Source organism: Petaurus breviceps, unplaced genomic scaffold (genome assembly GCF_028583685.1).
Source record: "Petaurus breviceps papuanus isolate PSGF00001 unplaced genomic scaffold, PetGlider_PUasm1.0 688, whole genome shotgun sequence".
NCBI lineage: Eukaryota > Metazoa > Chordata > Mammalia > Diprotodontia > Petauridae > Petaurus > Petaurus breviceps.
In genome coordinates this window covers 22132559-22204647 of record NW_027186457.1, presented here as the reverse complement: position 1 = coordinate 22204647, position 72089 = coordinate 22132559, and the positions used below count along the sequence as shown (strand labels likewise).

Genomic DNA, 72089 nt, shown 5'->3' with positions numbered 1-72089 from the left:
TTGTGTTGAGAATTTCCATCTTTTCTTTGCTTCCTTGTAAGTTTTCTTTTGTTCTCTGCTGTGCACTTTTTTTTACTTTGTTCTTTTTTTTCCCTCCCTGCACCCTCCCCAAGAAGGCTACAATACAATTTAGATATGTTTCTCTATAGCTATAAATATATACATACATGCATACATATTCTATACACCAAACATATTCTACTCCTAGTCTTTGTTTTTGTTTGTGTATGTCTCTTGTCTCATATCCCTCTTGTCACCTCTACCCACTACCTTGCCCTCCTCTTGTTGCCTACCCCCCTCCAAGGGTCCCTCCCCTATCCTCCCATTCCCATAAATCTAAATACCCTCCTATAGCTTACTTTTACCTATGCCCTCACACTCCCCTCTAAAGATCCCTCCCTTGTCTTTTTTTTTTAAACTGACTTGAAAATTGTAGAGTTTATCGAATATCCATTTTTTTTTTGCTTCAGATTAATACTGAACTTTGCAGGGTATGATATTTTCAGCCGGAGGCCCAGTTCTTTTGTTCTTCAACATACTATGTTCCAAGACCTGTGATTCTTTAATGTCACAGCTGCTAGGTCTTGTGTGAGTCTAGTTTTGGCAGGACCATATTTAAATTGTTTTAATCTTGATGCTTTTAATATTTTTACCCTTGAGCTGGGGGTTTTGGAATTTGACTGTGATATTCCTATGAGTTTTCCTGATAGGATCTCTTTTAAGTGGTGAATGGTAGATTTTTTTCTATTTATATTTTCTCCCCTTGTTCTAATACTTCATGACAATTTTCTTTATTTCTTGTAGTATTGTATCAAGATTCTTTTTTTTGATCATAACTTTCAGTTAGTCTAATTATTTTTATATTTTTTCTTGATCTATTCTCCAAATCTGTTGTTTTTCTTATAAGATGTTTCACTTTCTCTTCTATTTTTCCATTATTCATATTTTGTTTAATTATTTCTCAATCTCTTATAATTTCACAGGCTTTACTTTTTGCCCAATTCTAATTTTCTTTTTTTTTTATTTTGGAGGGCAGTTGGGGTTAAGCAACTTGCCCAAGGTCACATGGCTAGTTTTTTTTTTTGTGTGTGTCTGAGGCTGGATCAGAACTCAGGTCCTCCTGACTCCAGGGCCAATTCTAATTTTCAAGGTGTCATTTTCTTCCTTAAGATTCTGGATTTCCTTTTCTAATTGGTTGCTTTTCCTAATCTTTTTGTTTCTCTTGGATTATTCTTTTTTTTTTTTTTTAGTTTTTTCTCCATCTCTGACATTTGATTTTTAAAGTCTTTTTAAAGATCTTCTATGAATTCTTTTTGGGCAAGTGACCCTTTGACATTGCTCTTTGGAGGTTTCTTTACTTCAATATCTGCCTCTGAAGATGAATCCTGGTCATCTCTATACCGATAATAGCTTTCTATGGTTGGATTCTTTCTCCTTTGCCTGTGCTTTTTTTGTGGTAATAGCTGAATTTTTATAATTATCTCTTGCCCTGGGGTATAGGAAATGGTGTCTCTTGCACCAGATCTTCAGTTCTCCCCTCTAACATGGAGCCAAAGCCAAACCTCCAACGGGGCAGGTGCTGGTTCTTTCTCACCCCCACCGCTCTCTGCAGCACAGCCGGGTCTAGCCTTCCTGGTCAGCAGAGGTTTCCTCCATCTTCCTGGGCTCAGCCACCCAACTCCCCTCACTATCCCCGGGGTAAAAGTCCTGAGGCTGGGGCCAAGGCAACCCCTCAAACCAACTAATACCAGCCCCTTGATCTTAAAATGGAACCTAGCCTGGAGGTGTTTAACTCTTCTCTGGACCAAATCTTGGCCAAAGATTTCTCTCCAAATCTCAAATTGTCCCAGGAAGACTCTTGTTGTGCCCCTGTTCTTACTTATCTCCACCCACACTTTGTTCACCCTAAAGTGCTATTTTAACTCTTTTACGGCTGAAAATCTTGAGAGTTTACAATTTTCTGACCTACTCTGCCATCTTCCCAGAATCCTCTTCCTTCCTATGCTTTTTAATATTTTTAAATGCTGAACTTTTGTCAAAAGTTCTTATGCATCTATTGACATGATCATTTGACTTTACTACTTTTATGAATAAAATGATCTTTATGTTTATAATGTGTAGGTTTATAATTTTTTTAATATTGAAAAAGCTTGTAGTTATGTCATAAATTGAATTTGGTCAGAGGGCATAACCATGAATTAGGGCACAAAACAAATCACAAATAAATGCATCCTGTAAGAACCATAATGAACTAAAAATTATATTCAATAAAGGGCCTTTGAAGTAAATATGAAAAATTAGTTGGAGTAAATATGTGCATATATATGTGTGAGAAATATGTATAATCCTTTCAATTCTCATTCAGTGTCCTGTAGAGGTCTGTCATATCTAACTTTTCTAAAATTCTATTCAGTTTCTTCATTTCTTTTTTCTGTAGATTTATGTAGGTCTGAAAAGGGGTAAGTTGAGGTATCCTATTTTTATAGTTTTGCTGCCTATTTCTACCTGAAACTCATTTAACTTCATTGCTTGTCTTTTCTGAAACTATGCTACCTTTTAGTGATCCCCATTTCCCTTTCTAAATGCTTACAACTCACCCATTTGATAAAGTGTTTTAGAATTTTGGCAGGAATCAACGTCAATTTCGTTGGCATAATAAGTATATATATATATGTGTGTGTGTGTGTGTACATATATTTCTAAAAATATTCATCCATTTCATTCAAATTATCAGTTTTGTTGACATATATTTGAGCAAATAAGTTTCTGATTATTCCTTTCATTTCTCCTCCATTTTTTATGAATTTAAGAAAATATTTTTATATTAGTAATTTGATTTTCCTGTCAGATTAGCTAATAGTTTGTCTATTTTATTTATTTCCTTTTAAAACTTCTAATTTTACTTATAAATTCATTTTCTTAATATCATTGATTTTCAAATTATCTGGGGTTTTTTGGGGGGGGTTCTTGACTTTTTTTTAATTACATGATCAGTTCATTGATTTGCTCTTTCTGTCTTTTGTTGAGGTAAATATTTAGAGATGTAAATGTTCTTCTAGGTAATGCTTTCACTGTATCCCAAATTTTCATTATGCTTTCTCTTTGTTATAGTAGTCTTCAATAAAGTTATAAATTGTTTCCATGATTTCTTCTTTGGCCTACCAGTTTTTTAGGATTCAATTATTTAGTGCCCCTTTAAGTCTGAACCCTACCTTTAAAGGTCCTTTATTGATTATACTTTTACATTTTCATTTATTTATTAATTTATAGCAAAAAATGCATTTGCTATTTGCTTTTCTGCCTGCAATTAATGAACTTTTAATGCCCATATTTTTTTGTTTTTGCAAGGTGCCATCAAAAACATGTGTATTCCTTTCCATTCCCAGGAGTCACCGGAGACTTATACTATCTAAATTTTCTAAAATTCTGCTCAAGTTCTTGACTATTTTCCTATTTGTAATTTTGTTAGTATTGTCCAGATCCCAAAGGGGCACAGTAAGATCCCAATCATTATAGTTTTTCTATTTCTCCCTGGAACTTTATCTTTAAGTACTCAGATGCTAAATCATTTGGTGTGTATATGTGTTTATGTATATGTATATATGTATGTACATGTGTATGCGTATATACACACATATAATTTGGCATCTGTATGTTTTGGCATATATACATATACACACATGGGTATATTTGTACACAATATGTTTAATGTGTCATACATGAAATGCAATTTTATTATCTGTGATACCTTTAAGCAGAATATATTTTCTCCACTTATCTTTCTTAACCATAGTAAAACTGATTACATTCTCTGATATTAGGATTGATACCCTTGCTTTTAAAAAATTTGTCTGAAGCATAATAAATTCTGCTCAGCCCTCTCACTTTAACTTTGTGTGAATCTTAAAAAGAACATCTTATTGGATTCCTCTTTCTAATCCATTTTGCTACTTCTCTTCCCCATCCTTTAAATAGTTTATGTATGAGCTCATTCCACTCATGTTCGTGGGTAGAATTGTTAATTGTGCATTTCCTTTCACTACAATCTGATACATTTTCCTCCTTTCTCCTATCCTCCTCTCTGCAAGGAAGACGTTGGAGAAATAGAAGGGAGCTGATAAATCCAAGCAGTGTCTAATTGGTCTGCTGCCACCTCTCCTCTCTTCAACAAACCTGACCTTGTTTTCTCCTTCTTACACTTTCTTTCTCTCACCAGCTGAAGCAGTGAGTCACCTTGAGAGAGAAAAAGCCAAAATCCTCCCCTTAGATAACAATGGAGACAGTCCTGAATTCCAAATTGAGCACTCAGAGTAACAGCATCCGTTAGATGGGTGCTTCTCAAACTTTTCAGAACCTTTTAACACTCTTAAAAATTGATTCCCCTCTGTGGTTCCTTGGTACCACACCTTGGTATGTTTTCATGCTGGCTACTTGAAGTATTTTTTTTTATTTGATCTGGAAGTTCTGGATTTTGGTTCTAACATTCCTGTGAGTTTTCAGTTTAATTTCTTTCAGGAGATGATTGGTTATTTCTTTCTGATGCCACTTGGCCCTTTCATTTTAATAGATATGAGCTTGGTTTTTGTTATTGTGCTGTTCTTTAGTGATTTCTCAAAATATGGTGTCTAGATCTTTGCTTATTGTTTTCAGAGAATCCAATGAATGATTCTCTTTCTTCAACCTGTTTTTGAGATTTGTTCAGAGTGGTGGGGTGGGGTACATTGAAAAGCATTTTCTCCCTTTTATAAATCTTTTTATTTTTATCCTAATAGTTCTACTTTCTGGAATTATTGAGTTTTCTTTGTGCTGACCTAATTTTAAGAGCATCTACTGTTTGGGTAACATTTTCCATCTTTTGTCCTAAGCTATTTATTATCACACCAGTTTTTTTCTTCTAAAACTTCTTTATCACATGAAATTGCATTAAAAAAAAAAAACTCTTCCTTTATTCCAGCTATTCTTGGAGTCCTTGAGGTCATGATCCCAAACTACATCTCCCTCCCCCTAGCCCAAGACTGATTGACTTGTGAAATTACTAATTTGTGTTTACTTCTTGGCTGTCTTTTGATTCATGTTTTTTAATGTGTCATCAGGGTTTTCTTTGGTTAAATCTTATCTCTAGCTTCAGTTTCTCATTTGGCGTATGGTCCTGGGCTTCTGCCTCTGGCTTCTACTTCCCCTGGGCTATCTATGTGGTTGCCCAGCTGTTCTATGGTCTTTCTAGTCAATGTTGCTGTTGGCTTCAAGTCCAAAGTGCTTTCTTTCCTGAAGGAAGCCTTTTTCTACACTTACAGCCTCTAGCTATCCTGAGATGTAGAGTTCTGGGATGGATGAAGAAGCTTATCAATCCCAAATTTCTTTTGGGATTGATCATCACTTGGCATACTTTATAGTAGCTGAGTTATTGCCTTCTTTATCAGAATTTGCAACCGCTCCCCACTCCTACTTTGTCCCACATTTGTAAAGTTGATAGTTTTTAACATAAGTATAGAAGTCTAGACTTACCTCTATCCAGTTCCACTATAATATTCTAGGCATGTTAAAATCTTGGATTATGGCTTTACGTGTGTTAGCTATTCCTTACCTTGTTTCAACTAAAAATTTGAGAATGCCTTCTAAAGTTCCATCTGCCATTGATAAACGTTCTGAACAGCCCTCAGCCAAAGAAACATCTAGGGGCTCTCCAATAGAATTACTTCTGAGTTTTCATTGCTTCATGTATCCTCCTCTTCAAGTTTTTCTCTGTCTTTTCCTTAAGTATGGCATGAAAGGCACTGTCTAGTTCTTCTCACTTACCAGTTTCATCCCCTCTTGTTATCTCTCCTCTAGGATCTATACCTTGCCAATGGTATAGATGGCTCCTGAGGAGAGAATGAAGCTGACTTTGCACAGCCCTGCCTTATTGAAATCCAATTCACTTGCATGTCATGGCATCATCTTCCTGATGTCATGGTTCTCTTCAAGAATGAATAAATCAACAAATAACATTGTCTCTTGTCTCCATCAACTTATTTTGTTCATTAGTTTTTAAAATTTCTTTTTCTGTGCCTTTTCTAAAAAGAATTTCTTTCCTTCATTCTCTTCATTATTTATCATCCCCTTTGGTCTATTCCAGACTTTTGTTCTTTGACTCATAGATCTTATACTTAATCTTTCATTATCCTCTGTATTCTTCATGGAATTAAATATATATACTGATTTTGGGTTTTCTCTTTAACTGCTATTGCCCTACACATTTTGCACTCTGTTCCCCCCTTTTTTTATTGTACCCTCCTTAGAAGACAGTGAGTTCCCCATAAAGAGGTCTCCCACATACATTATCCCAAATTCCTGCAGGAGATAGAGAGATTATTTATTGCTCCATGGTAGGAATCTTCCTATAGCCTTTATTACGTAGCAAGGACCCTAGCATACCCAGGGTGGCTGCCAACACAGGTTCTTAGATCTGCTTTTCTAAAGGAAAGCAACTCCAAATGGGTTAGCAATCTTGTTTTAATCAAACATATGTCATTTACCTAGCTCAGGGGAAAAAGGTCAGCACCCCAAACATCAGAAAATACCAACAAGTTACAAGCAGACAACAACTACAGAGTAACATCAGCAGACAGGCTTCTGACTGTCTGAACATTACATCCATACCTAGTCAGTTACCAGAGAGGGAAGCACCAACATCTGGGTTTTCAAAGCCTGGGGGCTCGATGGCTGCCCAGAGTTTCTACTGGTCAAATCACATAACTCTTCTCAAAGTGAGCCCCAAAGCAAAGCCTCACACCAGGGTATATATAGCCTTCTCCTCGATCAGAGAATGTCACAGCCCTCTTGACCCATTGCCCAATCACAAAGTAAAAAAAAAGCCTCCTGCCACAGGCTCCATGTGACCACATTCAGCCTATTAGGGGGCAGAGTATATTTTCAAATCAAGGAAGGTTCTCAGAGTCACTTAAGCCTATCAAAGGGCCTAAGGGCAGGGAAGATCTTAAATTCCCATTCCCAAAACAGCAATACATTAATTACCTTTAGCTTCCCCCTTAGCAATCCCCACCTCAATTTTTTTTTTTAATCTCTTCCTGGGTCAATACACTCTTGATATTTTGAGAGTTATGTCTTGAGGAGCTCAGATTCTCCTGATCCTGAGGCAGGATGAGTGATCTCTGTAAGCACTAAATCTCTGCAGATAATTCCCATTGCAAAATTCCCATCTTTTTTTGTAGACTCTCTTCTTCCATAGTAACTTTTATCAGTGGAACCTTCTCCTACCAATGAAAAAAAGATCTCCCCATTTATTTCCTCCATTGCTTCCTTCCCTTTCAATCTCTCTCTCTGCCTCATCCATTCTCCTGTAGGCTTTCTTCATGAGACATTATAGAAGTCTTTTTTTTCTTCCCCTTCATTCTTAGGCTTTGACCTAATTAGAGCAGATCACATGCACTCTCCACTTATTTCATCCTCCACTCCACCCTTTTACATACCCTATCGTTCTGTAATTTAGTCCCCACCCCCCCTCCCAAAAAACCCACATATACTTTTAGGTGACTTTTGAGGTTTGATATATAGCGTCAGGCCTGTTTCTCTACCATCACTTTATTTGACTTCTACATTCACTCTTGTGTCCTGACATATGTTTAATAAGAAAACTATTAATGTCTACTTATTATTTTGTTGTCTTTGTTTGTTGCATTTTAGACTTTTATATTTCTGTTCTCTGGTGTGTTTAGGAAACAACCTCATACAATCTGTTTTTCTTTCTAAGAATGCTTTGAACATCCATTTTTAATAGTGAATGTTCATCTTTTTTCATTTATGGTGAGGCTCAGATTTGCAGGGCAAGTCACTGAGGGCTAACGTTGCCCTTTGGTGTCTGTTATTCAATTCCCTCCTGTGGTTTCTGGTGTTATTCGAATTTCCTTTCCTTCATATTTGAAGGTCTTTTTCCCAATTGCTTACAAAATTTGTTGGCAGTGGAACTGTTAAATTTAACTTCTAAGTATCTTTGAATTTGCAAATACCTCTTCACAGAACTGATAGTTAATCCACACCTTTCCTGTTGGTTTATCTCATGCTCAAGGTTTGAGTATAAACCGTATTCTTCCCATCTGAGATCTCTATTAATTTTAGCCTCCCCCCCCCCACCTTTCCTTAGTTTCCCCTACTGTTCCTTCTCTTCATTATCTCCCTGGACATGGAATCTACAAGAGGCTCAGCTTCCTCCAAACACTGGGCAATTCATGATTCACCAGCCTTGGTCCCTGCCCCAAAAGACTTCTGGGGGACAGAACTGGTGCTAACTGGTTGCAGGACATTTTCCCTCAGGTTTAGTGGAGTGCCACACAGTCTCCCACATGTCTATCCCCACTGCCTTTATTCCTCAGTTCTCTGGCCAAGTGGAAATTTTTGAGCAAATTTTTGCCCTTTGGAGCTTGGATCTCGAGGCCCTGGGATGAGGTAGGTGGTTCGGGTACTGAGTCGAGTTCTGTTGCAAGGGCAGACACCTGTCCCTTTCCCTGTGTTCTTCAGGATAAGTACTGTTGTAACACAGAGCACTACCATTGTATCTTAGCCTAATTGCATTTCTGGCCTTTGGGTCTCTGCAGTGCTAGTAGTATGGGTGGGTTGGGGTGTAGAGTTGGGTTCTACTACAAGTGCATGGGTCCACTTATGCAGCCTTATTGTCAGGAGCATGATGGGTAGTGGGGGAGGAGGTATTGGGTGTGACCTGGGGATTAGATATTATTGGCCATATCTACTATTCACATTTCAACCTTTTTTGTATTCTTGGTGTCCTAGATGGTGTAGACAGTGGAAATTGTTCTATTTTTGGTGCATACTTTCTATTTTGGAGAGGTCCAAGTGATTGTGAGGACCAGAGGAAATGTCTTGTCATATATCTTGTTGGTCACCTGACTTCACATACACAGATTATCCCTTTAATGATCTGTTTCAAAATTTTGGCGGGAATAAAGGTCAAGTTAATTGGACAGGTCCTTTCCAGACTACACCATCTTGACTTTTTTTCTTTTTGAAACCTGGAACAATTCTTGGTCTTTCCTGTGCCAAGGCACCTCCCTTATTCTCTCAAGAGCTTCCAAAGACCCAACAAAGGCAGTTTAGTGATCACATTTGCCAGTTCTTTCATGGCAGACATTATCATCAGAGAATATAATTCAATACACATTTATCAAGCAATTATAATGTGCTAGGCACTATACTCTGGGTGTATGTGTGTGTGTGGTGGGGTCCAAATAAAAAGACAGTCCTAACCCTCAAGGAACTTAGAATCTAATGGGGAAAGCTGAAAAAGTAGAGGAAGAAGAGAGGCAACAAATCGGTATCCGTGGATAGAAGACAGACAAGAAGACAGGATGGGTAGCCATGGATACATTGCGATCTGGATTCCAAGAGGGAAGACTGCAACTGATGAGATCAGATCCATTTGAGTGTTCAAAATACCTATTATTGGCAGCTTTAGTGACTAGTAGATATGCCAGTTGAATACCCTAGAACTGAACTAAATTTAGAAATGAGATTCAAACACTAAAGGTGGTAAGAATTAGATGGAACATGAGCCATAGATTATTTCTTGAAAATCTTCAGGACTGCATTTTGTCTATGCCTGATTGGAAGCTCTGGTAATCGGCAACGTGGTATATAATTGAGTTGTTCCAAAGTAGTACGGCCATCCTCAGGAAGCAGTGAGTCCCCCATCAAGAGGTCTCCAAGTTCCCCCATATGATCACTGGATGAGCACACTGTAGGGAAGATTCTTCAGTTGGACTAGATCTCTGCTCTGAGATCTTTCATGAAAACTTACTCCACTTTCTGACTCCATTATTTACCAATGGTACCACCATCATCCTTGCTTTCCTCTGCTATCTGACCCTTCCCTCTCCTTCACTATATATGTGTGTGTACACATGTACAGGCATAAACATATATATGTGCACACACATGCATACATTTAAATGTGTTTCGCTGTTAAGTCTTAAGTCGACTTCCACAAAACTTCTTGGATGTTTCCTTCTCTTTTTTCCTACTGCCATGACCACAGTACAGGACCTCATTCTCACCTCCCTAGACTGTCTTAGTGACTGCCTAACAAGTCTTTCCATCTTTACTTTCTCTCCTCAAATTCTATACAACTATCTGCAGTGAGGAGGCAGTACTCCCTTCTAATACCCCCACATACCCAGTCCAGCAGCCCAATCTTACTCTTTACCTCCACCACTTCTTCCATCTGCCTCCTTTCTTTCCTCATCAACACAGGTCAGACCCTGACCCTCAGCTTGTATGACTGCAACATTGGTGTCTTTGCTTCGAGCTTTCCTCATTCCAAGCCATCCTTCACACAGCTGCCAAAGTGATTTTTTTTAAAGGCACAAGTCTCACTGCATCACTCCCCTAATCAATTCCAATTTGCCAATGACAAACTCCTAGTCATCATTTGAAGCTTTTCACAACCTGGTCCCAATCTTGGAACCGCTTACAAGCCAGTCATACTCGCTTTCTTATAGTTCCTCCTAACCACCATTATGGTACTTCTGCCTTCACAATGGTGTTTCAGGCCTGGAATGCCCTCCTTCCTTATCTATGCCTCTTTGAAGCTACTACTGACTTTAAGATTCAGTTCAAATACACCCATGTCCTTGAAGGCTTTACATGTAGCAAAAATCACCTGCAAAACAGTTCAACCCTCTTTGCCTAGCATTCAAGGACCAGTAGATCAGTATTATGTGTGTATTTGAGACACAAATACATCCCACTATGATCATAGACTTGTCTCTCAGTTAAAGTAGACTGCTCTCTCAATCATTACACAAGCCACCTGTAGCTTGGTAATCTTATTCTGTCCCATGAACTCAATTATCATATCTATTTTGATTCTTAAAACTACCCAGCCAGTGTAAGCTCTTCTGGTTGACCTTCAGTCATGCATCTTCAACCACTTATCACACATCTTAAGTTGGATGTCCTATAGACAATTTATATTTCCACCTAAATCCTAAACTACTCAAGGGCACTACTATCCATTCCCAAGCTCCCAAGCTAGGTAGGCTTCACCCCTATTTCTCACCCTCATAGCCAATCTGACCAAGGCCTATTTTACCCTTGACATACCTGCCACCTTCCTTCTCATGCTGCCACTACCCTGGTTCCCATCCCCATACTACTGAGCTAGCAAGTCAAGCAATGCTGCAACAGCCTGCTGGTGAGTCTGTCTCAAGTATCTTTCCCAGGCTGGTCCTTCCTCCACCCACCTGAAGTGCTCTTCCCTAGGCATAGGTATGAGCTTGTTTCTCCAATACTCCAGTGGCTCTGTCATCTCCTGGATCAAACAGAAAATATTTCTTGGCTTTCAAAGCCTGTAACTTAGCCCCCCTCCAACCTTTCTAGTCTTCTTAGCCAATTTCTACTAGATTCTTGCATCTTTACAAATAAGATAGTCCATCTTTCAGCTCTGGCTGTTCTTCATGCCTGGAATGTTCACCTCTGCCTACTGGCTCCCCTAACTTCCTTCAAATCCCAGCTAAAAAACTTTCTAAAGGAAATTCTTCCTAATCCCTTAATTGTGGTGCTTTCCCTTGGTCAGTCCATATTTATCACTGGATTAACTTTACAGTCATCTGCATACTGTTATGCCTGCTGTCATCTTTTGCCTTTCTCTGCGTCCCTAGCATGAAGCACCCACGTCTGATACGTAGACACTGAGTGTTTGACTAGTGACCATGGGCTTAAACTCTCCTAGATGTCCTTCTGGCCTCAAACCTTTTCCCTTTCTAATCCATTCTTCATATATCTGTAAAGTAGTCCGAACAGAGAACGCTATGAAAAAAGCTAGAGTATGTAAGTCATAACCGCAAATGGATCAGAAAGCCAAATATGTACATGTGAGCCTTGGGGCCGAGGGAAAGGCTCCAAACTGTGCTTACTAAGGGCAGAGAGAAGTGGGGACAAGGGGGTTGAGAGGGTTGGTTAAGGATGCAGTAGGACTGTTCAGCACACATTCCGCAGGACAAGCCTTAACATCCCTCAGGAAGGCAGGAATGACTATAAAAATGCTGCCCTACTCTTAGAAGCAGACCTCTAATTATGTGCTAGCGCCTGCCTCATCCTCTCTGGGAGGGTGGTATCTTGAGCCACCCTGCACTGTCTGGGGCCCCTCACTCCACCAACAATTCAGTTTCCTTTTTATAAGTGAGTTCTAGGGTGGCAATGTGGATGGCACTCTTGGGAATCAGGGGAATAGGTTTCTGACTCAAAAAACAAGCATTTAAGTACTTGCTGGGTGCCAGGCCAAATGTGAAATGTTGAGCATATGATAAAAGACTTATTTATCCACATCAACAAAGTTCCATACTCATTTGATTCCACAAAGTGGTTACTAGAAAGACACATTTTCTGGTAGTGTTCTCAAGCCACATATCAAAAGACAGGTAAAGTGATATTAGGGAGATATTGCTATATTTATACAATTTCTCAAGAACATGTTAAACTGATACATGATTTTTTAAATGCAATTAGCCAGTCTTATAAGTGCATAACAAAGACATGCACATCACAAGCTATCAATCTAATTTATAATAAAATTTCACCTCAACTTAAGTTATTTTATTGAAGTAAAATATACCATTTTTGACAGATGGCAAATAAAAGCCCTAAAATCCAATTTCCTACTCAAGTATTTTTTGGGTCACGTTTTGATTGGTCCAAATACACCTAGAAAGAATTCACTTAACAAAGTATCATTGATTTAAGAGCCTGCCAATTCCTTACATTTGAGCTTATTAAACTTCCATTTTGAAGACAAAAACAGGCATCAAGACTATTATTATGCCTCAAACTACTAAGATTGTACCTTAGAATGTGAAATTCAGTATATATTCAGCTCTGTACAAACCTAATGTTGAAGAAATGGCATTGAGATATTACCAACTACTGAGAATCCAGATGCATAGAAAAAAAAATGTGCCTATTATGTGGGTGATAAACACAATAGCTGATCTTTGTACAGTGCTTTAAACATTTAATATACAAGCAACATTTTTAAAGATACATTCTCATTGGATGCTCTGTTCCGTAAGTCCCTCGTGGATCGGTTGGACAATTCATCCCCTTCAATATAATATTGTTAGAATTTCCAGAGGGAGAAGTGAGCATAGGACCATATGCACACTCTGTACACTCAAGCAGAAATCATCTGACATCACAGAAGGCAAGGATTTTCCATTCTAGTCTAAATATTAGAGCAAACTCTTTCATGGTAGGGATTTTGATTTTGTTTCCCTAATACAGTGATATATAAATTAGATTTAGTAAATGTCTTCCTGAATGTTCAAAGTTGGGAGTGTTCAGAATTCCTGAAATTCTGTGTTATTTCATGCATAAAAATACTGTTGGATTATTCAATCTTTTAACTTTTTTTTAACAATACAAACTCAACTAAATGCTCTAATTTCCTAGAGACTACAGGGATTCTCCCATGTCTATGCTGCAACGGTGGAGTCACTGGCCAGCTCACACTACAGTCTGCTGGGGACTCTCCACTTGGCAGCAGTCAGGAAGTCAGGACTCAGTTTAGCCTTGCTTTTATTTCATTTCATTATTTTGTTCCAGAGAGATTCTCTGTGAAACCTCAACTGTCAGACTTTTCCTCATTCTGAAACAAGCAGACTGTTCTATTAGTTAATTCTCCTTGGCCATACTCTAAATACTTACTTGGATTGGATCAACCCAGGTGAGCAGCTTTTGCCTTTAAGATCCTGAATAATTTCTCATAAAAATTTACAGGGTGCTGCAACGTAGAGATGAATTCAGCCAGCACATACACACTACGTGAAACTCATTTTCCAAGAAGACAAGTTGACAACTGATGTGTGATCTACTGGCTGTCTTCTCTTTTCCTTCAAAGAACACATAGTATTAGAAGCTAAATAGTTCCAGGATGTGCTAGGGTTGTAGTACAAGTAATACTTCTATCTGGTGCAGTAAGTACCTTTTCACTAGGTTCTGCTGACAGCCTCCATTCACATCCTCACCTGGACCAGGTTTTTGCCAGACCATGCCAATTTCAAAGTTCCTTTAATCCTTCCAAAAGAATCCTCGCTTCTCTCGTTACTTATGAACCCTCTTAACAAATTCACAAACAGGGAATTAATACAAGAAAGAGACTGTGCTGGATAGACAATTATTTATCTAACTTTAAAGCACCTAATACTTAATAAAAAGCATGACTGTCTTCCATACAGAACAAAAACAATCTCCCTCCTCACCCCAAACAAAAACCAAGACTGTTTACCTCTGGTTTGCCACTTAAATCTTCCTAAGCCTAGGACAAAGCTAAGAATAACCTCTAGTTTTATACCAGTGCTGGGAAAAAGTGGTCATAAATGCAATAATTTCAAGGGAGGATTAGACTCCTGGTATGACCTCAGGCAGATCATAACCTCTCCATGCCTCAGTTTCCTCAAATGTAAAAGGAAGTGGTTGAGCTGGATGGTCTCCCAATGCCCACATTAATCCCGTCCCAGGACAATGGATAAAACTTTTTTCCTAGATTACTTAATTACACACAACATTGCTATAGTCATTGTTCTCATTCTTGTAGGTGGCTGGTCTTCCCACATTCAAGAAGGAGTCACATGAAGTCAAGGCAGACAAGGATTTTCCATTCAAGTGTGAGAAAAGTAAATATTAAATGGCAGATTAAAATTTTTTCATGGTCCTTGAAATAATCTTCAAGTCATTTTATACATAAAAGGTTTTAAACTGCTATTAAATCCATTTTTATTGCCTCATTAGGGAGGAGTTTGAATTTTATGAAATGTTAAGTCCAATTAAACTTTGAACACATGTAGTCAAATATTTCAACAAAACTGCAGTTTAATTTCAGAAAAAGTGTTAAAATATATATATATATTTATACATCAATTTCTGACATACACTTAATGTGTTAGTATACACAAAATGATGCTTTCTCTTGAAACTGTATTTTATGAAATGTACATTTTTAATTTAAATACTCAGTATACACTGTACTTAATCTGCATGTTGCATTTATTAAATACATTAAAATCTGCAATGTAACAAAACGTTTTCTGCATACGAAATTCAAAACACCATTTTAAATGAACAAAAGATGGCTCACTTCATTTTCTCCTAGTGCTAGCACACCAGCTCAGCTCCACCCACACCAGCTGTTCGTTCTTTTCATTTGACATTGTTCACAGACTAATACATATTACAATAAGAGTGCTGGATAAAAACATGAGGTACGAAAGTGGTTCAAAGATTACAGGTCATGCAGATCATGCTAGACAGCAAAAGAAAATTGTGAATGAGAAAACACTAAATAAAAATACATAAAGAATGTGCATTATAAAAAAAAAAAAACCTCCATTACACAGCTTTGCTTCTTTGGTTACAAAGTAGGTTGAACAATTTCACAGCTTTTTATTCCCACCCAAAAAAAAGTCATACGAAATGTTGAAAAGCAGAGGAATCATGGCAATTTCTCTATAGAAAGTAGAAACAGAAATGAGCAAAGTTTTCTTCATCAAAATAGCCCATCAATTATTTATTATATCACAATAACTGGTGACTACCTGTACAGATGCACTATGGTCTTCATACTTACACTATACAAAATTTACATTCAAGCTGGGTCTTTACTACTGAAAATAAATACCAAAGGTAAATTGCCATTAGTGTTAGAAATATGCCAGGATTCTTTTGTTCAATTATTGCCTAAACGTTTTACCTAGTAAATGCAATCCCGTCTATCAAGTCCTTTACTGATACTTACATTTATTTTTTTTAAAAAATTAAGAAAAAATTCTGTGACATTGTTCATGTACATTATGAAAATAGCAGCCCTGTAATAAATAAAACACAAAGAAATGAAAACTAATGTAGGCAAATGTTACTTCTATTGAAAGAATGGCGGCTCTTTAGATGAATGGTTACTTATAACAAGATAGGAAGGCTCAAGGTAATCCATGGACAATGGGAGAGTGAGCGCCACCAAAGCTCTTAGAGAGCCCGCCCGCTCATGCGCACCAGGTCACAGGAGACTCTCCTTGTGTCCTGATGACATCTCACAGTGAGGACTAGCTCCTGGAGAATGATTGTCTAATACTGAAAAGGCCAAACACACGCGTGGCTGCTCGCTCTCATCTCGAGTGGAGAGAACCCCAGTGGCACACAAGGACAGAGGCGAGGAAGCTTTACGCTGAGGACACATTCGGCTGCTGAGGAGGTGGCGTTGGCTGCGGAGGCTGTGCTATCACGGTCTGCTGCTGAGAAGTGCTACTAGGATTGGCCTGTTGGGTGGAGAGTTGGGATAATTGATCATTGTTTGAAAGAGATTTTAACAGTGCATTCTCTCGTTCAAGTAAAGAGTTTCTTTCGACTAATTCTTTTATTTGTTCCTTCAGAACTTCCACCTCTTCTCTTACTGCATACATCAAATGGCTTTTCACCAGATCCTGTAAACAGAATTAGCAAGGTCAGAGACAATCCATTCTTAGGAACTAAAGGATTAAGACATTTGACCAAATCAGTTCTTTGGGAACAACAACAAAAAAACCCTGACTCCTGAAAACTGGTTTTCAACCTATGTTTTATAGTGTGCCCTTAATATCTCTATGAGAATAAAGCTCCCAATAGAATGAGGGGCAACTCAAGTACTTTGTGGCACCTTTCAGAATAGGAGGAAGAAAAATGTAGTTTGCTAAATGTCCTTAAAGCTAAAAACCTACAATGACGGTTTATTCCAGCAACAACGAGATCTCGCTGACTTTCACTGTCCAAAGGAGCAAAAGGTAGTGACAAGGGTTCAAAGGTGGATGGATACAGGACGCAAGGCTGGAAATAAAGGGCTGGAGTGTGGAAAAGGCGTCTGCTATTTAAGTCTAACAATGTGCAACTGTTAGCAACCTTTGAGATTGTTACACTTAATTCTCTAACACTTTCACTCGTGCTGTTTTGAACACAATGCTCGTGTGCAGCTTACTAAAACCATGTGTATCCATCTACCTACATATCAAAAGCCAGGAATATGAGTAATCTAATCTTAAGGCTCCACAGAACCCCAAGGGTCCACTGATAATATTTTAAGGGTTCCCCAAAGCTAGAGAGGAAAGAAATTACATCTTTATTCCAATATAATTCTCTTCCTTTGTGACATTCTGAGAAAGGGGTCATGGATTTCTGATACACACACACATAAGGGTTTTAACACTCCCCCTTCCTAAAGCATTAAGAGACCGAACCTGAATGGTTCAATGAAAAGAAGACTAATGAATTTAATTTATTTCTGAATGATCCCTCCCACCCCCCAAAATAACCAAAAACAAAACCCCAGCAACCCACAAAGCCCCTTTGGTAAAAGGGCATTTAAAAAGCTTTCTCAGTGAGTTGAAAAGGGCAGAGTAGTATTGTGTTGAGAGCACTGCAAAGGGTGGGCCCTTTAAGTTCTACATTTATGAATCGGGCACACTTAGGGCACCTCAGTTTCCTCAATGACATAATGGGGGCTCAGGAGGGTTGGAGTAGATAAATTCTGAGGTCTCTGCCAGCTCTAAACACAGAGCTGTGATCCAGTGAATGAGAAGTGGAAACCATGAAACCATTCATCTGGGTCAGGGGTGGGAGAACCTGTGGCCTCAAGGCCATGCAGGGTCTCCTTGTTGTTTCAGCTGTATAAAGTTCTTTCTGACCCCAGCTGGTGTTTTCTTGGCAAAGAGACTGGAGTGGTTTGCCTTTTCCTTCTCCAGTTCGTTTTACAAATGAGGAAACTGAGGCAGACAGCACTGAGTGACTTGATCTCACACAGCTGTTAAGTATCTGAGGCTGGATTTGAATTCAGGACAATGCTCTATCCACTGAGCCATTCAGCTGCCAATCTAGTTGTGAAAGCTGAATGAAGTCCCTATAACAAGCAGGCAATCAAAAGAATGCATTTTAATGAGAAATTAACCAAACTAATTTTTGGCAAGGAAATGCCCACTTACCAACAGAACCAACACATCCTGGGCAATGTTTAAGTGCCGTACAGAGTCTACAAGCATCCTACTTACCATCGCCTGCTCTATTTTGTTGTCAATGGCTACGACGCTGGCCCCAGATGCACTGCAAGAAAAAAAATTAAACATTTTATTAAATGGCAACTTAATAACCCTTACAAAGTGCCTACTACTATGTCCAAGGCACTAAATTCAGCCCTCCCTCTTCTAGCCTCTAAAACAATATGACAAATTGTTAATACTTTTCACATTTTACCTAAAATATCATACTGGTTATTTGAAATTATCACATTTAATCCACTTTGGGGATTTTTATAACTGTAGGTATTCAGTTTCCTCATCTGTAAGATAAAAGGACTCGATTAGAACACTCCAGTACAATTCCCTTCCTGTTTTGTAAAGACAGTATGCTGTTCCAGCTATGAAGTCATTCCTAGTTTCAAAAACGAACATACTCCCTTCATACTCTTCATTACTTTATTAGTTTTGCTAAAAGTCAGACATTCTGCTTTTATAGCATCCCAGATACCAAAAGCCTTAAGAAAAGATAGTTATTTTTCATGGTTTTTAATGTAGAAATTCCAATTATCACTTAATAGGGGACAAATAAGGGGTAAAAAAAAAAAATCACATAGTTTTCATATTTAAATATCTGCTTCTCAAACCATCAGAATGACTCAGAAAACTCTATAGCAAACCATATAAGCAAGGGATTAGTGTTCTGGAGCCTACAAGTCAAGGCTTTTGAGGCTGAAATGCCTAACAAACTATCCTGTTAGGTGAGTTTTCCCTTGAAATGTTTAAGAACACTTAGCATATATACGCACCCAAACCACATAACAAAAGAACCACCCACCACTGCCTGAAATTAAAATGTGAAAACTGAGATAAAACATTACTGCTTATAGAGAAAAGGTATACTTTCTGTGTCAATGGGTAACTTTTAATGCTGAGTTCTTGATATATGCCAAATAAAAGACAGGGACCGGTCCACTCCAGGAGGAGTGGCCAAGGGCACTAGAGAGGTTGAGGTTAAGTGATCACAGTCACATGGCATATGTGGGAGAAGTAGAGGCTTGAATCCAGTCCAGTTATCTATTCATTACATCATGCTGCCTTTTTCATATATAAAAGGTTTTTTAAAAAATGCACAAAACAGAAAGTTAATGACATACTTTTGTTCAAGACTCACTGCCAGTTAGTTATTCTGTTTTTTTTTAAGTATTAATGGGGGGTGGCTAGGTGGCACAGTGAATAGAGCACCGGCCCTGGAGAAAAGAGGACCTGAGTTTAAATCCGGCCTCAGATACTTAACACTTATTAGCCGTGTGACCTTGGGCAAGTCACTTAACCCCAACTGCCCTGCCCTCCCCCATCAAAAAAAAAGTATTAATTACCTGTGCTACATTTTATCAGATTCCAAAGCGAAGTCTACAATAAAAAAGCATTTAAATTCAATGTCTGCCTCAGAATTCATATGGAAGGTGCTCTGACCCAGAGCATCTTCCACGTTTTCCTATTTTTGAAATTTCCACATGTCAAGACTGAAATAATTTCTAAGCAATTTTATGACTTGAAACTCCAGTTAATTTCCAATTAGTCAAACATTTGTCTTATCTTTAAATAACTATATAAGAGTATGAACTAGAAACAAGTGACATTCTTAACAAGGATAAATGTGACTTTGGATCAAACACAACTCCTATTACAAAGTAGTCAGCCACCCACCGTACTATGTGCTAGGCACAAGCTACATTGTGGGGAAACAGAGAAGGGCAAAAACAGTCCCTGCTCTCAAAGTAAAGTTAGTTCATAGTCTGATCAGGGAAATGATATAAAATTCGTAAGGCACCAACAAAACATTTTTAGGATAAAGGGACAGTGTATTAAGGGTACTTGGAGAAACTGGGATTCTAACTAAGACCTGAAAGAAGCCAGGAAGCAGAGATAAGGGAGACAATGCCCCCTTGGGAGAAGGTGTAAAATCTGCCAGGAGTCAGGTGGTGGAATGATTTGTGAAGGAGGACTTCCTAGATCCAGGGGTAAGAGGGCAACCCTGAGTTTGAGGAGTGACAGGGTGAAGGGTGGAGACGGCGGGCCAGTGGAAAATGGACCCTCCCTTGTCATGAAGGTACCTGACACTACCTCCACTTCTGTGCTTTGACATTTACAGAGCATCCCCTAGGAACCCCATTTTATAGGGCTGAGGTTTTGTGCATTACCACAACAAACAAGGAAATCATGCAACTCCACAGTCACATCAGAATCTTATCCAGGCAAATGGCCACTAAGTCACTGGTTCTTGATCCTCTAGTCCCCAGATTCTGTTGCCCTCAGCTTTACCTACTACACATCCAGCAGGTTACCCCACTACTGCATAGCCCTTGGCCCTTCTTCTTCTTTCCAAGGAGCTACCTAGGTTTCAGTGTTTGCCTTCCTACCCTTTCTCACTCTCCTTCTTTGGGAAATGTTCTTCATAAAAAGAGTTGCAAGGGACATCCAAAGTTTATCTTCTCCAACCCATACCAGCAGTGTCTCTCTACAGAACAACCCCCAAAGAATAGTAATGATGGAGAACTCATTTCTCTGAAAAGGACTTTCAACATTTGACTAGCTTCCCCATTTGGTCAAAACCTACCCTTGTAAATACAAGGATTACTTTTGCAAAAATGACTCCTCAGTTTACTGAGAGATTAAATGATTTGTGCATGGTCTCACATTTAACACTCTTAGAGGCAAGGTTTAATCCTGGGTCTTCCATATGCTTTGACCCGCATTCCTATCCAGAGATCCACATATCTAATTTAGGAACAGAATTCAAACTTGCCTGGGTTGCAATTCTCACCATAAAACCATGCAGAACTGACAAATCTAGCTGAATCTGAAAACAGGGTTGCATACAGGTTCTTCCCTTTCTACTCAATTTAAAAGAAAATAAAAAATGTATAGTCTACAATCTTAGTTCCCAAAATTCCAAATTTAACTTAGTGCTATTACTTACTTTTTTATTTAAAGCATTTACTGATATAAATTATATATATAAAATATAAATTATATATAAATAATAAAAATATATAAGTAAATAAATAAATAAAGTAAGCTACAGCTTAAATGTGCACTAGGAATTCTGTGATGCTCCATATTAACTTCTACACAGTAGAATCTTCTTTGACTCTTGCCTAAGGCAAGCTCCCAAAGAGGGGGGAAATGAACTTGAATTTACCATGAAAACAAGCTAAAAAAAAAAAATCTCACTTTACAATTCTGCCCAAGTAGACATCTGGCTACTCCAAGAATCAATCGCCCCCTTAGGGCGGCCACGTGGCCAGCGCCGGCCTGGGAGGCAGAGGACCTGAGTTCGGATCCAGACCCCAACACAACACAAAAAACTAGCTGTGTAACCTTGGTTAAGTTACTTAACCCCAACTGCCTCCCAAAAGGAAAAAAACCAATCGGCCCATCTCTCACCTCCCTACACTCAATATGCCTGATCTCTGCAGTCTGAACTGCTGAACTTCAGTGTCCCCTCCCCCCACAGCATCCTCTGACCTCCGGTTAGGCTGCATGTTCTTGAGCAGACCGTAAGCTCTTTCGGGGCATGAACAGTCCCACTGATGTCTTTGCAAGACCAGCACAGTGTCTTGCTCATCATATGTCCTTAATATTTGCTAAAAGGATAAGGATATGACATGGTTTAAAAAAAAAGTGTAAAAAGAATATTTTTGGTAGCCTCTTGATAGCACTATAGATATTCAATAACAGGTATCTAATTCTTTCCTAAATAGTCTTTTAGAGAAGCAGTCTTTAGTCTGCTGATCAATAACTAGAAAAAGGATCTGCTGAGTAACCAAAAGTGACGTGGTTCATGTTACCCTTTGGGGATGAGAGGGGGATCAGATGGGATTATTCTCTCCAAGTATAACTGGCCACATGCAGGGTACTATGCTCCTGTCTCATTCTTATATCCGATCAAGTCCTATAGTTAATGTCTTTAAAAATCCATTTGCCCAAACCAAAAATAAAATTCATTTGTGCCTTCAAGATGGAACTCTTGGTTCTGAATTTACAACTTTGATCACACAAATCACAACACATAATAAGAGTTAAAATGATGTTTGTTTTAACGGTGCTTTCTCTGGCTTTTACTCTCTCTAGAACCAAATGGTGAATTTGGTTTTGCTGGATGAAATCAAAGATGTTTAAAGATAAACATAAATACCTGATTCAAGGTCTCCAAATAGCTCTGAATACAAAGATATTGTATATCTTCAAAGATATAAAAACAAACACCTGACTAACTTAATTAGTATACTTGGGAAATAGGATGTTCTGGTTAATTGAATTTTCTGATAAATTAGAGACTGTGTTCTATAATCCTTTTCCATTTTCATCTCTGCATTAAAACTCTAAAGCATCAGTATTGGCTTGAATAGAAAGCAGAGGCCAGAAGAGCTGAGTTCAGCTGCCATCTTCTGGAGAATGAATCTGGACACTAGGTTAATCCTTCTGAACTTCCGTTTCCTCATCCTCAACATGAGGATTAATAAATGACTGGCCTTACAAAGCTGCCATGATGCTACAATGAAATGGCCATGAAAAGTACCTCATCTACCTGTAAAGGGCTACAGTCAATCAACTAATGAGTAAGGTCTTCTATCTGCCAGGCACTGAGGACCCAAAGACAAACTTTCGACAGGTGGGGCAGATATGCTGGGGAGTGTGGTGCCAACCAAGAAAAAAAGCTAGAGATCTGAAGAGAACCTGGACTCAAGTTAACAAGCACCTATTATAGTCTGGGCAATGAGGATACAAAGATGGAAGTGAAATAAGTGCTAGGAAATGTGTGCATATGGCCATATGATTTCATTGGTCTAGTCTAGAACATAGTTTCTCAAGTGGATGATAATCACCCCCTAAAGCCTCAGGGTACCATTGCGGGATGCTGAATAAAAATAAGGTGGGCGGTGGGAGCATATGAGAAGACAATTTTGAAAAATCATTCATACATGTTTCATCTGTTGTGTAACAAAGTCGTAGTTTTATTTTCCAAATAAGCACACAAAATGCAAGGTCTTAAGCAAGTGTTGGCAGTCACACAGTAAGTAGGCCACACGTTTAAGGTGAGGGTTATGCATCAGGAGGAATATGCATGTGATGGCTTGTTTACAATATAATACAATATGGTTACATGATTCAATATTGTGTTATCAAAATTTCAGTGCAGGAAAAACCGTACAAGTTTATGATAAATTATTACATTTAAAATGTGTAATTTCAAAAAAATATTTTAACATTTTTTTTGTGAAATGAAAATACACAAAAACTTCAAGGTTTAACGTTAAAGAAAGTAATTTCCAGGGGGTGCTGAATCTTTTTTTTTAATGGGATGGTAGGCCAAATAAGTTTGGGAACCTCGGGAGTAAAGGATTCCCGGTGTGGAGGTTTCCCTTGCAGAAACAGATGGCCTAGAGGCAAGAGGGGAAATGGCCATCTGACACTGCTATTTCAAGTCAAAGCTTGAATGCAAGTCTTCATGTCTCTAAAAGTCTGTTCCTACTCTATCTCTCTAAATACTTAATAAACAAACGGTCATGTGGCAGGAGGAGGGAAAATTATCATACTGGATTGCACCCATTAAGGGCTGTGAAACATTTTTTTCTCTTTATACCATTTTATAGATGAGGACACCAAATCCCATACAGGTTAATAAACAAAGGTCTTCTGAAGGGTTGAACAGATGAGAAATCAATGTCAGACCTTGAGAACTAAGAAATCCATCCAGTCCACCCTCTAGATAAAACCTAGATAACAAGTGGCAGATGTAGAACACAAATTCTTCTCATTACTCTGATTCCAAATCCAACAATTCTTGCTCCTGGATGATCACGTATAACATCAGTTCTCTTAAGGTGATGATCCCAATCCATTCTCTTCTATTTTGCTCCATCTGAGGGCAAAAAAAGCTGAGGACTCTACCCCTTAAGTTTATCCTCCAGTCTCCATGTCTGATCTATCCCTATCTATTGGCTCCATTCTTAAAACCCCATCCTTTATCTGTCACCTCTTCAAGATCATATCCTGAAACCTAACTACACTAGCTGCCTCCCTCTTGCAGTCTGGCTTCTGGTCATCAATGATGCCAGAAAAACCAAATTCAATGGTCTCTTCAGTTCAAGTCATCTGAAACTTGCAACCAACCCAACCTTGCTGGCTACTTCTTCCTTCGTATATGCATGTTTTTCCTATTCTTTCACTGAATTCATTATTCATTTCTATCCTTCATCCTCTTTTCTACCTTCTCCCTTATAATATCATTCATTCCCTCTTACCTCTAATCAGGAGACTCCCAAAGTTACCATACCACGTAGCTCTTACCTCTTCCTTAAACTCCTGGGGTACCTATTTACTACCTATTAGCCACTCACATTACAAAGATGATCTTTCCCATTTCTGACCTGCAATTTCTTTATAATCTTCACATGTGCAAAGCCTGGGAAAGCATGCTTGGTTACTCTCAAACAATATTAACTCAGTCTTAGCTTAAAAGGGGCAAGGTCTCCCACTGCATCCTGGGCCACCTCCAGTTGTCCTGTATCTGGCCACTGGACCCAGATGGCTCTGGAGGAGAAAGTGAGACTGGTGACATTAAACAGCCCTCCCTCCCTCAAATCAAAGTCAGGTCATCATTTCCCTGAAGGTCACGGTCCTCTTTGAGAATGAAGGACAAACACAACCAACAACCTCGTCGGGCCCCCCTAAATCACCACAACCACTTGTGACAAGTCTCCCTTCTCCAAGCCATACTTCATACAGCTGCCAAAATAATCCTCCTAGGCATGGATCTGGCTCTTAAAGCTTCCTATAGGCTGAAATACAAACTTCTCTGCCTGTCACGCTTATTCATGCCACCATCTCCTTTATGCAGGTTAAGTTTCAGAATACCAATGTCTTCTATTCCTCTCCTCCAGGTGCTCGTGAGGAAGGCCATTCCCTGAGCTTTCTCATCTTGTCAGAATCTTGGTCTTCCAACAAGAAGCAGATGAACAGATAGATTCCTCAAAGCCTTCTCTTGAATAAGTGATCTCTCCCTTCTCAGGGCCTCTTCTAAACTACTTCAGCAACACTGAATTGTTTCTATGTTGTTCCTCCCAGTGATCAAAAGTGTGGGATTCAGCCACTTCTGAATTCTGGATAAAGGATTCTTAAATTTCCTAGCATCCTCCTCCTTTTACTCAGTCACAGAGTTAGGAGCCAGGGTTCATCCCACTGCACCATGCTGCACGATCATCCGCACAATGGATTTAAAGGACAGCATGGTTAGATAAAGTCTGAATGCAATTTTAAACCACATAAATCTGTTGTCCATCAAAGCTCTCACAGAACTACCCAGCTCTACTGCAAATGACAATGAAAAAGTAAAAGGCCTAGGACAGTGTTCAGGGGCTTAAGGGATCCAGAATGACACAATTCCAGAATAATCATGGTTTACAGGAGCAGGAAGAATGCTTTGTTATATCCAATTAAGCACCATGTGCTAGAGGTTACACAAGTGCATGAATTCAAATATGAATGTGACTGAATTTTTTTGTCATTTATCTTATCTTGTCTATTCCCAGAAGGCTCAGCTCTGAGAATCAGGGAGGCCACTTCCTGGAAGAGACTTTCTACTCAAAGACCTTTATGTAGCCAGCAGAAATAGTAACATCCAAAACAGTTAGATGTTAGAAACTTGAAAACATCATAAAAGCCTGCGTGCAGAAGTCTAAGATAACTTAACCTCAAGTAAGTTAGGTAAAGATCAAATTTTTTAAAATTAAAAACAGTAACTTACTTTGATCTTCCTTAATTACACATTTGGATTGCGGAAGCTGAGAGATATATGGTCGTATCCAGGCTCTGAATTGCATATTTGTGGGGGACTAAGTTTTCTCATTAATACAGTGAGTCTGAACAAGACAATTTCTAAGATCCTTTCTTACTCTTAAGGTTCTAAGGTTTGCTGGACTAATTAACTCAAAATCAACAGTTGACAAACCTGAACATGACAAATTATAGACGGACAAGCAACTTAAACCATTTCCATAACCCACAGAACTAAAAAAAAAAAAAAAAAAAAGCATTTGAGAAAGACAATTATGGACAGGGAAATGAGAAGCACTTCATTCAGCAGGCATTGTAAAAAAATTCAATGATTAACACCAACTATTTGATTCAACAGAGGAATTTCAAATTCGAGTGTTAGTAATTTCATTGCCCCTCCTCCACCCACCTAATTGGATAACTTAATATGAATGAGAATCATTCACCACAAGCGTATGTCATTAGTATCAGGCCCCACATTTCAAACAGTGCTACAAACACCACAGAGCAACAGTGTTAAAGCATGGTCAACACTAATTGTGTATAACTAGGAAGAATGTTACATATTCTCAAGTGAACTCTATCATCAGTATCACATAACTGGATTAAATAACATAAAACGCTTTTGCATATCTTCCAAATAACATGTGGCCAAAGAAAGTGAACTTAGAATTGACTAATTTCCAAATTAATTTAGTAACTCAATTTTTAAAAAATGTATTAGTGTTCCCCACAAAATACATATCTATAGAGACATATTTCATATCATCCTTGTAAAAATATAAAAATTATGAAATCCTTTGATAGATGTCATCAACAGTATTGGTGAGATGAAATAAGTGCAGTTCCCTTTTCTGTTTAGCTTAGATTAATTTTTTGTCCTAAGTACCTAGAAAGAATAGCTACTTGTAAAGCTATTCCTTGTTATTCTCCAACTTATGAATCAATTATGTGAATAACTTTTACTTTAGACTCAGAGCCTCAAAAATACTTTGACACAAAATAAGTCAAGCATCTACACAACTACAGACAATTCTATTAGCACTGATTACTCTAAAACTGGAGTGGTATTGCATTAGAATAGGAGTAGACAATCTTTCAGTGTTTACAAAGCATTTAACACACACGAGAGCCCTGTGAGGTTAAGTAGAGTCCTTTACTCTCAGTGACACTAAGTGCCCTGCCCAAATATGGTTACTGAACGCCAGTGGCAGGGATCTGAACCCAGAGTTCTCTGATTCAAGCCTGCCGCTTACTCTATTATCTATAGCATGTAGTACCTCAAATCAGGCCTGAGCCAGATTAAAATATAACTAGGAAACATTAAACAAAATAGGAATATAACACCACATGTTAGTTTGTGGCTTTCTAAGTCAATATGCTGCCACTATACTACATCAACCTGCTGATCTCATCCTTGAGGCCCCAGAAAGTGAAGTCAAACAAGAATTACAATCAAAATCACAGAGAAAATTATCGGTGTTGACAATGATCATTTTAAGATGTGGTAAGAAAAGATTATTCACTTATTAATAGACATACTAAACGTATCTAGTTGTTACTAAACTATATTCTGCAGGAAACTCAAGTCTTAAAAACAGATCATCTGAATGGGAAACATTGAATTCCAGAAATTAAGATCGCACTAACAACATTTGGTAATCTTCTGTCTTTGGGCCAAGATTCTCAAGACATACCTCTGAGCTTCATTTTCCTCATTTGTATATTGACTGTAATAAAAATGAGCTCTAATTTTTCTTCTATGTTGCCAATTATTATTTTAAACTCTGGTAACTCTCCTAAAAAAAAAACAAAAAAACCTAACAAGATAATATTAATTTTTCTGTTTTCACTTAAGAGTAAACAAGGAAAAATAAGTAAAACAAGTAAAAGGAGGGGAAAAAAAATCAGGAAAAAGTTCCTCCTGTGCTGAAATCTAATTCTCCCAGGTGAATGAGTTTAAAAGAATTACCGGATCAACAAATTTTACTCCCCTTACATGACTAGTTACACTTCAAGCACAGGCATTACACATTAAAAGGTAACTTTCTCCAAGTAATTCCATGTAATTAGCCAGCATGATATATAGTTAAGAGAGCTGTATTTGGAGTCAAAAGACCTGGGCTTGAAACCCAGAGCTGACACTTTATACCTGTGGGCCTTGGCCAATCATTTTCCTAACCTGGACTTCAACATGCTCATCTGTGTTATATTTTTTACCAGTCAAAATTTAGTGTTATGACAATATGCAATTTTGTGCACTAAAATGTTAAATTTAACTAGTATTAACAGAAAGTAACAGGTTAAGGAAAAAAAGTAAAACCTATTACAAAAATGTCTACATTGTCCTGAGCACCCCGATTCTTCCTCATGCCCACCTACCAAATGAGGCAAATATTACAAGCAAAGCTGGCTAGCCTGCCAGGGGCTCCACACCTGCCTGCTTCAGCACTGCTTCTTCACCAGCAGCCAGGTGTCACACACATCCTAAGTGATGAGTATTCTGACATTATTGTACTTGGCAGTCAAGAATTTTTATAACCGTATTTTAAGCTGGGAAGCAAACAGGGAAATTTAACACTGAAACAGTATCTAGAAGAATTTTTTTAAAATTCTTATTAAAAGAAAATTAAGTATAGTTTAGGAAATTAGGAAAACTATGGTACTGCACTGTGAAATAAGCACAATGGCAACATTCTATTATTAAAACCCAAAACTATGTTATCAATTATCTTTTCTCCTGCTTAAGTTAAAATCTGCTGGTAGTTATGGAATACAAGGAAACAAATGTAGTTATTATATCAAATGAATCTGTTTCAGCATACAACTAACTTGTCAGTTTTTTTTTTGAGAATGTTGGTAACCTAACACAGAATGATGTTTGACAAGATGAATACATATTTCCTTCCTATGAGTCAGACTGAAACGTTTAAAGTAGAGTGTGAGAAAGGGGTAGGAGGGAAGCACTTTATTAACAATATTGGAGTTTTTACTCCAACATTAGAACTAATTTGAAAGTTATATCTGATTACATTTAAATGGTAATCATTATAGCAATACCTAGGGTGATTTATACACAGCATCTACTTATTTCATTTTTTTAGGGATAAAGTGATGAAGTGCTAGGCCCAGAATCAGGAAAATTCAGATCCAGACACTTACTAGTTGTGTGACTCTGGATAAGTCAGTTAACCATACTTGTCTCAGTTTCTTCATCTGTAAAATGAGCTGGAAAAGGAAATGGCAAACCATTCTACTATCTTTGGCAAGAAAACTCCAAATAGGGTCACTTAAAGAGTGGGACATGGTTGAAAAATGACTGAGCAACAAAATAATAAAGGTCAATTCTCTAGGTGTTCTCAGGTCCCAAATTTAATGACATTTTGTGGCATCCTAGAGAAGGAGTTTAAGGTCTTTCTTACATACTAGATGCATATTGGTATTTAATTCAGTTTTTCTACCCATGCTCATATCAACAACAAAGAGGGCAAGAAATTTTGGTGACAGATTTCCAGCTCTAAAAAGTGCTAACACCCGTTAAGATTCTAATCCTGCAATATTAGTTATTTAATTTAAATTAAATTATTAATAAATACTATATTATTTTATTATTATTATATTAATAATTATTATTTAATTTAAAAATTTTTTAGTTCATTTATTGAACCTATTTTGGCTAGATGTTGATAAACCAGGTATGAATTATTCAAAGGCCAATCTGGACGATGGCAAGGTGGTCTATAAAGAAAGTCTGCTGTAATTCACACTGGCACCCATATTATTAAAAGAATTTTCTAGAATTTTTGGATCTCCAACTTACAGATGAGCAAACGTGGATTTGTGAAGGCTCTTGAGTATGGTCTACACAACTACTAAGGATATGTCAGAGGGGAATATAGTGGTCCAACTACTCTACTACATGGATACAGGTAAAAGCTGAGAGAGCATCAGGGTAATGCCTCTTATAATGAGGACAGGAAACCTTAGTTACTGATCCTCAATGAGCTCTCCAGTATACTGTAAGGCATTGCTAGTATTTATTTATAGCACCCCTAAAACAGTTCTATCTTAGGAAGCTAGATCTAACTGGAGCCAAGAACATTTTTAGTAGGTGATTTCCAAACCTTAATTTGAAAGGATGCTATCACATATGAATAACAGGTGGTTGGTCCTATTAAAAAATTTTTGGGATACAGGTTAAACCAGGGGTGAGGAACCAACAGCCTTTAGGCCACATGTGGCCCTCCATGTCCTCAAATATGGCCCTCTGATTGAATACAACTTTCACAGAGCAAATCTTAATAAAAAGATTTGTACTGCAAAACTTGGACTCAGTTAAAAAAAGGCTGTACCCAAAGACTGAGAAGGCCTCGTGTAGCCTCAAGGCCACAAGTTCCCCCAGCTATGGGCCAGTAAACAAAGAGTCACAGTAAAGAAGAACAGTAGAGTTGGAAACCTGGGCTCAAATTCCAGAATCTCTCTATTAACTGTATGAAGTCTTAAGTCAAATTCTTTGTTTCTATTTCCTTATCTGAAAAATTGGGAAAATACTTGGGCCTTCTGTCCTACTGGACTGCTGTGAGTCCATATGCAAGAAGGCACATAAAGTGCTATGTAAATCCTGACTCGCCAGGGGGATTTAATGTCAGCCACTACTATTAAATTATCTAAAATCCTTCCAATTACTAATAAGAATTGTCAGAGCATACAGTGATTTGGGAATGTGGTTTCAGTAACCTCTAGGCATTAGCTAATTTTGAGTGGTAATTGCTTCCATTAAAAACAGTGGCAGAACTGATTTTTAAAGAGATTAACAAAATATTAAGCTTGTCAGAGCAATTACAGGGTAGTACATTTACTGTTTTCAGTCATCTGGCAATTTAAATTATTTTAGTAACTTAATTCTTTTTTTTTTTTTTTGGTAAAAAGGTGCATATTTCCTCAATAGATCTAAGATTTAAAATCCTAGATTTGGAGGTGGGTGGGAGAGCCATGCACCAGTCAACTAGGCTTTTCCTAAACTTCACGGATCCTTTTATCATAAAACTTACCATTCAACAACAAACTTACCTATGATAATGTTAACAGCATTGAAGAGGCTTAAATTTTTCTCTATAGTATCATAGTATCTAGAAGTATATATGGTTGTCTTTTTTTTTTTTTAAGATAAAGGAAGGTGGGAGATAAAATAGCCTTAAGGAATTCTTAAAGCAAAACACCTAACAGAATGAGTTCAAAATATTTCAGCAAGGAAAAGAAAAAGGTTTAAAAAAAAAAGGTTTCAAGGAAAGAAATAAGTTTAACAATAATTTCTTTGGTTGAGATCAATAACATCTAATGGTTTGGGGGGAAATTTCCTTCTAAAGGTCTAAGCAGAATCAATCTTATACACCACAGCTTTACATTTTTAAAAAATGCCTCTAGAAAATACATGAAACATGCTAGATAAAGAATACAAAAATTAAAAAATCAACACACCATCTAAATACTATGGAAAAAATTAGTAAGCTGAGAATGAGATTTCACCCAGCAGGGCTGAAGTCTCTGATAAAAATTTCAAAGTAAGCTAAGTCATCTAGAAATCATTGAGTAAATGTTTTACTAAGTCTTTAAATTACTGTATATAAGCACTTGCATAATGTTTCTTCGAGATACAACAGATTAAATGAACCTTAGAAATTGAGGAGTGGAAGGAACCAGTGTCCATCTGTCCATTCTTGACATGAGAGTCACTTCACTGTAGCATATGAAAAGCGGTCCTTGGGCTTTTATGTAAAAGAACCCCAAGGCAGGGAATAAAATGTCTTTCAAGGCTGCCATTCTACTTCTGTACAGTTGTCCCCCCCCAATATCAAGTCCATATCTGTCTCTTTGCAATAGCCACCCATCTGTCCTGGTTGTGGCTTTAGCTGGTGTGGAATGTTCACAGAGGACTCGTACCTTGGGGATGAGGGCTCACTAAGCTCTTTGCAGGGCTGCTCATCCACCTTTGTGTCTACCTCACACTCCATTCTCACCTCTGGCTCCAAGAAATGGTAGCGTGTGTGGTAGCTACCCCTTGGCTGGGCTGGAAGAGGTGGAGGGGAACCAACAGGCCTCCAACCTGTGAGTTTCGGAGAGGTGCCCGCCCCATGTGTGGAATGTGTGGGTGAAGCAGGTGCTGGGGAACACTTAGAACCTGGTCAAACATGAAGATAGCACAGTCATTCATTGCATCACGGGCCATGGCTGGTCATCTGACTTTTGTCTTGCTACTGGACTTCTGACTCTGTAAGAGAGCAAGGCTTTGTTCAACTGCCTCACTTAAATCCAATTCAGGCACAAATCAAGACACCTCATCATGGTCCTCTTCAAAAACAAAAGACTGCCACCACCAAAAACAAATGAGGTCAAGAGATTCCTCTTCACCAGGCTAAACATCTCCACTGCAAGGTGAAAGTAAAGGCATCCTCTTTCCTCTGGATGGTCTCTAGGTTATTAGTATCAATGTTCTTCAGTACGCCATATCTGAACACAGCACCCCAGCCGGGAGCTGATAAAAGCAGAGCACTATCTGTTATCATCTCTAGGCCGAGACAGATTAAATTAGGTGGTGCAGCGGGTAAGAGGGCTAGCTATTTTGACAATTGCCTATTGACTTATCAAATCCAGTCTCAGACACTTCCTTGCTCTGTGACCCAGAGCAAGTCACTCCACCCTGTTTCCCTCAGCTTCCTCATTTGTAAATTGAGCTGGAGAAAGAAATGACAAACCACTTGAGTATCTCTGCCAAGAAAACCCCAAAAGGGGCTACAAAGAGCTGGGCACGACTGAAAACAACTATGCCGAGACCCTATGTGGTTTTTCTGCTGCCAAATCTCACAGCACTGCTGATTTATATTGAGCTTGCAGTCCACTAACACCACCAGATCACCTTCAGACAAAATACTACCTAAGTTTCCATAATCTCATATTTGTGAAGGTGATTTTTGGAGACCAATTTTAAGACTTACATTCCTCTTCCAAACTGAATGTCAATTTATTAGATTCAGTTCGATAGTCTGTCAAGATCCATGTTGTCATTTAGTGTGTAAAGCTTTCCCTTCCAGAAAATCTTCGGGTTTGATGACAAAATGTTAAATAGTACAGGGAAATTAAGTACAACTACCTGAGCTACTCATAATGCCAACTATGACCACTGAACAATTTTTGGAACCATCTAATTTTATTATCAGATAAATAGATTAAAAGAATTATAAATTTTACTAACAGCTTTGTTAAGTAAATTATATCTGCATCATCCCTCTCCTCTACCAGTCTACCTTATCAAAAAATGTCAAAACTAGTGTGGCAGGAAATGATTCTGGATGAAGCCATCCTAAAGTTCTGTAATCACCATTTCCCTCTCCAAAGCTCACTAATCATCTCCTTTAATGATTCCAGAATTTCCCCAGGAATCGTAGTCAAGCTCACTTGCCCATAACCTGAAAACGGTGCCATGTTCTTTTCCAATCCTGGGGTACTCCCCTCACTTTCCATGATCTTCCAAACAACAACATTATGTGATGCCAACCACATATTCTAGTTCTTTTCTGTGCCAGAGGATGTAGTTCATCAGGACCATGGGATTTGAATTCAGTATTTCAATATTCAATTTATTTGTCTGGGGCATCAATTCCTTGTTAAATCATTGTTATTGACAAATTCCCCGTGGCAGAGGAAAGCAGAAGCCAAGTGAGCAGTGGGCAGCTTTCTTTAATATGGAATGTCCAGTCAGCCCAAGAAGAGGTCTTGTGCCTTCCGATCCTTTATTTAACTTCTGCACCTGGTGCTATCTATATCAGACTGCACCTCTCCCGTGTGCTCTGCTCCTCCTCCTGTCGTCTTCATAGCTTCTCTTCCATTATCACTAACTTCATGCATGGCTGTCAGGGGAGGCTCTGTTTCCTCATCTTTCACAAACTCTAAAGGGGTGGACTCTTCCTCAATTACCATGAAGCCGTCATCATTTCCACCCCAGATCCAAGAAAGAATACTCCCGTGTTTCTCCACCTTCTGAAAGATTAAGTCAAGACGGTTATTCAACTTTTCTGCTCTTTGAAGAGAGTGAATTCCAGAAGAAGTCTGGATAGGTGAAGTCTCCTGCCACTACTAAATCACACCTCTGCTAGGTAGTTTATAGAACTCATTCTCTATTTCCTTTCTGTTGAGGGGTTGAAGTACACTGAAGTGAACTTGTTTCTCCCTTCAATGGTCACCAAAGAAAAGTTTTTCACTGTGCTTACCCCAGCTTTGTTTTCTCAATTTCTTCACAAAAGCATGCCTTCTTAATAGAAGATGCCACCTCTCTGAACAACTTTACCTCGCTTGTTGCTTTTGGACAGGTACACCCATACAGAGCTAAATTGTAGCCATGGATTTCATCTAGTCAAGTTTCAGTGACACCTAATGAAATAAAATCTGCCTTTGTGTTAGGACTTCTGGACTCAATCACTTTTTAATTTTTCTCTTATCTGCTACTATTTTCCACAAAACAATTACACAGTCCTAACCTTCATATCTTCCTAGATTTCTGGGGCTATTTTTCTAAAGCTTGGGAGGAGTTGAGGGTGCGATTTCATATGTTCAAATTAAGTTGTTACCTATAGTCTATCCCTAGGGACAGGGATGGGGCTAATTATTCTAGCTCATTCTATTTCCTTAAGTCTTACTCTGATCTGGCTCCTTAAAACCCAATGGCAAAGGGTGGCTTAATAGGTCCAGTCCTGGGTCCTAGAGGAAACAAACAACTGATGATGCTACCTCCAATGGTAGCTTCAGCATAGGAGATGGTATGCTGGACTTAAAAGTTGGCAAGAACTATGTTCAAGCTCCACCTCTGTGGGACCATCCATGCACAAATCACTGAACATGTTTCCTCATCTGTAAAATAGGGGTTATAAATACTTATGTGATACTCTAAAAAGATAATATGTAGAAAATGCTCTGCTTAGAAACACCATGATAGAGTTAAGGGAAAAAAAGCACCAGATTTAGAGCCAAAGGTTCTTTGCCCTTCAGCAGATCATGGTCTAGATGACTTCTGAGATTTCTGCTACAGAAGCCACCGCTAGATGAGAATTCTACAACTAAGGGTTACATAAAGTTCTTTTTACTTCTCAGAAACAAGCACTGAAAGCATCTAAAATTCCCACAGTAAACAATAATGTTTATAAGTATAAACTGAGTTTTTAACTCAAAAAACAAAACAAAACTCAAGTCTTTTACTTCTCTTGTACAGACTTTTTGGTGATACTTTGAGAATAGCAATGACCCCAATTCTTGGTTAGCCATTCTAATGGAGAAGAGTGAAATAATTTAAAACTGTCTTTAATTTAAAATCATTTATACTTGGCTTTAACAATGTGTTTTTGCACTTAATGTATCTAATGAAGGAAAATCAGTTATAAGGATCAAGTAAAAGATACCAATAATAACCACAACTGTTAAAGGGTACAAAGGTTTTCCTCTTCTGTGCTAGCTCCTCTCAGGAGTGCTGTACATAAAAAGAAGCAAGCTCGTTTCAGTGACAACTACAGTTTGGGAAACTTTTCTGCTACATCTAACAATGAAAAACCCTTTAGGTAGGAGGCAGCCAAGTACCTAAAAGAAGGCTCCTGTGGATGGACCTGGCGCACAAATCTGACCTCAGACATTCCCTAGATGTGTGGCTCAGGCTACTCTTCTCTAAAATGGAGGGGGAGACTCACTGTACCTATCTCCTAGAATTGTGAGGATTAAGTGAGACTTAATTTTTGCAGGGTCAATCTAGACCTGAAGGAATCTCCCTATATTTAGAGCTGTACTATATCCTTGTGGAGTAGCAACTGATGAACTCTTAAGCTGAAATAACGCTATCAGAAGATACCAATTTGAGTCCCAGTTCCACAATTTGCTATTTGCATGTCACCGTTTAGGCCTTCAGTTTTCTCAGCTGTGAAATTTGTGCAATTATACTACTCTACAGGGATGCTAGGAGGATAGCACTTTGTAAACTTCTACAATCTAATACGGGATCCTTTTGAAGATCTTTGAACTAACCCCAGTAAATCTGAAAAAATTCCACACAGTTGTAATTAGTCTTTTTTTTTTGTTTTTTACCACCATTGTTTTCCATTCAACCATAAACTTGACAGGAAAAAAAAAAAGTCACTTAAGTTCTCTGGTCCTCAGATTCTCTCATCTATAAAATGAAGGGAGTCAGAATGACTTCTAACATCCCTTTTTTAGCTATATATCCACGGTCCTACTTACTATCATACAGTGCATACAGGTACGGTGAAAAAAGACATGAAGGTATTTTTTCCCCCTCAGGCATTTTCTATAAAATAACCTAATCCTGAAACTAAAACTTGATTAATAAAGAAAAATAGCATCTGCTATATGGTGGTTTTAAATAATTTTAAGATGATCTGGGATTGTGAAAACTAAATTTTACAAAGCTAAAAGATTAAACTCTCCTATGAAAAGGACCAAGTAGTGCTTAGTAAAATAAGAATTCTGGGCAGATTTAATTTTGTTGAACCATTTCACACATTAACTGAGTTAACACTCAGTTGTTATTCAGTTCAGTTAAATTTTATTTCATGTGTTACACCATCTCAAATTGTCTTACATTAGTATCATTCGATATATAACTTCCATGACATCACACAATACATGCTAGTGTCCTACTAAAAGAACTACTCATTCTAGAGTACAATTAGTTTTAAGAGTCCATAATTTGGTTAAAATACCATAAGGACCTTGTATATAGTAGGCACCCAAATAATAAAGTCATTCAATAATAAATGTTAGAAGGGTATCATTTCAGAGAAGGCTGAAAAAATGAGGTACGTAAGTAAAAATAGGGAAATAGTTGATTCCATCTAGTGAAGAGGGGTCCTTTCTACTCAATTGATCTTTCTTCTACCATGTTCTAGTTTTCAAAATTATTTATTAGCTGCTTTTTCTATACTTTGTACCTAACGTTTATAAATGTCTCCTCATGAAGGACTAAATCCCACAATGGCTATACTCAGTACAAGTGTACAGGAAAAACTATATACTAGTAAATTGGAGCTTTTTTTCCCCCATCCAAAACTGTAGCTTACGATTATATAATGTTTCAATTCATAAAAGTAGTTTTACTCAAAACAAACCATTATCGAAAGGTCTAATTTTTAAAGATTTGCAATGTAATTTTAGACAGATTACCCTGTAAAGGTAAGCTCCATAACAATCACACGACTGACGAAACTGTATGTTGGTGTATGTGTGTGTGCTGCGCGCGTGCACAGAAATTTAGGGTTCTATGTTAACTTTTTTAAATTCCAATTGGAGATATGGCAGGAATATGCCTACTTGTATGTAAATTTACAATACTATAAAGGACTACTCTGTATTATCACTAGGTGTATGATTGATGGTAGACGGATATTTGTTAAACTTGACTTATCCCTGTTAACCAAACCTTATAAGGGGAAAATCTCTAATTCAATCTCTAATCTGCTTGAAAATGTTCAAATATTTTATTAGCAACCTTTAATAACATTTTTCAAATATTAAGAAAGATATGAAAAGTAAAAATAAACCAAAAAAATGTTAAAGATAATAATGGTTACAAAAAGATATTCTCTTTATAAAAGGTGAGGGTACTTTTCTTCAAATTCATTAAAGATGCCCATTAAAATTAGCTTTTGGAAAATACAAAGCCATGAAATAATATAAGGAGAATATGGATTATTCTAAAAACAGAAAAAGGAAAAGTCAGCTTCCTCAGCTAAAAACAAGTGCAAATATATTAGCTTAACAGCTACTAAGCAATTAAATGTTTACTTAAAACTGTCTCATCCTTTTGACATTTTTTCCTAAAGAAAAACTGATGGACCCTGAAAAATTTTATTTCATTTTTTGGCTATTTATGATAGAGATGGCAAGATTTCAAGGAACGACCAAGAAGAGCCAGAGACTTGACTTTTGGTTTCTATTCTGTTACTTACTAAGTTATGTGACCCTTAGGTCACTTTTTTCACTTTCAAAAATGAAGAAAGATTAGACAAAATCAGCATTTCCAAACTAATCTGGTTTATACAACAATCTGGTAGACTTGAGGGGAAAATATGGAATATCACATATGAAATATTCCCAGAATAAAGGAAAGCTAAAGAAATTTTCCTGCAAAATAGAAGTTAACCAAATTTTCATACTGAAAATTGTTACAGCTAATAAAATATTTGATATATAATTTTACATTCACTATTTCAGAAGAATTATTATCACAAAAATACTACTGGAACCCATGTTATTTACTTTGTGTCTCTAGCATTCCAGGTTCCACAGAACTATTTTAGAACTCTAGGTCTAAATTCTGTAGTTCTGGAAGTTTCACACCAAAATATAAACAAGATGAACACTATATCTTTTAGGGAAAAAATGAAAATTACTTGTTATTTGAGGGGATTTCTAAAATTATTTCTGAAACACTATGTAAAAGATCTTATAAACTAGGGGAAGATAAACAAGATTCCTTTAAGTCTCCTAATAATAAACAATCACTTTTTATTTCATATCATTTCCTATCAACATGAAGCACCTCAGGGGTTTTCAATTTAAGAAAATCCACTGGGGTTTCTTCATTCAGAATTGAAATACCTATCAAATGGAAAGGAAAAAAAAAACCAAAAACCAAAACCTTGATATCCCATAGTAATAAAAGGAACTTAAAGTAGACCTAATGGAGAAAATGGAATCATGTACAAAGCGCTTTTTAAAAAGCTTTCTTTGCTTTAGAAAATATTTTTTTCTAAATAGGCTTTCTAGACTAAGTCAATTATCTGTGGATGTTTCACTGTGTTTTATTTAAGTTATGTCTAAGCTTTTACTGTGGATAGCAAATTCCTATCTACAGTGAATGTGATAGTGACATTTTAAAAACCAGTTGCCAAGATAGGGTTTCACTTATTTTTACTTCTTTGATGCACATTAGCATAATAACTCTCCACAGAAGAATATTGTCTTCAGTTCCATAAAACAAAGGATCAAATACCCCCAAATACTTATTTTCCAAAAGTTTTTGTTAAATTAAATCTAATACTATATTCTTAGTTATACCATAGGTTCAGTTTGTTCATAAAAAGTCATCTCAATACAATAACATCAGGTATAATACATAAAATCTAATCCATTATGTCTTACCAATTTTATGACCTGATGAGACACTCTTGTGGACAACATTCAGTCCTTAGAAGCTAGAATAACCCTCCAACCATGTGAGGGCATCACAACTTTTAAACTTTCGGCTTTCGATCATTATTATGTCACATTCCTCCTCCGATGCTGAACTCTAAAAAAAATTCTAGCAAAGAGTTTAAGTAAATAAATGTTTTAATCAAATAGCTTTAAAATATTTTATATAGCAATGGTTTTATGTTTTTAACATGGTTACACAACTGACATTTTTAAACTTATTTTTTTAAATGTAAATTTCATATTTGACTTGGAAACAACTCAGAATTTCAACATGGACCTAGAACACTAGTTAGTAGATATGCAAGCAGAAACTGGAACTATTCCAAAAGTTCTAGGTTCATGATTCTGATATTATGTATTACATACAATGCTGTTAATTGGCCATGGCCAGCTCTATAGTCCAGTAAAAAGGCATATGAGTTATATAATGGGTGAACTGGTCTACAGCACAAACGACCTGCATTTCAATTTACACTGATCATTAAGATGGGTAAAATGAGTACTATGTGAACTATGTATTATATAGACCATTCTGTTTTCTTGGGTACACCATAGTTAGCTTTTTAAAAAAGAAAGCTTAATGGTGAGACAAAGAACATAATCCATTTGGTTCTGGTATTTAGATTTCAAGCTATGACTTCAATTGTGTGGGTACACTTCACTGAAGTGGCCCACAAGCCTTCTTTACTTTAAACAGTCTTGCTGAAGCATGAATGGGTTAAAACACAACATCTATCATCTAGTGGCCAACATTCTGCTGATAAGCCTGAATAAAATGAGTAAGGCTCTTCAGGCCTTCTATGTTCAGGCCAGACCACTGACGGACTTGTACCTGACGCCATTCTCTATCTTGGTAGGACCTGCCAGAGGGTACTCTTCCATTAGCATAGCCTTGAAGACTTCAGTCTCCTCCGTGCTATTACAGGAATTAACAGGAGGACTTTAGGAGAGGGGTCTTTATATGAGGAATATAAAAAAAAACACCATTAAATGCTTTAATGCATATCTTCATCATTTACATAATTTAAAACCTTGTCACTATAGGCACATGTTTACACTAAGTATTAGGTCACGGTGTCATTACCAACTGAGATGTTTTAGAGATACTTTAATGAGGGGAATTAATTTAGCTGAAACATCTTAATTTTTAAAAGTTATTTTATAAAAACATCTTATCTTCAACAGGGCATTTTCTCCACAATCCTTGAAGGATCCATAAGTTTCCCATCAAGTCACATTCAATTTTGGTTGCAAATAATCCCTGTGTATAGAAAATCCATTAACATTTGCAGGATAATCTAGGTTGAAAAAGATGTCATCAGTGATACTGTAATTCAATTCTAGTAACAGACTAGAGAGTGCTCTGACATGGGGGATAGGAACAAGGGGACAGGGACAGGGGCAGGGGAAGAGAAAGCACTTTTAAAAGGTAATGCAAGAATTACTGAATTTGGGTATAAAGCAATAACCACTTAATGACTATTATAAAAAGAGACTTTGTAGTCATCTCAGAGATCTGAAATATTAGAAGTGATCAGGGCTTGTATTATGTAGATTTTAACTTGTAACTGGATTCTTCTATTAAATCTGTCCTCAGAGATAGTTTGACAAGTAGAAGTCTCCCAGAACAAAAATTAGAGTCTATTTATTTTACCACCTAAAAATAGTTTTTCTCAATGTAATCTCATAACACATCTGAGTTCAATGAATAAATTTATACAAGTATCCAACTTTGCTTTGCCCTCTAACAAAGCAAAGTCAAGTAATGTGGTCACCTGGTGAAGGCAAAAAATCCATAACCTGATGTGGATATAATTTTCTAAGTTGTGGTCAGTGTTGTGGTACCAACTCTCCCATGTGCCTGAAAAGAGACCAGTTCAAAGTCTGTTTGCTAGAAACCAAAATTATAGCCTTGAGAAAAAGGCTTTTTTTAATCTACTCCTATGTGGAACAAGTCCCATGAGGTACAAAACCCAGCCATATTCACAAAGGTGAACTCACATATCCTGAAATATGTTTAATGTTGGTAATTTGCATGTCAGCAGGTCTTTGATGAACTGGTCATCTACAAAGGGCAGACTGGCTGACCCTTTGCTAAAAGGCCTCTCAACAAAGAAAAGCATTGTTTTGGTAAATGCTTAGGAAGCCTTTGGAAGGCAAACAGAACAGAATAGCCTTGTAAAGCAAATTCAGTGTTCTGTGTATTGGAGGGAAAAATTCTAGCATGCCAGTCCAATGGGCCACCTTGCATGTGTCTAGATTAATTTAAATTCTTTACGTTTTACATACATAGTTATTTGAAAATCTTTTCCCTATGTATATCATATTTAAGATTTTTTCGACAATTTCAAGCATTTTTACCACATAAAGTAAGCTCTCATCACTTTAAAAGTAGAGAATGAAACTTTTAAGTGCTTGAGAACGAAGCATTATAGTTAACCAAAAATTAAAGAGTCCTCATAGTTTAGAAAAAAATTTCACTAAGAATAGCTTTTCTTTTAATATCCTGAGATCAGAATATTGCAATTTTACAAAGTCATCAATAGCACATAGTCTGGAAATTATTACTTGTGTTAACAATTCACACTGAGCTTTTACAAAGATGGGCAAAATGAACACTATTACTACATGTCAGTTCATTCCATTTACATGGGCACACATAGCCAGCTTTTTTTTCTTTTTAAAGAAAGCTTAATGGTAAAACAAAGAAAATAGATTTGGTTCTGCTTAGTTATGTTTTAGATTTAGACCTAGGATTTCACTAGTGTATTTTTTAAAAGGGGGGGAGGGGCAGGGTGGGGTTTCTTCTCAAAGATTAGTAATTACCAGGAAGGGCAGGTAAGAGCAAAGATGTAACCTTTCTATTTAGTTTGTGCAGGTGGGGGTCCTATTAGCCAAGATTTCATAATAAAGAGGGGTCGAGCTTACCTTTACTTAGCTAACTTCTTCATAGTTATTAATAAAAATGGTGATCAATATAAATTAACTAAAGGACCATTTCAGGAAAAGATTTAAAACTGAAAAAATTTTTCTGCTACCATTAAGATAAAACAATAGATATTACAAATTGTTGTTCAGAGTTTTCCAGTTGTCTCTGACTCTCCACAACCCAATTTGGGGTTTTCTTGGCAAAGATACTGGAGTGGTCTGCCATTTCCTTCTCCAGCTCATTTTACAAATGAGGAAACTGAGGCAGACAGGGTTAAGTGACTTGCCCAGGGTCACACAGCTACTAAGTGTCTGAGGTCACATGTGAATTAAAAAAGATGAGTCTTCCAGACTTCAGGCCTGGCACTCTACCCACTGAGCCACCTAACTATCCCCTGTTTCCTCCCTCCCCCCAATGGAATACATGCCATTTATGCAAATTCTTGCTTAACAGGTATTTCTTAGGGAATCTATTATGATCAAATACAAGTGTCTTAAATATTTTTTTAATTTAAAAGTTTCTACATAAATTCTATCATTTAACTTGTCTTTAATTCAATTAGCCTGAAGTAGTGAGGTTTACTGTACTGGTATAGGAAAGGGCTGTCACTTTCTTCCCCTTTATTTGATTACCCATAATAATCTCTAATATACAGATACATAAAAAGCTCCCAAACAAGTTTTGATAATGAACTGGTTTTTCAGACAAATCACTGGAAAAATTGAAACACTAAAGGTTTGAATTTATGTGAAAACATTTCTCCAGTTCAAATACACACAGAATATTAATAGGGGCAAGCTATCAAAAGAAATACACATATACCCAGACGTGTATAATCGTTGATTTGTTTTAAGATGCCAGGCAGGTGGGATGAAGTAGATGGTCACCACATAATCATCATTAAAACATTCTGGAGGACTAGTAGCAAAAAAAAAGAACCTTACCGATAGTGACCTTTATAAGGACCTTCACAAAAGGTCAAGTGGAAGTGTTGCTTAACTAACAGTTGAATACAACACACAATAAGAGTTAATTCTTTAAATGTCATGATTCTAGAAACACATCAATATCTTTGGACTCTATTACTGAATAGAGATGGTTACTGTAAAAGGAAATAAAACTTAACTGGAGGGTGCTGGGTATATTTCATGCTCCAGATGGTTTGAAGTCCTGGTGTTAGCATAGATATTTAAGACTGAAGAAAAATCACCTTGTCACCAGGGACATGATCAACTCCCCGTACCATTTGTGGACACAGCAAAATTATTCACTGTTTTGTGAATAATTTAGACTCATGCCCTTTAATCCCTTACTATAGAATTTCAATAACTATCTAACTGAGCTAAAAATAAAATAGAAACCTATTCTTGAGGCAGCTGTCATTCTAAGTATCATAATAGCCAATTTATTACAAAAGATCTTTTAAGTGTTGAAAACTTTTAGCAGTTGGAAACTAAACTGGTATGATATAAACTGCTTGTTTTTTGAGGTTAAATTCCACAATCATTGATGTTAGTTTACCTGCATCAAGCATTTGAAATGATTTAAGTTTAGCCAACAGATAATTAAAAACTAAACCATGAGGTTTGGGTCACCTAAGTCCTGCATTGATCACAAAATGAATTGCAACTTGGTTTGCATGACTCCAAGTACTGGACAGATACTAAGAAAATGAGAAAGGACCTTCAATCACTGCAAGTCAGTATTTACTATTTTTATTCAATTTCCACTCCTGGTCCCTAACCTTCCCCCCACTACCCGATGAAACATGGATCTCTTTCATTTCTAAATGTTTTCAGTAGCAGTGGCCTTGAACTGATAGCAGCTGAAGAACTGCGATCTTTAAATTACAGGACTACAGCATGAAAAGTGATAACATTTGTGATATTTCAGCTGGTTTTAGAAAATTTAAATTTGGTCCCAGTTGTCAACTGCTGCATTTGGGATTTTGAATTTTGTTTTAGGTTCATTGTAATTTTTGCTTTTCCTCCCATATTAAATATTCTTAAGACTGAATATGGGGTGGCCAGGTGGTGCAGTGAGTTAGAGAGCCGGTCCTTGGGAGACCCAGGATCGGTTCCGGCCTCAGATACATAACTCCCACAAAATAACTGGCTGTGTAACCTTAAGCAAGTTACTTAACCCCAATTGCTTTAAAAAAAAAAAAAGACTGAATATAAGGTTCGGTTCAGTTCCAATGTTAATTTGAAAAATACACCTACCCCTGAAATTGAGACTGTGGCACAGGGAGAATGTAGTGTGTGCTCACTTTCACAGCTTTGATCAAATCCCTGTTTTAAGGCAATGTGCAACTGGTCCACACCTTTTCAGCTGAACTCAACTCTGAGGAAGAATGCTAATTATTATTACTGGAGACATAATGCTGGTCAGAAAACACAATACACTGGTCAGAGTACACCTGCCAATCCTCATCCCCGTTTATTTAATGGGCAAGGAAAGTAGCTTCTGCTTGTTGGTGGAACACCCACATGAGCCAACTCCCTCTCCCAATGCAAGTCTGCATTCTCACAGTCTTTTAGGAGTAGTCACAAGAGCCAGTTTATGTCAAATATTGGGCACAAATTCAGGTCTTTCTGTTTTCTTTCCCCTCTTTAAGTGTGAATTGTCAATAGGGTCATTACAATGCCAATTCTTAAGACAAAGTGGATTGGGGGGTCGGGGGATGAGATTAAGCCCCTTAACAGGTTCTGTGTTAAGTGCTTTACAAATAATCTCAACTGATCCTTAAAACAACTATGGGCTGTAGGTGATATTATCCCCATTTTATAGTTGAGGAAACTGAGGCAAACAAAGGTTAAGTGATCTGCCCAGGGTCACACAGCTTCTAAATGTCTGAGGGATAGATGTGAATTCAGGTCTTCCTGACTTCAGGCCCAGAAATTTATCCACTGTACTGCCTAAATGCCTCAACTATGTTGAATACAGAGGAAGGATAAGAAAAAGCATTAGAAAAAAGCATAAGAAAAAATTAGGGATGCCAGAAAGCCTAACTTCAGTGTGGCATGGCTATCTATGAAACTTCTGGTTTTAAAAGTAACCTCATATAATCCTCCTTAGGATCCTAAAAACAAAAAAACTTTTTAAAGCAAAGTTTAAAGCAAAGCAAATCTACTAAAAGCCACCCATAAAGCTTTAGTCATATGCAGATAGCAGTCACTATACAAAGCACACTGAAATACAAGCATATATTGCTTAATATGACTGCTTCCACAAAAATATGGTGGGTACCACATAGGGGTAGTTGGCTCTGATATTATGTAGAGGCGGAGCTTCCCAAGGTAGTGAACAAGGTAAGATAGTGTGGAAATGTGGTAGGTAGTCCAATAATTGTAAAAGTAAGTGTTGGGAGGTGGGGGTGGTAGGGTCAAGCCTTAATGAGTCCCTGCAATAGTGAATGTAAACTGGAGGTCTGAATTAAGGTCGTAGTCATTTGTTTGAAAAGGAGATAAATATTGGAGAAAAAATTACATCATCTTCTTTTATCATATATGAATTTGCCTAAAAGCCTATCACTTCCATCAAGTGACCATCACTCTAAGATTTAGCAGTGCTCTCTATTAAGAACTGCAAGGTACTTCACAGACCATATTTACATCCAAGGTCTTCATTTACAGATAAACAGGCAGGAGGAGGATAAGTAATTTGCCTCAAGTCACCAGTGATTTGAACCAGAGTCCTTGGACTTTAAAGAGTAAGCTATTCCCCTCCCATGATTTTTAATCTATTCCAAGTCTTCTCCTGGTCTTAAATTACCTTCCTACTACTTTTAGAAATCCAATTATTTAACACCAATGCCAGGTCTTAAAAACAACCAAATGTAGAGGCTAGGGCAATCCTGGTGGACACACCCTTTTGGTTCCAGGTTCTTTTTGCTACCTTGAAATTAACTTTAATAATGCTTTTTGGTGGAGTTGTGAACTGGTCCAGCCATTCTAGAAACCAATTTAGAATTGTGCTCCACCCCACCCTCCAAAATCTATTAAATCATGCCACAACCCTTTGACCCAGCAAAAACTTTGATCAACACAATGACCAAATTCCAAAGAAGGCATGATGAAACACGCTACTCACCTGCAGATAGAAAATAGTCTGAGTGTGTATGTGTGTGGGGGAGAAAGGGTTAATGCAGGAATCTGTTTTGCATGACAATACATAATGTCAATGAGTTGTTTTTCTAGCCTTCTCCATTGGTGAAGAAGGGACAAAATTTAGAACAGAAAAAATAAAACTGAATTTTTAAAAATAAGTTAACTTGTGATGAAAATAAGGGCTTGATAAACATTAGGGAAAGATTCCAGGATGACAATATGAGTAGCTGATTATACACTGGGAGTCCAATATTCTCTGAGTGCCAGCCTCCAATGACAGAGTTGGGACAATGGATATCATTAAAGTGGATGTTGTTTAAAATACAAAAATGAAAAAGAATCCTTGTTGTTTCATTAAAACTTTAGACAGTTGTTCTAAACAAGTTTTTATCGTGGATGACCAATTTCTAGTGACCTTTCTTAGCCTGTTTGGAGCTTCAAATAGTAGTGGGTAAAGTTACGATTACTGAATTTATTTAAATAAAAATTTACAATGGTAATGTTAAAATGGTGTGATTACCTTTTAGAATGAAAGATCTCTTTAAAATTATTTCCCCAAAAATATCAGGTCTAAAAAAAATCCCTTCAGGTAACAGACCAATCTTTAAACAATTATGAAATTCTTTGCCTGTGATTGGAAGTCCTTCACCCTACCTTTCCTGCCTCAACGCACACAACTATATATACTATTAACTTACTGTCACATCTTCTCTGGGCCTCAGTTTCCTCATTTGTGAACAAAATGGGCTGGACTTGATGAGTTTTAAGGTCCAACACTTAGGATCTCTACACTTCGGCTAAAATAAAATTTTCTTCCCCTCAAATATCCTGCGAAATTTCTTTCCTTTGCTCATTGTTCACTATGTCCTTAATGTGTCCCTGCCTTGTGTTACTGATAAATTTGTTATCTTCCTTTAAAATCCAGTTCCAATCCCCACCTACTGAAGAAAAAAAAAATGTACTTGTTGATTTCTCCCCTGCAAATATTTAACGGCCTTTACCCCAAACGTCCTATAATGCACTTGGACTTGTTGTTTTATCATCCGATGAAGATTCAAGCTCCCTGAGGTCAGGGAGTCACAGCTTTCCTAGGTAGGCATTTAACTACTGAACAAAATATACTCAAATGTTTTAATGACATCTCTTATAAGGGAATTTCCCTCCCAAATGTCAAACTAACAGCCTGTTAAAGCTGGAAGGTAACTTAAGAGTTATGGGGGGTAGGGGGGAGAGGGTGCAGAGGCGGGCAAGCACAGCACTTTTTCAGAGAGATACTAAACTTAATATCAAACCATTTCTTAAAACAGTGCTTACCAATGACTTGATCTAAGCCTTCTAATTTGGGCTTGTAGTATCGAGAAACACATAAAGCTTAAGTATAGTCTATGATAGCTCTATGGGTTCAACCCTATCAATTGCTTACCTCTCAAGCAGATTCTAATCATTTTCACTTTTACTCCTTCCTAGCCTCTTATTACCTTGTAGCAAACATTTTAGGTTTCATGCCTTTATTCATTTGAGCTTAGAAAAGATGCCTGCTTCTAGATCCATAAAAATCATCTTTCCTGCAGTGGGTTTGTCTATTCCCCAGTGGATGCCTGATGTTCACAATCCCAAGCACTAAGCATTCCCTATCATAATGGCTGGTCCTATTTTCTTATACAGAAACCCTTTCTCAACCAATGAGGATTCAAATTTCCAGCTCAATACACCTTTCTTATTATACTTGATTTCAATAAATAGTAAGCTCCTGGAGGAAAATAAAAGTCTTCACAGTATCTTCAAAAATTATTCATTTTATATGTGAAAATAGTTGCAGGGAAACTATAGTAACTGAGAAGCAGTTGGCTACATATACTATGCTTTAAGTATGTACAGAGGTTATGGTTCACAATTAGATAAAAAAAATTAAGCTCTGATAGGAAAGTCTCATAATAAAATTATCTTTAAAAAGATATTGATTGGATCCAATTTTGGCTGTTAAAAATGCCAATCATCTTAAACAATATTTTGCCATTTGAGCCAAACAACAGTACCATCTTCAGTGAGACCTCCAGGTCCTACAAGATTGGTGTTCATATCCCCAAAACTATCACTAATAACAGTATCTTTAGAAAAACTGTGTTAAGAAAATGTTCTAAAAGTTGATCTCTTATAAAACTAGCCTGGTACGTGGTTTAATGTGGACCATTATTCCTTTCCCTTAATTAAGGGCAAAAATGATTAGATACTGATTAAGTGCCGATAGTGTGCAAGATACTAAGCACTGTGTGCAAAATTCAATGTGAGCAAGGATTCTCCTGCCTTAAAAAATTTATAATCTAGATGGGAGTGTATTTAAATATTTGGAAAAATCAGATAAACAATACTTTGTTGTCATCCAAGGTTTAGTTCTCACTTTTACTTATAACTATCTAATATTTTTGGCCCCTTTAGCCAATACCAACAGTATCCATTAAAGGTAATATTTCTTTCTAATAGCATTTGCTTCAACTGGGATATATGATGCACATGCATATGTACAACAGATGACTAAGCCCTTGATTACTACACCAGTGGGTTTAATATATGCCAGTGAATGCCAAAGGCAAGTTCAAGCAGCTGGCACTCATAACACAAATTGCCTATCCCTGCTTGATGTAAAAGAATCAGGTAATTCTAACATCTGGAGAATAGCCAGCAGATTATTTCATGGCTAATGTTGAAAGAATACTCTAATATTTAGTAACATGTTTCAATTTACCTATAATGTATTTATGTAATAATAACATCTAAAGTAATAAATATAAAGTGAAACAAAACCCACCATTAACACTGTGATGGATGACAATTAAATTTTACAAAATTAAGCTTAACAGATTTTTAAATCCAAAATTTGTAATATAACCATGGAAGTCTTGTTTTGATGCTTCATTTTGATATAAGTAGCCTATGTCACTTGACACATATTAATCTTTAAAAAGTGATAAATTTTTCAGACAGAGCCGCTCACTATGGCATGGTTGTGAACTGTCAGCAAAGAAGTGCAGTAGAAATATTAGCACAATTATTGAAGTTTAAGGTATACCACTATCCCCATCTGCTTCTCTTTAAACATTTGCAAGCACATGCTACCTATTATTTCTGAATTTCACTGATGAACATTCCTCAGAGAAGCATCAACAACTCTTTATTAATGAGGCTAAATAATTACTGAAGAATTCTTAAGTTAACTATGATCTTTTTGATCCTTAACCCTACAAACCAAGTTTCTATTTGTCCACAATACAACCTTACAGCGAGTTTTACCTGCTAGGGGCTCCCAAATAAGGCTTTGTTCCCTTATATTAGAATTTTTAATTAATTGTGGAAAATAAAAAAAGTATACCTCTTGGAAACCAAATCCAATAAAATATTGCTAAGAAAACAATAGGCTAGAGTTTCACTGCTGAAATTTGACTTTTTCAAGGGCACTAGTCTTTCAGAGAATGGGCAATCCTACCAGTTAATCACTGCAACAGAAGACTTTCCTGATTAGGTGGAAGCAATGTTTCTTAATGAAGAAGAATTGTAATATAAAAAAGTCTTGGGCCTTGAGTCAGGAAGACTCATCTTCCTGAAATCAAATCTGGCCCCAGACACTTAGTTGTATGACCCTGGGCGAGTCAGTTAAACACTGCTTGCCTCAGTTTCCTCATCTGTAAAATGAGCTAGAGAACGGAAAGGCAAACCACTCCAGTATCTTTGCCAAGAAAACCCCAAACAGGGTTAAAGAGTCTGACATGAATGAAGAACAACAAACTTTTTGGTGGTTTTTGTTTGACTAACAACCTCACCTAAGTCTTTCTTAGGTTGAGGGGCCTTTCCAAGTATTTGAACTAAGGGGAAAAGAACAGGCTTAACAGATGAAAATGAAAGGCTCTGTAGAAACAGAAATGTACAAAGGTACAATGGGTTTAAAATTAAAAGGCACTTTCTTAGAACCCTGGAAAATGGATGAGACCATAATTCTGGAAGGTGCTGGAAGAGCAGGAGATAAGAGAGATACAGGAGCTGACCATAAGAAGAAGGCCTCTCAATCTGAACATTGTAGGTGTGCTTTTAACACAAAAGAACCATAGGAAGCCATCAGAAAATGTCCAAAAGGTGCATCTGGTGGGTGAGTAAGGAGGTGAGGAAGTGGAAAGTTAATTTTTGTAACTTGTCTTTTGAGTTATTAAAGAAGGTGAAATGCCAATAGAGGAAAGTCTGGTTTGAAAAAGGTGCTCCCATAGGAGCGGCCAGGTGGCTCAGCGAGTAAGAGCACGGGCCCCAGTGTCGGGATGACCTAGGGATCAAATCCGGGTTCTGATACTTAGCACCACACCCAGAAACACCTGGTCATGTAACCTTGAGCTAAGTTACTTAACCCCAGTTGCTTAAAAAAATAAAAATAATAAAAAGAAAAAGGTACTCCAGTCCAAACAGCTTAAGCAGGGTTTGGCTGCTTAGACATAATGAGTAAAAAGTCATTTTATAAGATCATAGTCCTGTCTCAATGTTAATATGAAAATGTGACAGGAAATTTCTGGGAAGAAAATTCATTCCTCACCAAATTCATTCCAGCTCCCTATGGGGTAAAGAGAACAATCAAATTTCTTCTGTAATTTTGTATTTTTTACCTAGTGAAACACATCTTCCTAATATCACTGAACATTTTAAAAGTTCATTAAGATTTCAAATATTAAAATCATGATTAAGAATTAGTCTGAGTGTTTAAATTTAGGCTCCACTTAATGTTTGAGTTGTTTAGTGTCCTCTTACCTAAATTCTGCATCTCCCCCACCTAGCTAACACACAGTAGGCACGTACTGTGTGTTAAAGAGAATAAAATCTTGGTGTGATAGGATGAGAAATCAAAACTATGGAAGAACAAGGAAAAGTAACTATATGAGAACCAAGAAATGGCAGGCAGATCAGGAATGTAATAACCTACACAAACTTACCCACTTATGAAGAAACAAAGTCTTATTGTTATTAGGCCCAAAGTTCATTTTTAAAAAATGAGACTCAAAACTTTTTAAGAATGTAATTTATTAAAAAAAAAAACATTCACCTATGCTGATTTTTACCAATAATACTGATTTACCAATTAATTGATTGTTACCATACATTTAAAAATCACTGAAATTTGGAGCTGAATGGGACTGAAGAAATCTAGTCTAGACCTTCATTATAGAGCTGGGGAAACTGAGGCCCAACTAACTTGCCCAAGGTTACATGGCTAATAATGAACAGAACAGTGACTATACTTAATGAAAATTTTAAAATATTAACCTTTAAAGATTAGTAATAACTCCCCACTTCTGAAAATCTGATCCATGTTTAATATTTTATTAAATGTAAGACTTAAAAGATGCAAAGGTTGGCCAAAAAATGCAGTAATATCATTCAAATGGGAGAGCTCCTTCCTAATTTACATTTCACAGATAACACACTATAAGAATCAATCACTAAAATAAGGGATTCTATATATCACTGAGTTAGAAGAGATCATCTATAAAATAATGTTCTTTCCAGTCCTAACACTGTTATTTAATTTACCAATTTTACATACAAACAAGACTTAAAAAAAAATACTAGACAGCTCTTCTAAAAAAGCAAAACACGACAAACATATGACAAACACAAATACAAGCAAATCAAGCCAAATAATTGAAACCAAGATGACAAAATGCTATTGTCATATTTTCTAGATAGCAAATAACATATCTTAATGTGATAGGAACACACACTTATCTAGTATCTTGTATGATGAAAGAAATGGTGCTGAATCCAAATTACACCAGAATTCACACAAATGTGCTTGTTGCCAGGCACACCTTAAAAGAATTCATTAAAGCTTTGTGCAAGTTTTGAAAAGATCATTTGCCCTCAACCTCTTGTAATTAAACACAAGATCGATGTAAAGCTAATCAATATTCAGCAACAAACACAGCACAACACCCCCCCCAAGTGTGTTAAAGCAGAAATACAAAAGACAAGCACCTTTTGCCATAAAATAAATTCACTACTTCATTCCACATTTAAAAAAAAGAAAGAAAACCAAAACCTGTCACATTCCTGTGAGAAAGCGGCTGGCTGCAGTTTACAAATTAGTAATGCATTTCTAGTGATTTTCAGCAATCACATTGGATAATGTTAAGAGTTTCTCGCCATAAATAACTGACTACTTTGATACTCTGTCTTGAGCCATCTCAAATTTCTCAATTTGAAATGTTTTGCAGTAAACCACCTTAAATAAACTGATATGAAAGAGAAACAAACTTTTAGATTAATTCTGTATATTTGGTCTAGGATACCTTTATAGCATTAAATATGTGTTGATTTAATAGCATTAAAATGTGTTGATTTCCCATGTCAATTTTCCAAGATATGAATTAACAGATTAATTTGCAAATTCAGTTTAATGCAGAGGAAGAGAAAACTCCTGAGTATAAATTAAATTTACATTGTATACAATTTGACAGTTAAAAAAAATCAAATTTTACTTAGATGATTTAATTTTGTTTTGATGCCCTCTATGCCATTCTAACCACCATGTGAGTAATTAAGCTCCCTCCCAGTTCAAATAAATTACGTAATTAAGACCATGTGTAATGACGAGAAACTAGCAGAGTGCAAAGCAGTTCATGCATACAATTTTGCATGTATGCATTCCATACTTAAGCATTCATACCTATCCCAGAGGGTCTTTGATTCCTGTAACTTGTTCAAATGGAACGCTTGGTAGAAAGCAGTTGAAGGATTCCTGTGAGATCCAAGAATCAAATGTAAATGATGTTGAGAATGTACACAAATCATTTTTAAAACATAAAGATGAAAGAATTTAGGCATGTAATTGCTTTCATTTTTTTTTTAAACAAAAGCTGCTTGCTTAAAAATATGGGTGTGAAATTTGAAATAAAAACTAGCTAACTTTAACCTGGCTCTTCACCAGTCACAGCTGTGCAAGATCATTATTTCACCAATAAACAACTATGAGATAGAATTCTGACTGAATATTATTATTATCTATTTATACACATATAGAAACCAAATCACATTCTAATCAACAGTCTGCATTAACACCATCCTTGCTGGTTTGAAGAAAACTGGGCCTAACAAGACTTTAGGAATATCAGGGGTATTTCCCAAGTCCATTTGGCAATCTGACAAGGGTCCTAGTAGGTCCATATATCAAAACCTATATGGCAAATAAGTAAAATCTGATATATTTTAAAAATATCTTGTTTGTTTTTTCAAGTTATTTCTTTTCTTTGTTAAAAGTATTTCCTGGCTGTTAAAGTGGAAGCTGGTGATTATGATAAGATGCCCATTTTCAGAATCTATTCAAGTGCCTGGGTACCTAAAAGAAGCGCTTTCTGGACTGCTTAGTGTTCATCTACACTGTCACCGTCCTCCCCCTCTCTATCCTATTCTCACTTCCTACTAACTTACTTTGCTTTTTTTTTTTTTTTTTTGCTTTTTGGAGGGCAATTGGGGTTAAGTAACTTGCCCAAGGTTACACAGCTAGTTTTTTAGTGTAGCTGTTAAGTGTCTGAGGCTGGAACCGAACTCAGGTCCTTCTGACTCCGGGGCCAGAGGTTTACTTACTGCGCCACCTAGCCGCCCCACCTACTAACTTACTTTGACACTGAATCCCCAAAATTTATCTTTATATATACTGAAGTCAGGGCTAAGGATGGCCCAAGCACAAGCCATGATCAGGAAACAAGTTCATACATAAACACGCATACTCCCAACCCCTCCTAGTTCAAAATGGCACCCTAAAAACTGTGCCAAATTTGACCAAGAACATCTTGTATCTCAAATAGTTGATATTTACAATGAACACCAGATAAAATGATATCGTACATGCATAAAAGTGTGACGAATCATGACGTCCTTCTCCTGGGCACCAAATACCAATCCTTAAAGACTTCTTTTTATTTTTTTATCACACATCCTTTCCATTTGTTGTCGTTGGTTTTTTCTTTTTGAAGTAGGGAGGGCAGGGCAGTTGGGGTGAAGTGTTAAGTGTATGAGGTCACATTTGAATTCAGGTCCTCCTGACCCCAGGGTCAGTGCTGTCTTCTCTGCGCCACCTAGCGGCCCTTTCCATTTGTTTACAAACATTCACTTCAGGTACACAAATAAGAGAAACAGCACATTCTTATAGGATAGGATAGGACAGGATGGAGTTCAGCAACATGACATGCAGGTCAAAAGTAGTACAGAAAAGGTGCACAAATGTACAATGGGGGTGTGGGTGGCAATCAATTCCTGTACCCTTTTTTGTTTAATTCTGTATGTGTGGGCTCCACCTTACAGCTTTAAGTATGGTACCCCTTTAAAAGAAACCCAACATAGCTTCTTAGAGGGCTGACCCAATAGTATTTTCAGTCCTAATCCCTGCTCTCTATGAGAAATATTGCTATCTTTCCCTCATGTGGGGAATAAATGAAGAGTTGACATTTCAAGCAAACTGAAGCCCCACCCCCACCCCCACTAGCATAGCTGGATTCTTATTTAAATTTGGTTTAGATACAATAAACTAATTATGAGGTCATGGTGTGTTGAGGTTTGGTTTTTTTTTTCCCCCACTGATATAGGCAACTGCTCATGAGGAAACTCCCTGTACCCTTGGAGATTGAAGCCTGCTCTGCAACTTCAAGGTTACCAGGGGCACTGACAAGTTAACTAACTTGGGTAAGGTCACACACACTGAATTTGAAGTTCATTAAAAAAGAGATTCTACCTAGATTAACACTAAGGAAATCCCGTAGCCTCCTGTCCCTACCTCTATACTGCCATGCCAAGTCATTTTATATAAAACTTACTGCCCCCTTTCTTATCAACCTAGCTGACTTTTAAAAGATGAAGAGTCACCTGGAATCTTTGCTGATAGTTAATGGTGAGTCAAATGCTGGTCTTGGAAGGGGGAAGACCTAGATTCAAAGCCCACCTCTGATTTAACCATTTACTAGCTGTGTGTGTACTGCTAGCCACGTCACTACATCCAGGCCAGGCCCAAGAGTCCTTTTCAGGAACCAAAGACCCCTGCATGATGCTCTGATCCATTATTTTGTGGGCTTTAACCATTTTTTAGAACAGTCATTCCCTCTCCTTAGAGCTCAGCCCCAATGGCTGGCAGCAGCACTGAGTGCAGAATAAGTGCCAGGCCATAGATGTAACAAGAAAAGCAGCCATTTCTGGTCCATTTAAGTGGCAGCCTCCTCTCCTGAATCTTGTTAATAGAACCCAAGGGCAAAGAAGATACTTAACCCGACTGAAGACAAAGATGTGAAAGAAAACACTTGATTGCCAGTAAGTTAGAGGCTACTCATACCATTAAAAACCTAGTCTAGTCTTCTAGAAGTGAATCTTCTAGCTACAGAACTTTTGAAAATAACTTCTAGGAAGGAAGAGTCTATTTGGTTTTAAGGAATATGGTATTCCCAAACATCTCAGAAACATAGTAGGATCAGTTTCCTACCTTAAAGACTCTTTGGAAGATTTAGGTCTATAAAGCTAAGTTTTTCAAAGAAAATTATAAAAAATACAAAAACACTAAATCGGTCTGGAAGTTATTAAATCTGAAAAGCCAATGTATTTGAAAAATAGGATGTGATCTCCTCAAAGTAGGAACTTGTTTATTTCTAATATTCCTAGTACCTCACACATAAGTGGGCTTTTTCAATGGGGGGAGGGGGGGAGAAGAACCACCAAAACAAAACACCACCACAGTATTTTCTTTCTTGGAGAAATTAAAAAATTTTAAGTCTTAACTTCCTAGAAATGGAATCTTACCAAATATGTTGGTTTTAGCTCTTATTTTAAAGGCTCAGTTTTTACACATATGGATTTCCATATAGTTCAAAATATCTGAAAAAAGTTAACAGGTTGTTAAATTGAAACTGTATTTAAAGGTGCAGTAAGCACCTGACACAGTCAATACTATACAGAGAAGTAACGACTTCAGAACACAAGCACATTTAGTTTAGGGAAATGTTATATAGTCACACTGAAGAAACCAAGCCATGATGCTAGCTAGTTATGTTATGTGGGTGTGAATCTTCTATGTGGCATGGCAGATTTAAGAGGAAAAAACAGGAAAAGAAGCATCACAAAGATGAAATCAACCTTCTTTTGTGACACAAGCAGAAACCTATGTGATACTTTTTTTTAAATTTTTTGCTTTTTGGAGGGGGGAGGGTAGGGCAACTGGGGTTAAGTGACTTGCCCAAGGTCACACGGCTAGTTTATTTTTGTGTCAGATGTATGGGGCAGATCTGAACCCAGGTCCTCCTTGACTCCGGGGCCAGTGCTCTACTCCCTGCACTACCTAGTCACCCCGTTACTTCATTTTTTGAACCTTCAATTAGAATCACACCTAAGTTGAAGGGCTTACATTCCTTATAGGGATAAGAATAGAAACAACTGTCTCAAAAATTGATTTATATAAAGAGATTAAAGGAAGGAGTTATCTCTGTGGAGCCTAGATAAACAAGAATTGAAAAGGAGAAAAGGGAAATGATAGCTATTTATAAATGCCAAAAAGGTCTGAACATCAAAGACTATTTTGTTTCAGAGTGACAAAGTTTAAAAAAAAAAAAAAAGGAAAACGGGGAAAATGGTATTACCAGAAAGCATTTCAAGGCTATAAACAGCCTACTATAAAGACAGATAAAGACACTAACAGGTGACCTAAGAAAACAAACTATAGGAAAGGAATTTTGGATTTGGGGTAGCTTTGTTCACAAATTCTCTTCATCTTCTGCAAGAAGAGGGTTTGAAACCAGTTTTGCAATGACCTATATCAGCCTTTACCATCAAAAGTTTCTGTTCAGTTTTCTTCAAAGTGTCAATAAAGGCTGCTAATTTAAATATTCAGTAGAAAAACCCCAACTCTTTAGAAAACCCAAGTATTGTTCATTTTCATTATCTACATTTAATTGTCATCTGATCAAAAATGGTTATTTTCCTACAGACCACTTGCAGATATTTCTGCTGTACCAGGTGACTACTCCCTGAACACACACTAAATACTGGATTCATGCCATTTCCAAGTCCCTGAAAGTGGCACAGCAGGAAGTGACTCAAAGCCCAGATAACATATCCACCTTTTCTTCAGCAAGAGAATCTTTGTTGGAAAAGTAGCTATGATACAGGGAGAAAAGAAAACCTCAACTGTATAAAAAGGGGAAGGAAAAAAAAAATACCCTGCAAGCTTAAAATGAGATAAAAGAACCGGTGAATCAAATAAAGGGACTGGTAAAACAAACTATCCACACAATTTCTTCTTTCTTAAAAGCTTATATCAGGGCAGCTAGGTGGAGTAGTGAATAAAGCACTAGACCCTGGAGTCAGGAGGACCTGAGTTCAAATTCAGCCTCAGATACTTGACATATTTACTGGCTGTGCAACCTTGGGCAAGTCACTTAACCCCAATTGCCTTGCCTCCCCAGACCCCCTCCACCCCACCCCAAATAAAACCTTATGTCTATGTCTTTGCACTACTTTAGAAGGTTCTTCCTGGATTACAAACTAGGAAAATTATCAGCCCTGAAAATAAATGCATTTCTGGACGCCTCAGGCAAATATCCTTACCAACATGAGCCTGATTTCTTAAACCACTCCTTCCAAAAAGGCTGGTCCCTACACCTGAAAGAAGTTGATGATTTCACTTTTTCTTTCTTCCATTTCCCCAACCAAAGCAGATCATTTGGGGTAAGTTTACTTGCCCAGTTAATTTTATTTCTATTTTAATTTCATGGATAGAATAGAAAATCCCAGAGGACTAATACTAAGAGACCATCAACAGTCTATGGAAACTCAACCACACATGTCAACAGACCAAACTTGGGTCAGGAGGAAGCAAACAGACCTCTCTTCAGATTACCACTCTGGAAGGACCAAAAATAAGAGGTCTCAGACTGAGCTGTGAAAAAAGCAGGACACAAAAGACAGGAGAGCTCAGGCCAAACATCCCTGGTCTCTCCTCCCAAGTGAGCTGAGTTCAACCCTACCATAAAGCCCAAAGTCAGGAAGGAGACTGGAAAAATGAGCAAACAAAAAGAACCAACCATAAAAAACTACTTTAGTGCCAGAAGATCAAGACTATATATAGTGAGTAAAACACTGATACCATAACCAACTTTGTCATTGTTTTAAGAAACATGAATTCTGAATTCATTTAGAATAAAATGCAGTGTTTCTGTATAACTGTACTTCCCTGTAGTAACAGAAGTTATGCGCACACATTCTGATACTAAAGAAATCAGTTTAAAGAGTGCCTATCATAAATCCTTTTGTATATTGTTCTCTGCCCCATCCCCCTTAACTATTTTATCACAGATTTGTTCAGAGCAAGGTACTCTTGTGCTTTAACCAATACTAACACATATATACTAACTATATACTAACACATAACACATACTAACTAATGGGAATAAAAAGTTAGATTTTTTTTGTCCTGACTTTAGGAAGACTCAACTCTTTCCTGGTCCCTACTTACCTCAATGTGTTCATGATGAGGCTGTCAATTAATTACTGGAAAAAGCACTACAAAAATTACAAGGTAATGTGTAAGATTTCAAGCTCCAAGAAGCATTTTAATATACCCACAGAAGAAAAACTTAACTGTTTCCAAGGATCTTGACAAGTGTCTACAAAACATCTTCAATAAAAGTGTAGCCTAAAATATTTATAAATTAATTTTTATTTTGACAATAGTCATGAGTGAAAAAATCAAAAGGGAGAACAGCCAACTTTTACACAAAGCTTCTCTAGCCCAATCATTCTCCATTTTCTGGCTCTGGATAATTGTACAACACATTTTGCTTTTGCCTTGTGTTGTACTGTTCTCTAACTGCTTCATGTGTCTTGTCCTAACAAAATAAGCTCCATGTGGGCAGGAAGAGTTCCACATACTTTTGTATCCTGCAGAATACTTACACAAAGCAACTATTTCATAACTGGGTTCATGAACTGACAAAGATATTGAAAAGTCAAGCCTAAGATCAATGGGAGCTAAAAATACCAAAATAACTATCCACAATACTCCCTTCTAAACAGGTTCTTAACCTTTTTTCTTTAGTTATCAACCCTTTTTTTAGTCTGGTTAGATCATTTCTCAGAATGTTTTTCAATGCATAAAATACGTTAAGATTGCAAAGGAATCAATCATACTTACAGTTATCAACAACAAAAAAAAAATTCATGAACCTTGAAGTTGGGAGCGACAATTTACCAATTATTTCAAAAGGAAGCTGGACCTTCCATAGGTGTTTTGGCAAGTTAATTAATATTCCCAACTCAGAATTTATTAGCTTAATCTTTGCTTAGGAAATCCCTTTCTTCACAAGATGCAGAATACATATATAAAGTATAAGACTTGAGGAAATAGTAAAATACTTTGTCTTAAAGTAAAAATAATCTCCCCCATGTATAAAGTCCACTTAGGACTTTTCTATAATACTTAGTTTTATTTATTGTACACACTTAAGATTGATAAAACTGTACTATTAAAATTATTTTCTAAAATAAGATGATTAAAATAGCCTCATTGATTATTGATGAATTAAGATTTTTATCAATGTTATTAATAAAACATCTAATTAGAGATTTTTATTTAACCTAACTAAATTGCTATTAACCAGAAGGCAGAATAACTTAAAAAGATGAATTCATTCTTTTAAAACAAATGTTAAATATAGCTCCAAAACTTGTCTTCAAATTTTACAAATGGAGCAATATGCAAATATTTTTAACTTAATCTTGCTTAAAACCACAAGTTTCCACAACCTCAGTGGAGTCTGAGAGTACAGTTTGGGAAGCAGGGATTGTTAAAAGCACTATTTGTTTAGCCAGGAAGAAGCCTTGGGCTGTATATTCAGCTTCCATCACTTTCTAGCTGGGTTACCAAGCACAGATCCCGTGCCTTCTTGAGGCCTCATTGAGCTCATCTGTAAAATGAGTACTTTGTCCCTACTTTTCAGGGTGGTTGGGAGGCTCTCACAACTCTACATCCATCTACCTACTACTTAAAGCTATTGCAGAGAAATAATTACTGCAGCACTTAAATCCATCAAGTAGCTGTAAATTGTAATTTCCAGAAGAACAGGGAAAGCCCCAAAATGTGTCTACATAGAAAGGAGAAACACTAAATCTATCTTTCACAGTAAATGGGAAGTTTAAAAGTTCAGGCATACTCTTTGAGAAACTTTTAAATATAGGACCAACCACACTGAACAGAGGTAGGATTTTAACCGGGGGACAGTTGGAGACAAGCAGCTGGGCATGACATTACTGGGACCTCAGCCCTAAGAAGGAGCTTTGAAGAAAATGACCTTGGTGAGCAGTTGGCCTGATGTGGACAAAGTTTCTGATATCAATTACCTGAGGAATCACTACAAATCTAAAGTGTGTACAATAAAGCACCCCATCAAAAATTTTAGGGAATGCTGCTTAATAAGCAATAAGTCGTATTCTTTGGAAGGTGGCAATGATAACTTTTGCCTTAGGCAAGGCCAGAAATATCAAGATGCTCAATTCAAGGAATATTAAGTTAATATTATGTGCAACTCACTCAATTTATTATAGCTTTATTAATGGGGCAACTCAACGATTTAAATTGTTAATCAGGCTGGGCTTGTCTGAATTATACAATCTTAAAAATGTGAAGATGTGCAAATTGGGCAGTTTAGATAAGCAAATTCCCCCCTTCCCCCAAGGTTGAAAACACTATCACAATTCAAGCTTCTAAGGAACTAGACAAAAGCTATAATTATTTCATATAATTTCTTCAAAGTAAAAAATTTGCTCTTCCACTAAATTATTTAAAAAGCAGCAACAAAAAGTTGTATGGAGCCAACATTATTCAGTTACAAGTTCATAAACAGATCTACTGGCAAAGTAAATGCAAGCAGTAACCAGCATCAGAGGAAAGCCTATGACTAAACCAAATAAGACCAAAGCTTCAAAGTCACTATTGCTGAGAAATACTGAACATCCTTTTTGTGACTACAAACCATACTTTTTAATTCAACATCTTTTCTTCTGTCATGTCAATCTTTTCCTCTGTTAGGAAAGTAATTCATTTGGGTACCCATTCCTATCTGTGGCCCTGTTACTGAACACTGACAGAGGTGCTGTGCCATGGATCGGATTAGGATGCCTAACTTCCCAATCTTTTGGTTCAGCAAAAAGCAGGCTAGCTTTCATTCCTAAGGAATACATTTCAGACTCACTAAATCCACTCCAATTTAGTAGCATTATTTTTAGAAGATCCCTACCCAAAACACTAGATTTAACATCACCTTTTAACTCCTCTACAGAGATCAGGGAGTTAAAAAATCCATTTGTAATAAACAGATGCACATATATTTTAGTTTGTAACTTTTTCCCTTAGTATTCTGCCCATTTTGGCCCCAAGTCCCACTGAATGTGTAGAATCTATTAAGTAAAGGAGGCATGCCCATTGCTGCAGTCTGTATCTATCCTAGAAGCAGTTTTGATCATCAAAGCAGAAGTGCCACTCACAATGCCCTAAAAACCATGATCACCGATTTCATTTAGTTCTAGTAGTGGCAGAATGCACAAGTGTGCGGAACAGGCCACTCAACTATCCGAAATTCTAGCATATTGATGTTTGGCTAATTGTTCATCAGCAGTAACTTGTAGTCCCTCAAAGAAATCCAAGGAGGGTGGAGACATCTTTAGGGCTTGAGGGCCTCAGCTAATTCAGGTTCAAAGTTATGTGTGAGCTAATATAAACAAGATATGTATGAGCAATGCTCCCATAATACCAAGAGATTTAAATTTAAACATGCAGTTTCTTTCTCCTTTCAAATGAGTAAATCCACTAAGATTTCTGTTCATTTCAGCTATAGAAATTCCTGCAGACTTTAAAAAACAAAGAATGACTACAAAAATCTCAATTCTACTTTGCAGAATCTTTTTGCTTTTACATTTCAATAAAAGGACTAAGCAATGAAGACCTAAATCAAAATATTAACATCTCAGCACAATTTAAGTCCTTCTGATATGTGCCAAGATCTAACCCCTCAGTCCTACAATCCATAATACCTGGTCAATGGTTATTAGCTCTCTATAAACAAAATCACTTAAGAGAATTTAGGGATATATGCCACGGAAGGTTTCCTTACAATCAGGTTTTCAACAGTTGCTGCTGCAGTTGACAGTTCACAATTGCAGCCATTCATTAGAGTTCCTGGAATGTAGCTTCAAGAGTTCACACTGGTCAAATATCTCTAGAAAAAGATGTGTACTCTGCTCCTTTTCCAATAGGTCAGTTTAAGATTTTGCACCTCCCCCAAAAGAAAGAAAAAGGAATCTTTTCAACATCAGGAAGTTTAAGGAAACTTTGCTAGCAACATCTATCCAACAATACTATTCATAAATTTTAAGACCTATTTCAAGCTACCATTATACAGCATTTTACATTTTAAGTTTTTACTAAAACAACTCCTTAAATTTTAGACAAATCCTATCTAATACTAAAACTTCCAGAACCACCTATTGCAGTATATGTACTGTTATCTATTTCACAGTTAGCAAATGATGCTAAATTTGATGAACTATAAAAGATCTCCCAGGATAGGCTAGTTTACAACCATTTTATTATCTTGTATCTAATTAGTGTCAACAGCTCACTCAGGTTCCTTCAAGTAGTAGTGTGGCATAGTGAATAAAACAGATCAGGCCTTGGACTCAGAGAACCTATATTAGCTATGTGACCACTGGTAAATCACCTCACCTCTCAGTGCCCAGAGGCAACTCTCCAAGACTATGTACATTATAGGTGAGTTATCAAATTGCAACAGGGGAGGGAGTTTCCATACCAGGAGTACCCCCACAACAATAAGAAAACGTGGTAAAACTTGTCTAATGCAAACATTTTGTAGTAGGACTTCACATGAAGTTTGTTTTAGGCAAAGGTATCAGCCTAAATCATGTTATCTATTTCTCCTCCCTTAAAATCCTTACTATTATCAAACATGTTTCCCATCTGCCCTCAAGATTTTAGGTAGCTTCAATGTCATAGAAGCCATAAAAAATTAAGATGCTATACTTACCTACTGTAAATGTCTACTGAAATTATTTAAAAAGCCATAATTACTCACTTTTCCCTACATTTATTCCATTTTTATATGCATTTCAAACTATATTCTTTGCAATTTAAAAATTATAAATCCCACATATTGGAGTCATAAAACTTCTCAAAAAATATTATGCCAAAAATTAAACTTGAAAACATTCCCACTTTATATTTTATAAACCACCCCCCACTCCTCTACACTGAGGGCATTAGAAGAGTCAGTACTGAGCCTACTTAATGGATTTATTCCTTCACCAGGGTAAATGTGTTGGTACAATGATAAAATATTCAAATGTGTTAGATTACAATTTTACTTAATTTTTTTCATTACTACAGTGAATTTAAAACTCAGACTAAAAAGAATGGCCTGAAATTTGGAATGCACATAATTCATAATTGTTCCAAGTGAAAAGTGAAAAGCTAAGTGAAAAGCTTATTAGTGGAAAAAAGTGCCAACTATGTATTTTAAAATCCACATGTATCAAAAGTACTGGGCCTTCCTGTACATAAATTAGAAAACACCTATGCTGGTTTAAATGACTGAGTGGCACTAATACTACCATCATGAAGTACAATCCAGATACAGCTAAGGAGATTATTTTTGCAACACTTCAAAGTTTTATAGTATTCAATTTATCTTTATGCTTGATGAGATTTTTTAAAATGCCTGATAAAAGATATTTTAAGAGGGAGGGAGGGTGGGATAGGTGAGAGAAATAAACTCTATTAATGAATTTTAGAGTTGCCTTACTCATGTGTTCCTTTGCTTCTCTGACTCATAATCATTTATAAAACTAAATTCAAGAGTATCATTATAAAGTCTGCTAAATCAAAGGGGGAGTGGGGCAGAGCAAAATGAGAACTTATTTTTTTTCCATTTACGTACTAAAAAAAAAAAAATGTGATTAATCCACCTGTCTCCTCTTGAGCTGATCAGTGGGATGTGAGCAGAAGCAGACAGGTGCCAAAATGATCCTGCATCTCTCACAAAGAAATGACTGGGTGGTGGCCACCCAAAAGGAAGGATGCCAGTTACACAGTACCAATTGTTACTAGGAAATTCAGTACCCAAACCTGCCTTTCTGATCTATGTGCCTATAAAAAGTAATGTTACTGATGTTCCTGTGGCTTAACGAATCAGTCCCACTACTTTATATTCAGACTTTATAAATATACTTAATAACATAGCTAACTTATAATAATAGTCCCTAATTCTGAAATGGAGAATTTTTGAACAGCTACTACTACAAGTCATTTTCAAAAATATTTGGAATATAAAGTTGACCTTAAAAATTAATGGATTTCAGGAAAACTATTCATAGTTAATGAAACTGTGCTGTGTTAGCAGAGGAAATCGAAGACATACTAACTGTATAGAGGGAAGCAGAGAGAAGGATGGGAAGGGGCTAAGAGGAAACACAGGGAGAGAAAGCTTAAAAAATAAAGCACAAAATCGTGTTCCTCTACAACACACCATAATATCCTAGAGAAATCCTTTGGAAATGATTCAAGTGTCTGACAACACTTAAAAAATTAACCTCTTAAAAATCAGAGTGCTGATGTCTTTTCTGATCCTCTAAATTACCTGCAATTTTCTATGTGAATTAACTGCATATTTTTGTGCAGTTTGTAACCATAATCCAATTTTTTAAAAAGGAATTTGTATAGAAGGATAATACATTCAATTTTCATTCTGAATTCCCCCTAAACCTACGAAAAATGTTCAATATTCAACCAAAAGGCAGCTATTTAAACAATTAATGTGATAGTATTCTTTAATTTTTAGTTAGCCTCTTTTCAAAGCTTCCCTTAAAAGGGGCAAGGAGAGGGGAAGCTAACAACCTTTACAATTTAGAATTTAGCATTTCAGTTCCTCTAAATTCTGAATCAGACACACAGCTTTAAAAAAAAAAGAGCAAGAAAAGAAAAACCCCCAAACCTCAATAGCCTATTTCATGCTTTCCCCCCACAGCAGAAAGAAAGATGAAGAGGGGAGCATCTTTTGAGCATCTTTCTCTTTTAAAAATTTAACATTTCATTTAAAAAGTCTGGTGAAGCTTTTTTTTCCTTTCAGAATGCCGAAGGAATGAGTTCTTGCAGTTCTGTATCTGACCCCACCAGCCCTACTCTCCGGACAAAATACCCTGGAGAAGTCGCCTGATAATTGCAATTTTTTTTCCTACTGTGGTGTCTATTTCAGCCACCTATAGAACTTTTCCTCTCTAAATAATTAAAAAAAAAAAATAAACCTTGCAATTGAGTATAGAAGCTCATTCTCCCCCATAAGTTGACAAGTAGGATACTTTATAAAGAACTACCATGGAAAACAGCTATTTCAAACTGTGCGTACCAAGCAAGTGGCATTGTGGCTAGCCTAAAACTTCTGCTCGATTCACAGACTGAAAGTTGTGTCTGGACCAAGTCATGTGCTGTAGTTTTAGTAGGGCTTTTAAATGATCTAAAACGAACACTTCTTCCTGTCTCTGTAAATCCATTTTGAATACATAGCAAGTATACCTAAGTGACATCCTGCTCAGTGCCCTCCCTAAACGACTCCTAAAGAGCAATCGGAAACCCCCAAATAATCAAAGGCTTCTTAGGGGCTTACAACGAAAACGGGCATACCTATCCTCATCGCCATCCACGGGAATGGAGATGCCGAAGACGGAGCTGGCCAGGCTGTTCATGGGCGTCGAGGCGGGCAGGAGGGGGTTGGCCAGGGCATCCTGCACGGGAGGCTTGACCAGAGGTTTGTTTTCAGCAATGAGAGAAGGTGGTGGCTGAGGTAGGGGTTCCGACTTTCTTCGAGTCTCGTCGACCTGTCCGGCTAGAGGCTGCGCCTGAGTCTGAAACTGGCCGAGCGCGGCCTGGGGCAGGCTGGCCGCGCCGCCCGAGCTCCTGCTGCCCGACGAGTGGCCGCCGCTCAGCTGGGCCTGGACCAGAGTAACAGGGACATTTGGCATAGTAACAGAAGTGGTGGGCACGCTGGGCGCGGCGCTCGCTCCGCCTGGGGCCACCGCGGCCCCCTGGCTGCTGCCGCCCCCCGGAAGCTGAGTCACGGATTTGGGGGGCGCCCCGGGCTGCGGGCCGCCGGCTTCTCCAGACTGGGAAGGTCCGCCCCCCGAGCCCCCCGGAAGGCCGGCCGCCCCGGTGCTCTGGGGCTGAAGGGCGGCCATGTGCTGTACGTAGTCGGTCTGGCCGGGAGGCTGGGCCGGCAGCAGATGCCCGGCAGCCATGGCAGGCTGCGGGTAAGCCGCAAAGGGTTGCGGCGGGGTCCCGGGCGCCCCGGCGGGCTGCACCTGCTGCGGGGGCTTGCCGTTGTGTCCCCCCGACACGACGGCGGGAGCGGTCCCGGGGGACGGGCTCTGCTGCTGGGGCGCCACGGCGGCCGGGCCGGGGTAGAGAGGCTGGGCCGAGCTCGGGGGCACAGCCCCACCTACGGGTGGCAGAGGCTGCTGCCCAACCGCGAAGTGCTGCGAGTGGGGTGCCTTGTCGGCCGGGGCGCCGTCGCCGCCGGGGTCGGAGCTCTGCGTGGCCTGCGCGGCCGAGCCTGCCACCAAGGAGCCGCCGGTGGCGCCCAGGCCGCTGTCCCTGTCGGCGCTCGGCTCGAAGGTGGAGCTGTGCCGAATGCAGTCACCGGTGCGGGCGAGCGCGGCGCCGTCCGAGTCGCGGTCGTAGTACTCCATACACGTCCATCGGCCGCGGCGGTACGGCTCCCCGGAGCCGTGGTCCAGCTTGATGACCCGAAAGCGGGAGCCGCAAGTGGCCGTTGTCTGGGCCGCGGCCCCACCGACCAGCCCCGCGGCCGAGGCGGACGCGTGCGGCGCCGGGCCCGGGGGGGCGGCCGCGTTCCGGGGGTTAACAGCCCCGCCCCCGTTGGCCGGGGGCCCCCCCGCAGCCGCCGCAGCCGCCGCCGCCGCGGCCAACTGCCCGTCCAGGAGTAGGTTGGGCGACACGGTACCGGGGGTCTCGGCGTCGCCCACGTTGTTGAGGGTCTCCTCGGACGAGCTGCGCTCGCACACCTCCTCCGGGCCGTAGTCCGTGGCCCGGGACACGTCGAAGATCTCGGACGAGACGTCCTCGGTGTGGGACTCGTCCGGGTCGTCCAGGCTCTCCGTGTCCTCGGTGATGCTGCTCGCCACCTGCGCCGTGGTGACACTGGTGATCTGGAAGCAGCTCTTCTTCTTGGCCGGCATCTTGGACATGGTGGGGGCTCCGGGGCGCCCAGATCCCGCCAACGCTGAGGGCCCGAGTCTGGGGGAGGGTCTGAAACCCGATCCGGGCGCGTCAGGGGCAGAGCCGGGCCCGGCCGGGGGTCGGACACATCCCTCTCCTGCTCCTCCTCCTGCCCCCTGGGGCCAATCGAGCGCTCCCGGAGCGGCTCGCTCCCCGCCGGCCCGCTCCGAGGCGCTGCCGAGGCTCGGGGCCGGTCCGCAGGCCCCGGGGCGCAGGCGGAGGGCGGGGCGGCGCCGGGCTCGCCTCTCGTCAGGCCGCTCGCGGCTCTAGCTGGAGCTCCGCAGGGCCATGCCGGCCTGCAGCCCAGACGGGCGGCTGCTGCCCGGGCAGAGGCCCCGCCCGGCGGGCACTCGGCGGCGCAGGCCCGGGCGGCGGCGGCCGCTAGGTGCCGCGGACTCGGCTGGCGGGGCGGCGCAGCGGCACGGAGCTCGGCCGGAACTCAAATTCAAACTGCTGCGGCTGCTGCACTGGCGGCGGCAGCTCCCTCCCCTCGGCCAAGATGGGGCCGGAACGGCCGCGCCAGGGATGCTGGGAGGAGGAGCGGCGGCGCCGCCGCCGTGCCCGGCTGCGCTGCCGCCGCCACCGCCTGCGAGGAGAGAAGCGGCTGGAAGAGGACAACGAGAAGAAGGAGGAGGATGCTGCCACCGCCGCCGCTCCTGCCGCTGCTGCCGCTGACACCGCCGCGCCGCTGCTACTCCAGCCGCAGCCGCCGCTGCCCCGTGACGCGCCGGCGTCGTGACGTCACCGCCCCGCCTCCCCCCGCCCCGGCCGGCTTCCTGCGGCGCTAGGACTGGGCTTCGCGTGGAGCTCGCCGGAGACCAGAAGTGGGCGGGGCCGGCGTGCGGCCGGGAGGAGGCGGGGCGGGAAAGAGGGGAGGGGGCGGGGCAGGACGCCTCTACCTCGTCTCTGCGGGCATCCCTGCGCGGTCGCGTCCGGCCCCAAAGAGCGCGACCCTCGGGAGGGCGCCTCGCAGAAAGAAGACGTGTACGCACATGCGTACGCCGCCGTGGGGCTCTCCGCCGGCGGGCGTTTGTGGGGCATCGGGGGACTAAGTTTGCAGCGGAGCGGCGTTCTGCGGAATCCCAGCTGGGCAGAGTGGGCTGTCAGCCGTCTCATCGGGGAGGGTTTGGACCCCGGGGTTTCTAGACCCGAGAGGAGCCCAGCTTAGCGGACAATCGGGATATCGTGAGCCACTGGGGACCTCCGAGACTGTCTAGTCCAATTCGCGTTTGTCTGGGCTGGATGACCTATGAGGTCACCTTCCAGCCCTGAGGTTCTGAGTTCTGAGTCATGTGCAGCGGCCGGCGTCACCAACTAATAGTCACCAGATAACATTATAGGGGACAGGCAGCAGCCAGGGGTACGGGGTGCAGCGCCCATGGCACCCGTGCACAGTAACCAGATAACACTAAAGGTATAGAAGAGGAGGAGAAATCAGAGGGGTGAGAAATTTGGCCAGCTGGAGGGACCAACTGATTACAAATGTAGATCAAGGAAATAGTGAGACTATTTCACATATCTGTATGTGTATACACACAAACACGTATGCATATATACACATACACTTTAGCACTTTCTCAACAATCTTTACAAAGTTCCCATTTTTAGCATTGTACTTGACACATAATAGATGCTTAAAATTGCTTATTTATTGACTAACTAAAAATCAGGAAGCCTTAGATTCCAGGAGGCAGTTCAGTAGAAAGCGATGAGCAATTTTGGGAGTCCAAGAACCCCTGTTCAGTTTAACACTGAAGTTCTTCAAAATTCAGAATCAGACCCACAGTATACAAAAGAGGGAGTGTTTTCTTTAAAAAAAATTAGCATTTTATTTTAAAAGTCAAGAAATTGTTTGCCTTCCAAGTTTTCCAAGGACTACATCCCAAAGCTTGGTTTGACAGGTCTATCTCTCCTCTTTAGACTTTTAAAATATACTGGAGAAGCTTCCAGACTGTTTCAATTCAAATTCCACCTTTGAATGTTTGTTCTGTTTGACTTCTGCAAGTCACTTAACCTCTGTAGGCCTCAGTTTCCTTGACTGTAAAAAGAGGGGATTGGACTAGATGTCATCAGAGGTCCCAGCTCTAGATAGGTGATCCTAGTTACACAAGCCCTGAGTGACCGTGGGCAAGTGTCTCAACCTCTTGGCATCTCTAAGACCAGTCAATGACCTTAAGTTGTGAGTGTGTGGTGGGAGAGGAGAAAGGGGGTGAAGGCTCTGAGTTATTTGTTGAGGGTGAGGTATCTAGGAAGAGGGAGAAGCAAAGATGGTTTAGAAGTAGTCTGTAGGAGACAATAACTTTACAACAAAGGTATAATCTATCAAACATGTATTAAGTGCCTACTCTGTGCCAGACTGGGGATACAAAAAGCAAAAGACCCTTTCCCTAAGGAGCTCACAGTTACAACTAATAGCTAACATTTATATAGTAATATCAGCTAATATGTAGTATATACTATATAGCATAATATAGTAATAATAGCTAATAAATAGCCTAACATGTGCCAAGCCCAGTACTACATGCTTTATAATTATTACCTTATTTGATCCTCACAACAATCCTGGAGGTAGGCGAAATTATTAACCTCATTTTACAGAAGAGGCAATTAAGGTAAGTGACTTGCCCAGGGTCACACAGCTGCTAAGTGGCTGAGGCCAACTTTGAACTCAGATCTTCCTGACTCTGAGCCCAATATTCCATTCACCCCCACCACCTAGCTTTCTGATACTTCAAATCAAATGAGGCAACAACAGCTATTTATATGGTACTTACTCTATGTCAAGAACTGTGCTAAGCACTTTACAATTATTGTCTCATTTAGTAATGCTTTGAAGCTTTTTGGAAAACTTAAAAGGCTTTATAAACATCAGCTATTAATATTCTTCAAAACTTCTCAATTCCAGAATATTGCAATAACAGCAGTTTGGAATCACAAAAGGACTACCAAGGGCTATTTGAGGTCAGAGACAAGAAAGGTAATTTAGAACTGGAATGATTGAATTAGATTCCATTAAATAAGCATTTTAAAGAAGGCCTGAATGTGTAAGACAGGTGTGTGTGTGTGTGTGTGTGTGTGTGTTAGGTATAGTGATACAAAGAGAAAAAGAAGAACCCTGCCCTGGAGGACCTTACCCTCTCCTCTTCTGGTACATCCAGGTAAACGGATCAGTTCAGGACAGTTTGAGAACACAGTCCCAATAACCAGGGAGTCAGGAAAGGCTGCCTGTCAAGGATAGCACGTGAACAGAGAATGGAATTCTAAAAGGCTGAAGGGAATGGGGACATTTAAGGGGGTCCATGAGAGATCCCTCACACCAGGCACAGGAGGACGAAATGGAATGCTTGTAGTAACTGGAAGGCAATGAGCATTAAGTGCCTACTGTATGCTCAGCCTGTGTGAAGAAGTAGTGATACAAAGAAAAAAAAAGTTGTTCCTGCCCTCAAGGAGCTCTCTGTCTCCAGGCTAGCTTTAACATGAGTGTGTGAGAGGAAAAGATGTGAAATTCAAGTCAACCAGTATTTATTGAGCACTTACTATTTGACCAGACATAGCACTAAGCACTGCGGAGGATAGAGACAAAAAAGCAAATATGGTACCTGCCCTCAAGGTACTTACGGTCTCCTGGGAGAAAATAGCAAGGACTTGGATCTGCATAAACAAAAAGGTGAGAAAGTAGTTTGTGACAGTATTGTTTCCTTTGTGCCCATGGGCAAGTCCTTTATTCTCTGGGTCTTCTTTTATTCTCAAAAATGTGGGGTTTGGACCAGATGGCTTCTGAGGTTTCTTGAAGCTTTTAATCTGTTTATCCTACAAACTTGTGAACCTTGGTGGAATAGAGGAGGCACTAAGACCTTTGAGGGTGGGGAGGGAGAATCAGAAAAGGTCTCCTTAGGAAGTGGCGTTTGAACTGTGTTTTGAAAGAAGCCAGGGAGCTCTGCTAATTGGTGGGGAGAAGGAAGGGCATTACAGGCGTGGGGCACAGCCTATGCAAAGGAACAGAGACTAGAGATGGCTTCTCCTCCTTAGGATAAACCAGTTCAACTTGCTTCTAGCCTTGATCAGAAGGGAGGAGTGGACAGGGTCATTACTGTTAATTCACGTGGATGATTTGTGGTCATTCAATAGTGTTGAATAGGACATCAGTTTTCCCCATGGACAGGTCAGCCTGACCCCTAATTCTCCTGAATCACACCAGTAGCTCCCATAATTCTCCAAGGCAGTCTTTAGTAATGGTGCATTCCCTGTGCTAACCCATTCTGTGGATTATTAAAGAAATGCAGCAAAATTCCTTAATATTTTCCCACTGCCTGGATGGGGGAAGGCATTTAATCCTAGGACCCTTTCCTTTGTTTTGTGGGCAAGCTTAGGAAAGGTCCTGGGTGGAAACCACACAGGAGGGTCAGAAATGGATAGGCTGTGATCAGCATTATCAGAGGGAACTTCCAAATGAATGAGATCACAAATCCACTTGGGTGCCCTTTACTTGAGTGAGCCTAAAATAGTTACTATTGTCTTCTGACCATGCCTCCCCAAACAATCCTTTCAATCCTGTATTATCAGAAAAC

At 38.6% G+C, this 72089-nt stretch overlaps 1 protein-coding gene across 6 annotated transcripts; it reads right to left on the bottom strand.

Moving 5' to 3' along the window:
* Nucleotides 1-15030: 15030 nt before the first annotated feature.
* TSC22D2 (TSC22 domain family member 2) lies at nucleotides 15031-67746 on the bottom strand. Of its 6 annotated transcripts, XR_011171714.1 has the most exons (6): nucleotides 65911-67741; nucleotides 52861-52932; nucleotides 39072-39231; nucleotides 18274-18358; nucleotides 18072-18123; nucleotides 16395-16478 (listed from the first exon to the last, which is right to left on the bottom strand). XR_011171714.1 is itself a non-coding variant. In XM_069104747.1 (4 exons), exons 1-4 carry the CDS (start codon nucleotides 67488-67490, stop codon nucleotides 16218-16220), a joined length of 1965 nt encoding a protein of 654 aa, XP_068960848.1. In that variant the 5' UTR covers nucleotides 67491-67746; the 3' UTR covers nucleotides 15031-16217. The 6 variants fall into 6 exon arrangements, 2 of the variants coding, with proteins under 2 accessions (XP_068960848.1, XP_068960847.1); XR_011171715.1 differs by lacking the exon at nucleotides 18274-18358 and having other exon boundaries at nucleotides 16400-16478; nucleotides 39072-40386; XR_011171713.1 differs by lacking the exon at nucleotides 18274-18358 and having other exon boundaries at nucleotides 16400-16478.
* Between the last annotated feature and the right edge of the window lie 4343 nt (nucleotides 67747-72089).

Bases quoted from the DNA above. Each gene is read 5' to 3' on its own strand.
- TSC22D2 (XM_069104747.1), bottom strand. From the start codon at position 67,490: ATGTCCAAGATGCCGGCCAAGAAGAAGAGCTGCTTCCAGATCACCAGT. The intron at 52,933-65,910 runs GTATGCCCGTTT...TGGATCTCACAG, and splicing joins GTGGATGGCGATGAGGATAG to GAATCCTTCAACTGCTTTCT. The intron at 18,124-52,860 runs GTATGAATGCTT...TTTTTCTTGCAG, and splicing joins TCAAAGACCCTCTGGGATAG to TGCATCTGGGGCCAGCGTCG.